This window comes from Pinus tabuliformis, chromosome X, assembly GCF_031772625.1.
Source record: "Pinus tabuliformis cultivar Carrire ecotype Pingquan chromosome X, CPIR1, whole genome shotgun sequence".
Taxonomy (NCBI): domain Eukaryota; kingdom Viridiplantae; phylum Streptophyta; class Pinopsida; order Pinales; family Pinaceae; genus Pinus; species Pinus tabuliformis.
In genome coordinates, this window is record NC_142308.1 from 700,114,767 (window position 1) to 700,186,855 (window position 72,089).

Genomic DNA, 72,089 nt, shown 5'->3' on the forward strand with positions numbered 1-72,089 from the left:
AGGTCTCCCTCTAAAATGCCTACTCCCGCCTTTACATTTCTTCCGGACTGTAATGTTTTTAGCCGAGTTGGGGCTAATGATGGGCATGAAACAAGGATCAAGTTTATGGATTGTAAGCGGCTCTAGATCAAGAGAATCCTTATTAAGCATATGGTCCAAGTCACTGTCAAAAAGGTTTACAGGAGACGATGTTGGAGAGTTTAAAGGGGTTGGAGCTCCGCATTTGGATTTCCCCTTATTATCAGGCCGACCAGGAAGTTCCAGAGATGAGGAGGAGATGGATATGGGAACATAACCCACAGAAAAGGTTGCCCCCTTCGACGGCCCAGGAAGAGAGATGGGATTAAAGTCTTCTTGTTGCATGGTGGGGGGGGGGGAGGAACAGGGCTATCGTCCCTGGGTTCTGTAAAGGGAGACCTATGGAGGTCAAACTTCATGCAAGAGACAGGGATGTTGGCAGATAGTGGACATCTGGGGACTGATTGCATGCGTTTAGGAGGGGCATCCATATGGGTGCGATGATCTTGAAGAGGCCCCGGATTACAAGGACTGTTGGGCGGAATAGGCGATGAGAATGGAGAGGGTTGGCTACCATTTATGCAAGATTTTTTGATTAGTCGTCTGTTTGCAAAAAGCTTTGCACTAGGACAGTTTTTAACCAAATGACCAGTTCTCCTGCAAGCAGCACACCTGAAAGGTATACCCCAAAAATCCAGCCTTTGGTTAATGATCTGATTCTTCCAGCTGATTTCGATATGGTCAGGGTAGCCTCCCCTGAAAGACCTTTGAATGAGAATCCAGGCTATTCGTTTGTCTCTTTCACCCAGACACCAGGGGTCGACGTAGACAAAGCGGCCAATAGCATTACCAATCATCTCCAAAGATTCATTAGACCAAAGTTCCAAGGGCAAATTCGGGCATTTTACCCAAATTAAATTGTTTACAGGAGTGTTATTGAGCGGGTTGAAGCCTATGTACCACCTGTACAGGGCAAGAAAACTCCTCTTGTATACCCAAGGACGACACTGGATGGCTTCTGCATCAGCGGCATCTAAGAAGTTGAAGCAGTACCAGTCTTTCATGAGACTGGAAATTATCGGTACATAACCAATAACTGGTTTCCAGAAGTCAGCAAGCCATTTCCTCATGTCGCTATCAGACATTTCTGGGAAGTGCCATTTCCCGATGAGGGCCTTGTGCTGAAGATTATCAATTCTTTCGTCAAGCTGTGCTATGTCAATTCTTAAAGCCTGCGGAGGATGGGAAATTTTGGCCGGTTTATGTTGTTTGATGTGTTTACGGTCCTTTTCCATATTGGAGGGGATATCCTTTGACGTGGATGGTTTGATAACCAATTCCTCCATCGTGGCCAGGGTGGCAGCTGACCAAGCGTGTTCAGCCTCCACGGCAGCGTTGACAAGATCCTCCGATGCGATGGAGTCGTAGACTCCTTCCATGCACCGCCAAAGGAGGAAAACTCGGGATGAGGAAAAAATCCAGAAAGATTCGAGACAGAGATACAGATCAGAGGGGCAAACTTAATCTACCATATTTACTGATCATCCTATGGGATATAAATGGGAAGCATTTGGTGAAGAGGAAAAAGGACATATGAAGTAGAAAACGAGAACAATCATTGTCAGGGATATCTGCGGGGATATAAATGGTCAAAGCATATGAAGATAGAATAAAGGACGAAGGACATCAAAGGAAGTACAAATTATGGCAGAAGCTTCTGCAAATGAGTTAAGAGGCATCGCCCATACCTACCAAAATCCCAAAACAGATATGTTTCAGGATTTGGAAGTATGGCAAAGTACCGAGAATTAGGCCAATTTCACATCCTCGTTAATGTCTGGTGGAATTTGAATAAACTGATGACGTAGACTCAGGCCGGCTTTTGGACACCGGAAAACCCCGAGCTTACCGGAATTTGAAAACAGGACCTCTGAGGGGAATTCTATGGTTGCGCAGAAGGTTCATCACACAGTAAACAGCAGCAGTAAACTTTGACAATGCACCACCAGTATCCTATCTTGAACCTTACATCATTGCAAGGTTTGTAGATGACAATTAAATTCCTGAGTTTGTGGAAGAAGGATTTAATCATCCTGAGGACACTACACTTGGCCAAAAACGCAGGAAGAGCTAAGACTGTGGAGCTTTCGGCACTATTCAGCATCCATTGGAATTAATAACAGATTAAAACTTCAAAACTAATATGAATGAACATCCATGAATTCCAGGAAACTGAATAAGTAACAACAGAGATGATATATACTTCGCATAAAAAACAGCAGAGTTAGAGATGAGATTGTGATTATACTAACCTGGAGACGAAGCCAGAGCGCCCAGCACGTTCAGTCCATGAAAACCAAACTTCCATCGTCCAACCAGCGAAAAAAAGTAAGGGGAAAAAACTTTCTGGTTGTATGGATAAAGAGTTATGTAGGAAATCGCTGGGGAAAAAAAACAGAGTGCATGCCGAGGAACCAGAATTGAAAGAGGTGGGGAAAGCTAGATAAACGGATGGGAAGATGCACAGCGCATGTCCAAGAACCAGTGAAGACTGTAGGTGGTGAAAGATAATGAAAGGCTAACAGTCGAAAGGAAAAGGTGGCGAATAATGCTGGGTACACCGCTCAGACCTTGAGCAAAACAGACAAACCAAGAATGCCAGACCAAAAACGTAACACAGGCAGAGAGAGAGGTTAAAAGATTTAACTCCTAACTACTACATAAACTAATCTTCAAAATTAACTTTCAAATACAAATTATACATAATATATCATTTAAATATATATATATATATATATAACATAAAAAGAACCATCTTAACTACCTTCTTGGTTTCTTAAACTTCAAATAAACTATTAAAAAACTTTAAAAATTTAGATTTCAATAGAAATCAAAACCACTCGCCACTATCCATATGGCTACTAGCCATTACCATCGAAATGACTACTAAACTACTAAACACCTCAAATAATGTGCAAAAATAACTATAAATATCTAATTGACATATTAGATTTGTTTGGCTACAAAAATCTTCATATATACAATCTACCCTATAAGTCAATGCCAAAGAATGGTCTTACAAAACCTTAAAAACAATCCATTGTCATTAGATTTATTTAGCTACAAAATTGCTCAAACAATTGCCTTACAAAACCTTTGAAAAAATCTGTGGTCATTAGAGCCACCCACAAGAAGCATATTCTGAGGTTGTCGTTTCTAAATTTGAATGGCTTAAATGAGAAGCCCGCCTTCCGCTAAATCTCCAAAATTTGCATGCAACAAACCAGAAATTTAGTCGTTTCTGGCATTTAGGAAAATTGGTGGCCTTCGACAGGCTTCGGTTCAATAATTGATAGAACTTTATATATATCCTTCTCAGCAAAGGACGGAGCACTGTGCCATTATCTTATTGGACAACGGTAACAAAATGGAAATGGAAAAGATCATGGAAACAATGGTTGCGATGAGCAAATCCAATCTCAAAAGGGGCATAATATTGATATCCACTTTTGGATGCTGGAAAATTGTGGAGCCAACTCCCAAAGACTCCATTCTCGTAGTCACTGAAGCTCTTTCAGCATATACAGATCCTAACAAAGTCAATGTTGGCGTGGTCAGTGTTCTTATCTTGGGTATCAGGTTTCAACACTTGGCTATTACTGATTTGATGTTTTTTTTAATAGAAAATCCTTCACTGGGTGTTTAAATTTGTTATCAGTGAATTGGGTGGTTGCACTCATTGGATAAATTAGGGTCCTAACACCGTGATCTGATTGCCATGATTGGATTGTGCAAGTATTTTGTTTTTGGGTTTTGGGGTTTTTCTTTTTGTTTCAAGGATCATTTTTAGTGTTGTTGTTTTGCATTCTTATATTCCTAGAGTGATTCGATGGTTGCAGATACTTTTATTATCAGGCAAAGTTAATGAACTATATATTTGCTACATATAGTTTTTTAAAATATTTCTTAAGTTGTCAGATGAACTAAACACTGTATTTCTATATAATTGATGGAGTGTCTCAAAGAAACTTTAGGATGGTCATTGTTGAACACTATTTAAAAGAAAAATTATTTCTTCCCATTTTTTTTAATTTTTTGAGTTTTGCAGGATGGAAAAAATTTCAAGTCGAAGTGTTTGTTTGCCAAGTTTTGGCCCATTTTTTCCCAATGTTGAAGATTTATCGAGTTGATAATCCCCCACAGATTGTTTTTTGGATGATGCCAAGTTTTTCAGTACCTCATCTCCATTTTTTTATTGAGATTCATTTTCCCATAAAAACCTTACAATTAGCATAAACTCATCCAAACCTTGGCGTGATATTTGATATATGGCACGTTTCTATTAACTCGAAGTATGGATCTTTAACATTCACAACATCGAGGTGGTGCATATTAGATCTGGGTTTAGAAGGACTTGTGATATTATCAATGCACCTAATGCACTAACCTTATTCAATGCACAATCATAGATGGACACAATAAAAATTGATGGATCATCCCAACCTTACCCTCACACGGGTTGTAAATTTTACCTCGCTTCTCTTGGTGCAATTATCCATCAGCTTCTAGAGAATTATGATGATTCAATGATTTTGGAAAACAATCCTTTAGCACCACTATCTGATCCTCCTAATTTTGAGCTTCATTTACATTTTAGCATACCCTCAAACATATGGTAAATCTTTTCTTCATCTTGTTCTCTTTAGAAGTGCTTCATTAAACATGCCCCAAGGATTTGGACTACATGATGGTAGACTTCGACCCGATTAGGTTCCAGGTCTGAGGGACATACGTTGACATTCCCTAGAGACCGCACTAGACTTGCATCTGGCCTTGTTCCTGTTATTTACAATCATATTGTTGACAAATGAATTGAACTTATGGTCTTGGACAATAGTTTCCCTTGATCAATTGGCCATCCACAAGGACATACTTAGATGTGCATAACCATGAAAATAAATTAAACTTTAATGACTAAAAACATGATCTTGTGAGCCCTGGCGGGTAGCTCAGTTGGTTGAAATATTGTGTTGTCCTATCACCAACCTTGGTTTGATTCCTTTGGAAAGGATCAACAAGTTCTGTTGCAAGAAATCTGTTAAAAAATTTAACTCATGGTAAACATAATATGCAATGTCATATAATTCCTACAAGAAACTAAAACAGAATAAACTAAAAACCTATCAAAACATCTCTAAATTTTAGATGCAATAATCTATATAACACAGTGTAGAAAACAAAAAATTGAACCTAAAAGATGATTGTCAAAACCTGTCATTGTTTTTCATTAATTCTTAACATGAAAATTATGCTATAGGAAAAGTGAGTTGAAAATATAACTAAACTCAGTTCTTTAGTTAGAACTCAGAGGTACCCATATCCCGATCCATCTACTGGTTAAAAATAAGATGACTCAACTCTTTATATATAACTAAGAGATAACCTAAACCATATATCTGAAGTTGGTGGACTTGTACCCCAATCTTCTATAACTACTCCTGCACCATGATTATGATGTTGTATGAATATGTTGTTGTTGTAGAAGATTGTCTGAGGTACATATTGTAACACTCCCACCTACCAAGGAAAGGGTTTTCAATTACTCCAAGTATCTCTTTGAACATCTAAAACTTCCCTCTGGCCAAGGGCTTTGTCAGAATATTTGCAATCTACTGATTTTTCTGAATACTCTACAAGAACTTCTCCCTTTTTAACTCAATCATTGAGAAAATGGTACTTGATGTCAATGTGTTTGGAGCAGTAATGGAAATTTGATTCTTTGAGAGTTTGATATAACTTTGATTGTCACAATATATCATAGTAGGCTCCAACACCTTGAATGTCATCTCTACAACTAGCTTGTTAAGGTATATGGCTTAACAATTAGCAATGTTGGCTACCATGTACTATACTATACTTTGTTTGAGTTGAACTAATGCTACTAAAGCCTTCCCCCTATTGAACTAGGATATCACTCCTAAACCCTAACTGAAACAACATTAAAGTATTCTTCCTACCACCTGCATCTCTTGGCAAGTCAGAATCAACAAATCCATGTAAAATCAACTTCACATATTCCACATATCTTGAACAAAAATATACCATGCCATTTAGTTATTGCAGCACATATTTTGTAGCAATCTATTGAATTAATTATTCTCCTCGTCTCAACCATGAACTGGCTCAAGGTGTTCATTGCAAAATTTATATTAGGTCCAACTCTAATGTTAGATAGATACATATAAGATCAAATTAACTTTCTACAAGGAAAGATTACCAAATTTGAAGTCACCATGCAACTTCATATTTGAATCATAGGAGTGTTCATGGATTTACAATCCATCGCGTGAAACCTCTTTCGGATCTCAATTATGTATCTTGCCCAGGGAAAACTTCACCTACACCTTGCCATACCTCTAGACCCAAGAGACAATGTAGGAGTCCAATGTCCATCATGTCAAAATCTCATGCCAGTGAAGCCTTGCACCTTGCAATGAGCTTCTATGAACTCCTTGTAAGGGTTTGATCATCTACATGTAGGACCAGAACAAGTAGATTGGATATCTCAAATAAGTAATCAAAACTAGGATGTGTAGTAGTTTTGGAAAAGCCCAAACCTAAAAAGAACTCGTAAATCCTACAGAACTAAGCCATGGGTTCCTAATTCATCCCGTAAAGGGCCTTCTTCAATCTATATACATGGGTGTCCTTCCTACAAGTGTCAAGCCCTCTTAGTTGATAAGTGTACACTTTTTCCTCAATTAGGCAATTAAGGAAGGTTGTCATAACATAATATTATTTAAATCCCAACTAAAAATAGATTCTAAAGACATAAAGCTCTTGATATAAGTCTAACTGGAAACTGGAGCAAAGATCTCCTCATAGTCAACTTCCTCTTTTTGGGAGAATCCTCTTGCTACGAAAAAGCCTTATACTTTTTGATGTTGTTATTTGTCTCATGTTTTACCTTATATAGCCACCTGGAATCCACTATTATTTATTTTGGTACTGACACTATCTCCCATATTGTATACATCATTCTTCATGATGGATTTGCACTCCACCATGGCATCCTGCCACACCTGCTTTATTGTTGCTTCCTCATAACTAGACATTTTATATCATTAATGGAAGACATCAATGCAACATAACTAGGTAACCTTTTAGGAGGATGGCTTACCTACATGGAAGTAGATGAAGCACCATCCTTCTCTATTTCCTCCTGTAGTGTCTGTGTAATCCACCTGGGATTCTTGGCTATACGAGAAGGAAAAACAATATATATTCTTGTGCTGGAACCTATCTTAATTGCACTTGGTCTCCTTGAAGCATACAGATCAACACAATGGGTAGGAAGTGTTGTCTTCTCCTTAATTAATATTGGGTGCTCTTGGAACTTGGAAGTCCATGTATCATTATCTAGCTTCACATCTTAGCTTACTACTATCTTCCTTTGAGAAGGAACATAGATCTTGTAAGCTTTAGAGGACTCATTGTAGCCAACTAAAATACCCTCCAAGTTGGAGGGTTCAAGATTCATCCTCTACTCCTATGGAACATGAATATAAATTTGACTCTCAAACACATTGAAATGAAAAACATATGGTTTCTCCCTTGTGAATGCTCCCTTGGGAGTTTTTTCCATCAACACCTTGTATGGATATCTATTTAGTATGTAGATTGCAATATAGCTAGCTTCTGCCCAAACGAACATGGATAAATCTAAGTCATGAACCATAGATTTAGCAGTCTCTACTATAGACTTGTTCTTCTGCTCAGCAACACCATTCTTTTGCAAATTTTACACTATTGCCATCTCTCTCTTGATCCATGCCTTTTAGAAAAAAGGAATAAAAGTCATTATAGGTATACATGCCTCCATAATGCAATCCTAGTACCTTGATTATCCGAAATGATTGGTTCTCAACAAGAAATATGAACTCTTGGAACTTGCTGAAGGCCCCATCTTTGGTATTCCTAAAATATATTTAAGTTTTCTTGGAAAAATCATCAATGAAAGTAAGATAATAAATATCACCTATCTGTAAAGTTGATGATATGGATCACCGACATTTGAATGGACCAAATCGAGAATCCCTCTAGATCTATACTTTTTGTTTAGGAAAGCAACCTTGACATGCTTATCGATTTCACATTCCTTGCACACCTCTCTCTCCTAGACCTTGAAGTCAAGGAATCCATCCACCATTTTCCTCAAAATAAGTAGGGATCCATAGTCTAAGAGACTAAATATTTTATGCTAGAGATCACATAGATTGTCACTATTGGTCAACAAATCTTTGTGCTTCATTGGATTTGCTAGCAGTTTTTAAAGGCCACCCTCCTTGACTCTTTTGGCCAACACTTTATTAGAATCAAGGTTCAAACATTTGATGATTACTTTTTGGTGGTTAAAACCATAATATTACCTCTCTACAAAGTTGATGACATGGATCACAGATATCTAAATGAACTAAATCAATAATCCCTTGAAATATATGCTTTTTGCTTGGGAAGGAAACCTTGTCATGCTTGTTGAGTGCACATCCCTTACATGCCTCTCTATCTCCTTAACCTTCAATTCATGGAATAAAACCATCATTTTCTTCAAAAGAGGTAGGGAACCATAGTTTAGGAGACTAAATTTGTTGTGCTAGAGCTCACATAGATTTTCATTGTTGGTCAACAAATATCTTTGCTTATGGGATTTGCCAGGAGTTTGTAAAGGCCACCCTCCTTAACTCCTTTAGCCAACACTCGATTCGAATCTAGGTTTATATTTTCAATGATTACACTTTGATGGTCGAAAACAACCCTCTACTTCAAATTTTCCAGAAAAGAAACCAAAAGGAAATTTCGTAGTCATACATACCTCATGTGGATACAATATTTCTCTGTTTGGCACATGTAATGGGATGGATCCAAATCCAACAATTGGGTACTTTCCATTATCACCAAACTCCACTTTCATGTTGTTATCTTGTTCTTTGACTAGTTAAGAGAGATGATTTGTTTAGGGATGTGTCTAGAGGCTTCATTGTTAACATAACACCCACCACACGACATTGTGTTGATGGAAAGGGATGACACCATGATAAAGGTTGTATTAAACCTAACAATTGACTCTTCCACTCCTAAATCTTCAATTCTTTTTGTAATTTTTTTTCGTTGTTGTTTCTTACCCTTCTCTTTCTTCTCAGGACATTGAGAAGCATCCTAGTGTTTCATGGGGGAGTGCCCCACATGTTTCCCATGCTCTTGGGAGGGAGGGTGGGGGGTGCTTGGGGAAACATGGGGAAACACAAGGAGAAATATTGCCCCAGTGTGAGCGACGAGTTTCTCCAAAAAGGGGACTTTTGGGCACCCCCCTCAATTTTTTTCATACAAAGGCTTAAAAATGAAAAAATAAAATCTAAAAATAAAAGAACAAAAACAATATTAAAAAACCCTCCCATGATACTCATTTTGTTTTCAATATTAATTGTGCATTGTTAATTTTTAGTTTTAACTTTCGAGTGTTGACTCTAGATACTAATAACCTTAGACTGAGTCATTGACTCGTCACTTTACTATTTTTAAGTTTGAGTAATTTCAATTTACTATTTCATACTTTAGTATCTATTATCTTTTCTAGAATGATGAATATACTATTGATGTACCAGTTTCTATTTCATTTATTATTTATGAATCAATATATTTGATTACTGAATCTAAGCTTGAATCATGTTTATATCATTTACAAATTTGAATTTACTACTATTTTATTGTTTACCTTTTAGCATTTACATTGTGTAATGATGAATTTGCATGGGATGAATTGATATTGTCGAGGTTTTCTGTTATTATTATTATTATTATTTATATTTTTATAGAGAGAGAATTGTATGCTAGGTACCCCTATGTCCCCCTGTCCTCACTAGATTTCTTCAAAACTTGGAGGTGTTTCCACATGTGCCCATGTATGTCTCCATGGCTCCCACACTCCCCCATCCCAGAAACTTGGTGGAACTTTGAACCGTCATATTCTTGTTGTAGTTGAAGCACTTGATATGGCTCAAGTCTCGTTTTATTGATTAGAGTACCCCAAGTCTTGTTTCTCTTTTTGAACCTTACTAAATCCTTTCATTCCTCTCTTCCTCACCCTCTTGGTGAGGGCTAGGTTTGAAACATCTTCATAAGTGGTTGATACATGCAAGGTGACTTAGGAAATATGCAATAGAATTCTATACTTGTGGAATTCAGTTATATCATCATCAACTTTCTACTGGGATTTTGCCTAAGACTCTACCATTGGATTCTTAACTCACATTCATGTCTTGCTAGGTGGGACTTCTTCCACAATATTCGTCTATATCCTTCCTAATTTAGGATGAAAAGTCTTCCTCAGTTCCTTTTTGGCTAGCAAAAAAATTTACATCATAACAAGGTGCAACTTGTCATCTTTAGCCTAGCAAATGAGATTTTCTATGAGATTTTCCTAGCAGCTTGTCATCTTCAACCTAGCAATTGTTTTGGTAGACTTAGTACCCTCACTTGAAGGTGTAAATTAGAATTATGGAAGTGTAGGAAGATGCACAAGGAGAAATAATATAGCACTATATTTTATGACTTCTCCATAGGTACATCTGCAGGAGGTTGTGTGCAATTAGCGCGGGCAGTAACACAGATTTTAACCTGAGAAATGCAATTTTTCCACTTGGCATGAAATTTTGAAACCTTGGCATGCATTCTAAGTATGGAATATAATGTTTCATGGCATATAGGATAGCTTATTTTCCTTATCATCCATCAGGTTTGCAATTTATGTACATGGCATGCATTTTATAATGCAAGTGGACATTTTGGCACTATGAAAATAATAGGTAGAAAGCAAAGTTGGTCTTACAAAAAGCATATTTTAGCCCATGGGAGTATAAATCAAGGTAGGAGATGGTGCTGGTGATAAATATGATTAGGTGTCCCCTCAGACGTGGCATGACTAAAAATCATCATAGAGGCTAACTTGGAAAATTGCCCATTCCAAAGACCTCCATGGAAAAACCAATGGAGAATTTGTTTGGTTAAGAGACTAGAGTTATTAGCTTTTAAAAAATGGTATAAAATAGTAAATACCACTGATTAATAACCCAAATATGCTAGGCTTGCTAGAGTGAGAAAACTCTAGAGTAGTTGGCTCCCTAAAGAGAAAAAAAATCCATGTGACAGGCCAACAAAAAAACAACTGACACAATACCAAATCCACAAAGCTATAAATGAATATTCTAAGATATTAAGACCATGCAACAAGAAATATTAACCCTATCATAGTTGAAAACTGGGAAAGTTTCCTTTTGGTTGGTATTTTTTAGTCTTTGCAATTTATTTTGGCCACATAGAGAGTAAAAAAAAAACTCCCCTTTATCCTCATCAATCCACCCACCACCAACCTCAACTACTAATTTGTCATAACTTGTTATAGTGGTCTCTTGCTCATTCATGATGGTATATGAAATTCTTGCAGACTCAAATAACCTCACCACCATTCGAGACCATACAACCATCCTGGCTAGCCAAACCTCACACAAGATATTCTACTACAAAATGACCATAGATGATATGTTGAAGACATTCACAGTGGTGTGAAACCAGTTGAATCAGTCACCTATCAACCTCATGATGAAACCTGCTTAATGCCCACCTGACATGGGGGTAGGAAAATATTCTTGCATCAGGTCACTACATATAGTTCGAAAAGATTCTCAATGAAATTCATCCCATTATCAGTCTAGGACTTGGTTTCCCATGTAAATTCCTTCATTTGACATTTTTATATGACTTTGTTGCCTGCTCTGTCGATATGCAAGGGGAGAAACATTTTAATTTGAACTAATAGTCTATTTACTATTTCTAAGCCAACCTCTAGTTTTCATCTTTTGTACATTTTCATAGGAGAAGAGTCATTATGAAAATTTTCCACCATTCTAATGATTACCTGTGAGTCCCCTTCCAGAATGATGTTAGGTAATATTCTTCTTATTACTACCTCCAAGCCAAATTCTAGAGAATATAACTCCATTGCATTGGCTATGTCCATACTTATAGAACTTGTATATATGTGGATAAATTTTCCTTGTGCATCCCTAATGACTCCTTCAAAGCATATTAGGATATGTTTTCCTTTTGATGCACCAATGAAATTAATATTCAAATAGCCCTAGGGTGGGGGTAAACAATACTCTAGGCTTGAAATTCTCTTATTTTGAGGGCCTCCATCTCTTAGTTCTTGTTAAGGGTTTACATATAGGGTATTTGAAATTCTTGACTCTTCTAGGGTACCTTGCTAGTCCTAAGGTGATGAATTGTAGAATAGATTCCTTGATACTAGATATAATCCACTTCCAAACTTCACTTACTGAATTCTATGTGGATTTGAAGATCATTTTGATTCTTTCCTTCTAGTTTTCACAGAGTATGAAGATCAATAGAAGTTTCTAGGCTCTATTGACTATTCCATTATTGAAGAAATTATCTATCCAATCAGTGATGGTTAAGGTTTTGTTTCCTTTTATTATGTCCAATGTCTAGAAAGTTTCACCCCCCTTATTCCAGAGATCTTATACAAATTGAAAATCATTAATGATATGGTCCAATATTTCTTCCTTAGATTTGGAGAGATGGTGGATCGAGGGACCAATGAACCCTATTTTCCTGAGTTTGTCATAGCTTAAGGGGTTTTGATGACCTACGAGCTAGAGGAAGATTGTAATTTTTGGCCAAGCTTTAGATTCCATATTTTCTTCCAAATATTTTATTTTGGGAGTTGTAAAAGGGAAATGTGTAGATTGCAAGCTCCTTTAAGGTTGCATTTGCCTTCATGTTTGTAGGCCTAGCAAAGTAGAATAGTTTGGATTTTTATTGGATGCTCTTTGAGTTTTGAATATAATTCATCTAGTGCTTCAAGATCCCCATGATAGCCCTGTTGTTCTTTAGGAAATTGTTCCCTCCATCCATAAGAGGATTTTGATATTTTCCAATAGTCTTCTACAATGGTCATGCTTCTATTTACCATCCAATATTTACGTCGATATGCGTTTTATTTGTTGGCTTGGCGTGGGAAAATACTGTTCACCCCAGCGAATGGGAAAGCTTGGATTTCGCCCTTCCAAACAATAACGTTTTACCATGTGTTTGTCCCTCCAACCAATAAAATTTTTCCGAATGTCCAAATTGTTATAGGCCCATGTTTTCTGCTACCTACATGTTTCTGCGGCTCTCTACCCTCGACCATACATGTTCCCTCCCTTCCACATTTCGTTTTCACGCCCTCCTCTCTGGTAAATTGTAACCTTCTCCTTCATGTTGGTCAATCGACCACCGTCTACCATACCTCCAACATTGAATTAATTGAGCCCCATCCGTCATCTCCCTCACATGGCGTCACCGGTGTTAAAGAGTGTTGCTATTCATAGGCCATCTCAAAGGAGATTTCTCAAAGTTACAGTTTTAGGCTTGATATTTTCTTAGATAATATTGGGTGCATCCCAACACATAGAAAATTATATGTGAGCATTGTTGTTGTTGGGTTATTTCTCATTGGTTGTGGTCCCTAAGCACATAAACATAGCCAGTGCAAGAAAAAAGAGTTCTAAAGAGAAATGGGGGAAATATGGGGGCTTTTTCAGTCATGCTGATGAGTAATTCGAAGTTTGTATCCCATTCCGCATTAGCATGGAGAGGTCTTCAACTTCTGCAGTTAAATATGAGTCAAGAAATTTTCCAGCATATGAGGAGCAGGAGGAACCCATCTCATGCAGACCATCTGTGGATGGCAGTGAAGACAACATAAATTATTCCGATGTTGATGATCATTCATGGAATTTGTAGTATACTTCAAATGGAGAAACTTATGATGATGAATATGATTATTCTAATGCCATTGATATTGATATTGCAAGAATGGCAGGTCTCGCAAGGCATTCTCTTTCTGATAATTCTGACGTCAATCTTGAGAAGGGTCTTGACCCCGAGGTGAAGGCACTAGAAGGGAATGTGCCTTCTGATCAATGGAGGCAATTAGACAGAATTGGGAACCAGTCTGAGAAGGAGTGTAGAACATTCCATCATACTTTGGAGAGCAATCAAGATTCAGAGGCATCTATTGTGTTGAGTTGTTACTTCATGGATGATTTGGTTGTTGCTCACAAGCAGTGTGCAAAGGCCTGGTTCAAAATCAGGGGCAACAGGTTAGTTTTTTTGTGCTAGTGATCATACTTTTTAGTTATCTATACAGTTATTTCGTATTGGCTATAACACTGTAGACTCAAATGCACGTCTTGATTTTATGTGTTCATATTCCCCTTGTCGTAGGTTTTATCTTAGATTCCTATCTATGTTATCAGAAACATGAAACATGACCAGGGGACCTATTTTTCATTTTGTTCTTGTTGTTGTATTTATTCATGTCTTGACACTAAATTAGTGCATTGCAAATCAATTTAGCATCTGTAAAATACAGCGTGGAAGGTGGGGTTTATGCTTGTATCTCTTAAAACCCTCTAGCTCTGCTTCTCACTATGTTCCTGCTTCTATTCCTTTTTCCCACTTCTGGTAACGTAGACACATATCACTCTTTGGGTGAGGGGCTCTTCTCATTAGTTGTTTGTGAAACAAAGGTAGCAATGTTGGAATGTTTTCTGGATCATGTTCTTCACATTTTTCATCTGGACAATATGAATGGTTTCAGTAGAAATTATTAGGTTTATTTTCTAGAGCCTTGCTTCTTTTGAACGATTTTATCGATGTATTGTAAGAGCACATAGAGAAGCTTTCACAAATAAAATCATTGAATTGGTACTGTAGGTGAGTTGTAAAAATCAGTGTTTTAGAAGCACCGTATTAATTATACGGTTTGTCACTTCCCTATAATTAATGCTAGTCATATGACTACTGTAGACAAGTTGCTTAATTTGCCATCAAAATGCCTGTTAAATAGATACAATGGCCTTGTTATTCTGTGTTGTTTGACTTATCCATGTACCCTTCCAGATCAGGCTATTTTAAGGTAATAAGGTTCTGTCTTTGGTTAGCCATATGTAATTTGCACTAGCCTTACTTTCATTTTAGTTTTCTTGCATCCCTTTTACTTTTATCGTGATCCAAGCTAATGAGCAGAGCAAATGGTCTAAAAAGGAAATTAACAGCTTATCTTATCAACCTTAACAATTTCACGTAAGTGGGGTTTAGAATCTAAATTTAATACCAACTCAATAATTTTTTGTATTTGGCATCAAAATCAGTCCCATCGAAGGAGTAGGAGTAAGTAGATTTTAAACTGACCTTCATTATTGTTGGCCATACCTAGTTTGTTCATCTCTATTTAGTATTAACACCAAATTTCAATCAAAAGTGGTTAGATCCCTTAGGCATGAAACATTGCTGAGTAATACCATAAAACTTTGTATAGTCACATTTGGACCCTGAATAAAGAAAGTAAATGCTATGCTATCTAGATCTACAACAAAATCATGAATTGTTGCCTCTTTGGTTTCCAAAATTGAAAATACGCAGCTGAACCTCTGTCCAGAACAAGAATACCATCTTCATTTTGTCCTTATATATTCTCAAGGAGGGAAGCCAGAAATCTCTTTGGTTTTCCAGATGTTTCTTGAGTTAAAATAATTTGGAGCCTCTAGAGTGACATGAAGGAACTACATTCCTAGTGATAACTCCATCCATCTTCTCTCGCTTTTTTTTAATAGAAATCGTTATTGGACTGCAAAATCCCATGGTACTCATCTGCTTTGAAAATTCATTATGACTGAGTTCAAACACGGCTTTAAGAAAATTTTCCAGAATGGTATTTGGTTATGGTCCCCTTAGAGGATGCTTGCTTCTTTGTATTCTTGAAGGTGGGTACCAATCCTTGATGTTCATCCTTAAGCAAAATTGCTAGATTGAGAGAGTGGAGATCTATTGAATATGTGTCAAAATCAAAGAAAGATGTTGGCCTTTGTTGTGCACACAATGGTGCGTCCATTCTCCTCTTGTATGCATACAATAATTCCTCGATGTGGGATTTGATCTCAGTGAAAGAGAAAACTATTGTACAACTATTTGTTAATCTATATCAGTGGTGTTTGCCTAAACAAACCGTAACATTTTTTGATGTTTCTAGAGGTTGGCATGCTTGCTTGATGTGTAACATATTATATAAGCAGAAACTCCTCTCCTTTGTGCACTCCTTTTTTACAACTTACTTTACGGAAGGTCTTATTCTCATTTTGTTTCCATCTGAATTCAAATGTCTATCTCATGGATAGGAAATTTTGATATTCATCATCTTGTTTCTTCAACATTGTTATATATTTGGCCAAAGGCATTGTTTCCACACTGGAGATAGTACTTGTGTGCACCATGTTCCTTAGCACATAATTTAATCAATGGTAACATGGAGGGTGGTTATACAAAATTCTAAAGTTCTTCCATAATTGTGGTTTTGTTCTTATCGTTATTGAAGGCCTTGGTTTCTCATACTAATTAGTTTGAAAATGTAGAGCTCAGTCTTTAACGGGACATTTTATCAGGATATTTCTTTCCTCACATCTTTATATCAAAATTTTCATTATGATCTGCATGGGCAGGTTTCTCTGCATTGAAGGTAAATTTGTCTTTTGCAATTTATCTATGAGAAATTTCATACGATTGATTTTGATGATATCTTTGCGCCTCAACTGTCTTTTTTGGCACCCTCCTTTGTTCCATCATTTTGTGGTTTCACGTTCTTCTTTACAGTGTCTTTGTCTACATAGTTTTCAACAATCTTGTCTCATTCTCTGTATATTTCTCCCCTCTTTGTTATTCATTACCTTGAATGAGCTATGCCACCATTGAAAAAATGATGTAAGTGCCCGCATGTGATCTTTGAACTTATAAGGTAGTTGTCTTTGGAACATGCCCTTTATTTTAAATAAAAGAGGACTTTTATGGAAATCATCAAAATCTATATGAAATATGTTTATTGTGCATTTAACCATCGGCCAATATTCAAGATTAAATCAACCATGGTCATCCTTCTAACTAGTTGTCTTTTTCCATTCTTCTTGCTTGACACTATAGTCAATTTGTCCTTTTACAAGTACCTTCCAATCTCAACATTATCATCTGGTACTGCTCCAATGATAGCTTAGAATTGTTGGTGCCATCAATTCAGGGAGAGCTCAATCTTATTTCTCTTATGTTCTTTTCATGTAGCCTTCAAGTTTTCACCTTCACTCTATCCCTCTCTATGTATTTTCTTCATCTTTATTATTAACTTCAGCTTTATTCTTGCAGACTTATAACTCTGTTCAAGTATAACTCAAAAAATCTAGTGGAGAAGAGATTTATGATATCAAATTTCGAGGAGAAGTAGAGGTGGTTTCCAATGATGATCAATTCAACGATGCTATTAATTCACCTAGGTGGTAATGCGTTCCTGTGATACATTTATGCTATATTTGTCTGTTGTCCCATTTTAAGGTTTCATGTTTTTTCATAGCATGAGATGAAAAGATCCTCAAATAACTTTCTTTACATGTGTATGGATATGCAAGCCTATCAGTAGTCCATTTCAACACAATATCAAATGACCAATGCAAGAAGATTTCTCCCTTTTTCAATCAGCTATGTGGAAGATATTGTTCTGTCAACTTCTTGAAGGTACCCACAGGCAGAAGAATCTGGTAAGGACTAATATAAGTGACCGATGATGACTGATGTTGAATTTTTGTAGATATTTTACAAGCATTGAAGTTTTAGATCAGATTGTGGATCATATCGTAGGGAGTAAGGGCTAGTGTAGTTGAACGATGATGACCTGCATAACTTTTGTACATATTTTAGAAGCATTCATGTTTTACATCAGATTGTGGGTCAAATTGCATATAGTAGATGAGCTTGGAATTTATGCTAAAAGACAAAGATGGTTTGTTTTTTGGAAATTGATGTATAATATGATTTTAAATTGAATTAATTTTATTATTTTGTGATACATTTGAGAGAAAAATGAAAATTGTGTAACTTTCTCTAACATGAATTTGTTTAATTGATGAAGGTGGACACTAAAAAAATAGTGTTGTATTGAATTGTTGGTTAATTATACATGCATTTGAGATAAAATTGTAGATTGTTTAGCTTTCTCTAACAAGGACTTGTCTTTAATTGTTGAAGTTGCATACTGCAAATATATATATATATATATATATATATATATATATATATATATATATATTCGCAATGTATGAAAGAATTTATTGTACCCACATTCAAGATTTACAAGAATGGTGTCAAACTGAAGGAAACTATTTTCCCAAGCCAACAAGGCCTAGAAAATTCAGTGAAGCATTATTACAGCCTCTAGACAAAAATATGCAATCTTTATCTGCAACCATTACCATATCATTCACACATAAAAATAAATAAATAAATAAATAAATAAAAAAATACAAATAAAAATGGATTTGATTCATATATGAAGTGTATTACCCGATTTATTACTCGATTTTTTCTAAGATTCTTTGTTGCCTCATCCCATTCTCTTCAAATATTTTGCCTCCGAGGCCAATTTTTCCCTATTCATGTTTATGTTTAGCCCTAATGGTGATACATGAATACTCAGCAGAGATATCCTCTACGAATAAGTATATCAATCTAATGCATTTGCAATTCAATATTTTTATAAACATTTCAAATCGTTGATCAATTGTAAACAATTTGCAAATACATTCTCATTTTTATTTATTTATCACAAATAAAACATTATCAAATTGGTGGGTGTTATGGGTTCATTTCCTGCACTTGAACAATTATATGGCATGGTGCATAGAGACTGCACATTTGTTCATACAGGACTATCATATATTAGATCATGGAGTCAAACTATGTTATATATACATATATATCACTGTCATGACAAGTCATCATCAGGTATTCAATTTCACATATCAACATGTCATCAAACATTCATCAAGGGTAGTGTCATATAATTAGAGCAGTTGAAAAGTGTATCTTCATACTTCAAGGATCACCACATCCCTTATTTAACATATTACACAAATATTTCATTAGAGTACTAACACTATCAATTCAAGGCATCCATTTATTACATTTTCAAATTCACTCTAGTGTTAATTCGTCATAGGAGATAGAGTTATCAAAACCTTAAAGGTAGTCACTTACAACCACGTTATCACTGTAATGCCACCTCTCATATCTACCCACTTCCATTGGCCTATTAGAGGTAAACATGATTTGAGGGCTACTATGACATGACTCAAACTCCTAGATAACCTTAAGGAAATGGAGCCAACAAAACAAGACCTTACTGACTTCCCTCAGGGGTTACAAGACCACCAGGAGCTAACCAACCACTCCAGGTGCTCAACCCCTAAGTTAACTTTCTTTTTCAGTTAACTAGACCCACAGTTTCTCCCATGAAGAAGCCTCCAAGTGACTATAACCCTCCAATCACTCCCACAATCTTGCTTCCCAACGATTGTAGTCTTTTCCCTCAATTTTGTGCCAGCGACCCAAATATCTAATCCACTTTTTCAGGGCTAGGATCTAGACCTCTACCCAAAACTTAATGAAACTACCAGAAATGATAGATAACATAGAAACACATTTTCTAACATAAAACTTAATCTAGGACTTGGCCTACCCTAGTCTAACCATTAAAATCATTTCGTCAAACACATTGAGAACATAAGATTTACAGGTCATGAATGCATATCTGAAAATAGGGATCTGAAACTTATATGAGGTTTATGGAGAAGGACTAATTCCCTCTCACAATAGCTACAATAACATTGATTAGGTCATGAATTCATTAACCATTCATTTATCAATCAAACGTGATAGGAGCCATGACTTGAATCTACCATAGAACCATGCTTATAACCGGCATATAATCAGATAAATAAGAATGATATAAAAACCATTAAAGCCACATAATAACAAGTACATTTACTCATGAAATACAATAGGAACTTATCTCTTATTGACATATGTGAAAGCCAACTAAGTCATGGACTTCCACATACCACCCGACCATAGATTGGGTTGAACCAAATATTTCTTTTAGCCAATCACCCCCGTGCCATATTCCAAGCATGAATGTGGGATCTCATGGGATAAATAAATGTACAAAAAAATAAGGGAAACCATGGGTTAAACCACCTCCACCCCCACACTACCGTAATCTCACCTAAATCGGTCCCGAGATGTCAAAACGAAAGAGAGCTTGGATGCCTCAGAATTCCTTCATCATCCCTTCAAAAATTTTCCACTGGTCCAATCCTCTCAAGGATCTGTAAAGGCCTGTAATACCAAGGTGCCAACTTGGAACATGATCCAATCCTCAAGGATCTCTTCTTGGGCTTGATGCGCAAATACACATGCTACCAAACTTGAAACTCCTTAAACGCCTTATGCTAGTCTACATAACTCTTTTCTTGTCTTGTACTTACTTTAGATTCTTCTTGATAACCTGCATTTCATGTTCCATCTCTTCCAACATGTATGATCCAATAAGTGCCTTGTTCATTGGATCACTCCAGCTGATGGGAGTGTTACAACTCCGCCCATAGAGTGCCTCAAACGGACTCATCCTCAGTGACTCTTTATAACTGTTGTTGTAAGAAAACTCAACCAGTGGATGATGGTCCTCCCACTTTCGTTGCTGATGCTTGACATACATCCTTAGCATATCTTCCAAAATCCTATTGACCCTCTCTATCTGTCCATCTGTCTATGGATGATAAGTTGCACTGAAGGCCAACTTTGTACCCAAACCTGCAAATAACTCTTTCCAAAACCTGGAAGTGAACTTAACATCTCTGTCTGACACAATATTCTTCGGAACACCATGCAACCTCACTATCTCCCTGATGAATACATGTGCTACCTCACTAGTTGAATAAGTAGTCTTCACTGAAATGAAGTGAGCTACCTTACTCAATTTGTCAACCCTAACCATGATAGAATCATGTTGCTTCGTTGTCCTCAACAAACCTGTAATGAAATCCATGGAAATGACCTCCCATTTCCATTTTGGAATCGAAATAGGATGCAACAAACCAGCTGGGTGTTTACACTCATCTTTCACCTGCTGACAATCCAAGCATCTAGACCAAAGTATGCCACTTCCTTCTTCAGATTCAACCAATAGTAGAACTTCTTCACCATTGTCAATGTCTTCTGATATCATAGGTGACTTGAATATGGATTGACATGAAACTCCCTCAAGATAAGCCTCTTGATCTCATTGTCATCTAGAAGATAGATTTTGTCCCTAAATCTGACCAAGTCATCCGTTGTGAGATGATAATCCACATCCTGATCACTTTTACCCCATTGTAACATGTGCCTAAGTTGTTGATACCTGTCATCCTGCTATCCTAGCTGTAAGATATAATCCTGTAAATATGTCCCATAAGATCTCACCACTGCAACATGTTTTACCTGAATTCTCCTACAAAAATCATCTGCAACCCTGTTCTCCTTTAATGTATCTGATCTCAAATTTAAAATCATTAAGTATGGTCAACTATCTAGCTTTCCTGACATTCAGATTTTGTTGGTAAAACAAGTACCTCAGCCCACTGTGATCACTCATCAACACAAACCTTTTGCCATAAAGATAGTGCCTCCACATCTTCAATGCATGAATTATCGTTGCCATCTCAAGGTCATGAGTCACATAATTCTGCTCATTCTCATCCAGTTTCCTTGACTCATAACACACCACCTATTCCTCCTGCATCAAGGTTCCACCAAGTCCTCTGTTGCAAGCAGTTTTTCACACCACAAACTCTTTTTCTAGATCTGTAATCTTTAGAACTGGAGCATTTGTCAACAACTACTTCAATTTCTCAAATATTGTTGCACATTCTTCAATCCACTCAAATTTCTTTCCCTTCCTCTATTAGGATGTAATAGGATATGTGATCCATGAGAAGTTCTTGATGAACCTCCTATAGTAACCTGCTAGCCCCATGAATGATCTGACATCATCCACATTCTTAAGAGTTTCCCACTCCATGATAGCCCTTATCTTTTCCGGGTCCACTATTATGCCTTCCTTGGAAACAACATGTCCCAAGTAGTGTACCTTTGTCTGAAAGAAACTATGTTTTCTAATATTGGCATACAATTGATGCTCTCTTAGCAATCTCAATACTGTTGCTAAGTGTTCTTCATGTGCTTCCTCATTCTAATAATATATCAATATATCATCAATGAATACAATCAAAAATGTTTCCAGATAAGGATGCAACACACTATTCATCAAGTACATGAAAGTAGAAGGAGCATTGGTTGAACGAAAAGGAACTACAAAAAACTCATAATGCCCATACCTCATCCAGAAAATAGTCTTGTAAATGTGATCTTCTTTTATGCGTACCTGATGACACCCTGATCTCAAACCAATCTTTGAGAACATGGATGCCCCCTTCAACTATTCAAACAAATCATCATTCCTCCAAAGTGGATACCTATTCTTGATTGTTACCTTGTTCAGTTGCTTGTAATCAATGCATAACCTAAGAGTACTATTATTCTTCTTCACAACTAACACTAGTGCACCCCAAGGAAACACACTTGATCTAATGTATCCCTTGTCAATCATTTCCTTCAACTGCAACTTCAATTCTACTAACTTTGGAGTACTCATACTATAAGGTGCCTTCAATGTTGGTGTTGCCCCTGGTTCCAACTCAATAGAAAATTACACTTCCCTATGAGGAGGAAACTCTGCAATCTCTGTTGTAAACACATCCTAAAACTGATGTAACACAGGATACCTATCGAATATTTCTGCATCCTCAACATCTTTACCCTTGTCATTGGAAATATGGGCTACAAATAGTACATACCCCTTTCTGTGATTGCGCTTGTCTTTCATAATTGTAATCATCCTCACTGGTGTAGGCTTCTTATTTCCCTGTAAGCTTTGATTTTCCCCATTATCATCCAAGCACTTAATAACCTTTCCATAGCAATCTACTTTTGTCCTATGGAGATACAACTAATCCATTCCCAAAAGAATACTATACCATCCCAATGGAAGCACATTGAAAAACGTCATTGTACACATACCATTCAGCTTAAATGTACAAGCTCCCAATGATGAACTCTCTTCTTAGTACTTGTAGCCAACTACACCAACCAAGACTCTGCATGTGCTTCTTTCCTCAAAACACACTTATCCACCAGGTCAGGATTAACATAACTATAATTAGATCTAGGGTCAATCAAAATAGAAACAACTTGACCACAAATATTACCTTCCATATCAATAATGGATGCCTCGTGATCTGCCTGCTTGTTGTCCATAGCTTCATAAATCCGAGGAATGTTATGGCCCACATCCCCAATAGTTTGTGCCTTCTGAGCACTATATATCTAAGGTATGCCACCCTAGTACAATGGACAATCCTTCTTCTGATGATCTTTGCCACAAATCCAATATTCCAATGGTCCTCTACCATCACCTCTCTTATGCTACTCTCCAGGCTACAACCCATGTCTCTTCTCAACTGAATTGAACTACTTGTAGGGGCAATGTTTTCTTTCTCACCTGCATCCTGAGGTATTCCCTGCTTTGGTGGCCACTTCCCTTTAACTTTATCATTCCCCTTCAAATCACGATTAGGCTCAACTTTACGCTTTGACTGCTCATAACAACGCTTTAGTTTCTTGATGGCTTCCTCCAACGACCATGGCTCATCAAACTCAATCTAGTCTCTATATATTGCTGACAACCACTGATGAACCTTTGAATCTTTTCTTTCTCATCCTTAAGGTAAGGCACATACCTCAATAGCTTTAGGAACTTGCTAGTATACTCATCATTTGTCATAGAACCCATATACAACTCATAAAACTCCTTAGCTTTGTCATCATAATACCTCTCAAACAGGTACTTATTGAACAGTATCTCGAACTCATACCGAATCAAATCTTCTTCCTGAATGCCCTTGACATTCTTCATATCTTTCCACCAGATATTTGTCTTCGCTTTCAGATTGAAAGTGGATATTTTGGCTCTCATGTTCTTTGAATAGTTATCCAATTTGAATAATTTCTTCATCCCAAGCAGCCATGCCTCTGGATCTTCTGATTTCTTCATCCCTCCATCAAATGTAGGTGGCTTGGCTTTCTTGAACTCCTAAGGGAAGTACTTACTCCTCCTATAAGGATGATGGTAGTGACGATTGTGATGATGTCTCCTAGACGAGGAACTAGAGTGATACCCATACATACTAGTCCTCCCATCAGGTGCATCCAATGATTTTCCATCTCTAACTGTATCCCCTCTATCCAATATGTATTATGACCAAGACCTGTTACCATACGCCCCATTTGTCTTCTCTTCTAGTTCTTGATTAATCCTAAACTATCCCTCTCTTTTCAAGTCTGACAAACTCTAAAGGATGACTGCATTGACCTCTGCCTACTTTTCCTGAGCCATTGCAAGTCTTTCCTGAGCCTCAACCAACCTATCATTATCTGCTTTGCAAATTTTGATCTCTTCCCTCAAACTCCTCAATGTGTCTTCTATATCAGGAGAATACTCATCTCCTTGTTTCCCAAATGATCTATAGGGAGAGTCACGTGAATTGTATTCCACCATTGTTCTCATCATATTTGATTCTCTTCTTCCTACAACCATGTCAAATAAAAAAAATAGATACCATAACCAAAATCATAACTCAATGACGTTCAGGGGAGTCTTATCTCATCTGCAAAATCAATCCACATTAGTACAATACATGGATACTCATAATCATATCAATATGTCAACATCATGCATGAAAAAACAAACTACATACCATGACCTCATGCATGACAACCATAACCATGACAATGTATGCATAACCACATTCATCTAGGCATCCTGATCCAAGTGTTTGAACCATGCTCTGATACCACTCTGTAATTCCACCTCTCATATCTACCTACTTTCACCGGCCTGTCCAGGGTAAACATGAGTTGAGGGCTACTATGACATTACTCAACCTCTTAGATAACATTAAGGAAATGGAGCTGACAAAACAAGACCTTACACACTTCCCTCAAGTTTACAGGACCATTAGGAGCTAACCAACCACTCCAGTTGCCCAACCCTTGAGTTAACTTCTTTTTCAGTGAACTAGACCCGCATTCGCTCCCATAACAAGGCCTCAAAGTGATTGTAACCCTCCAGTTGCTCCCACAATCCTGCTTCTTAGTGACAGCAATATTTTTCCCTCGATTAAGTGCCAGTGACCCCGAGATCTGAGCCACTTTTTGAGGGTTGGGATCCAGGCCTCTGCTCTGGAGTTAATGAAATTCCCATAAATTATAGATAACACAAAAATAAAGCCTCTAACATAAAATTTAATCTAGGATTTGACCTATCCCGGTCTAACCATGAAATTCATTCCATCAAACACATTGAGAACATAATATTTATAGGTCATGAATGCATATATGAACATAGGGATCTGAAACCTATCTAATCTTTACCAAGAAGGACTAATGCCCTCTCACAATAGTTGCAATAACATTGATTAGGTCATGCATTCACTAACCATTCATTTATCAATCAAACATGATAAGATCCATGACTTGAATCTGCCATAGAACCATGCTTACAACCAACATATAAACAGATAAATAACAATGATAAAATAGCCATTAAAGCCACATAATAACAAGTACATTTATTCATGAAATACAAGAGGAACTTATCTATTATTGACATATGCAAAATCCAACCAAGTCACAGACTTCCACATAACACCCAACCATAGATTGGGCTAAACCAAATCTTTCTTTCATATCACCAGGTGCCATATTCCAAGCATGAATGTGGGATCCCATGGGATAAACCAATCCATAAAAAACCAAGGGAATCCAAAGGTTAAACCACCTCCACCCTCACACTACCGTGATCTCACCTAAATCATTCCCGAGCTTACAAAACCAAATTGAGCTTGGATTCCTCAAAATTCCTTCACCATCCCTTGAATAATTTTCCTATCTCCACCCACTTGTTGAGGGCTTCCCAGAGAAAAACATCTCCACCTCCAACCCATGGGATTTTCCTGAGACCACCTCACTCGGATCCAAAACCTTCCAGAAATCCAAAGCTCAACCAATAATGAATCCCATCACACCCTGGCTATCCAAAAGTGGCAAGGCAAGGTGGTATTAGTTAGCTCTCTGCATGAATATTACATATTGCATGTACATATGGGAGCTTGCAAAAACCACTCCACATCCATCAAAGGGAACCACATCTAGTTCCACTTCATTAATAAAATCAACACTAATAGCAATTTTTACTGTTGTGTTACCTTTAGCTCTACATCCATATTTACCCATCCCAATGGAAATGGGTTTAGATGATCATGAACTTCCAATATTTATTTGTTAACCAAATCTATTGCAATGAGATTCACCTATGATATTGAGTCAAACAGAGCACTAATTTTGTCTTCTTGACTAGTACTTTTATGTGGAAGCATTTGGTCATTTATTTCTCTTCCTATTGTTGAAGCCTACTTAGATTCACCTCTTTCTGCACTGGCGTACAAATCATATTCTCATCCACATTCGAGTTTATTTTAACCTGAGTGCTTGAATCAATGGCCATGAGGTTCTTATTATTATTGGATTTATTGTTGTTGTTATACGCCATTTTTCACATTTGGTGAATAGGCCTTCAACTAGATCAATAAACATCCTTTGACCTCCTTCTCATCATCCTTGCACAAGCCCTAAGTATGACTCATTCTAATCCCATATTTTCTACCTAAAAACACCTTGTTTCATTCATTTTAAGGACCAACGCTCTCTAGCCTCCTATTGGACAGCATTGACTACCAAGTTGCTCCATTATGGCCTGCGCTGATCACCTACAGGTTGTTCAGTATTGGGGATGCATTGATTCTAGAAATTCAAAAAAAAGAGAGAGAATCTCAAAGCCTCTTATTCCAGAAGCTTCCAGTATCTATTGTTACCATTTACCTCATATAAAAGTCTCGAATCCTATCCTATCCTACTTCGGTGTTTTCATCCCTTGTCCCTTGAGATTATCCTCCCATCAAGAGTGGATATCAAGAGCTAATTAGTAAAAGGATAAGAATTCATGAACTACCTCCTTCACCTATATATTTACTACCATCCATAAGCAAGGGGTTGGCTTTTGGAGAGTGATTCTACCCTTATGTTGTCGATGTGAGAGATATCATTCCATGCATTAGGGTGATTAGAGGTGCACTTTGTGACAAGGAAAGGACAAGTCAACTTGGAGGCTCTTTTACAGGATCAACACCTATTTTTGGTTGGAAAACACTCCATTTCTATTAATGCAAAGAGTTATTTGTTTTCCTATATATTATGTTATGGTTTCATATATTTAAATACCATGTTGATCTATTGAATAAAGTGATTAGCTGATGTTGCATAGATTCGATGGATCCTTGGCTTGTGTTATATGACTGTGCAGGTTCTAATAATAGCAATCGGAGCTAGGATTGGAGCATTCAAGCCAAGGAAAGAGTGAAGCGTACAACAGATTCCAGGTAGGCTTCAGCTTGTTATCTATTTAATTTAAGGAAAACATTAGTCCCTTTGTATTTCTATTGTTCTAGATCAATCCACCAAGCCTAGGGAATATACTTTTGTCCGCAATCATAGATTCCGCATAACAAAATGGCGACCATACTGGGGATCGATGTATTCCCTTGGTATTTTCTTTGTCCATTGTGCTTGTCTTAACTCTTTTCCATACCTTTACTGCATTATCCAAACAATAATAGATAGAGAAGACATTTCATTAAGTCTCAATTACAATCCTTGTGTCGGAACTTTGCATCCCTAGACCAATTCACCCTCTCGTCCTTTGACGTAGCGTTGCACCCCTGATGAGCCTTCTTTGTGCTTGCGTTTCATAGCACTGGTGCCTTCTTTGCACCTGCATTGGCCCTTGTTCATGCACAATTTTTTCTTTACCTTGATTTTCTCTCTCATCATCCTTCTTCCAGCTACTTTTCCTTGAGTATTTGAGTGCCTTGTGGTCTCTTTGAAGCCTCAATATGATTTGCTTGTGGTTTTGTGTTACTTTGATGAGAAATTGTTTAGATTTCCCTTTTTTCTTATCATTAGGTCATTAGAAAACTGATTTTTTTAGTTATTGAGTTCTCAAAAGAATTGGTGTTCCAGTCATCATTCTAAAAAGTTTTCTTTTATCAGTGATTAGACACACATCTTAGTTTTCTCTCATTTTGAAATTAAGAGGAAATTGAAAAGAAAAATATATTTGCATTTGCATCTAGGGTTTTGTGTGTGAAATTGGAATTCCCTAGTGTGAAACTACATATTTTTGCTTTCATTTTTGCAAAAACAAAATCCCCCTCAATCGTCGAGGGGGGGGGGGGTGTTGAATTGTGTATGAGTGTTAATCGCCTTTAAGTGTCATCTCTTTTGATTTTTGAAATTTTCACCCAATTTCGTTTTGAGTCCTATGTTCATGAAATCTCATATTACGTTTGATTTCATTGGAATGCTATTGTGTTTGTTTTGAAGAATTCTCTTGCATAGATCACATTTGCATAGTTATAATTCTCATTTTCACAACAAGAAAGGAAATTGTGCATAGATTACATTTGGATAGTTTTCAGGGGAATCGTGCATAGATTACATTGGATGGTTTGGCATCTTTTATTGCTTTGAATTGAATTGGAATAGTGAAATTGAAAGATCTAGTTAGGAAGCTCTTGTTTGCTACATATTTGATTGTTGCATCATTGTTTGCACCTATTTGCTACTCTAGATAGATTTCATCGAAAATGAAAAGAGTTCTTTTTTCATATTAGTTGCATCATAGGTGTGTTCAGGTGACATCGAGTTTTGAGCCTTGAAACTGAAATCTAATTCGAGATCAACTCTAAAATTCACTTCAATTAACCTAAGGAACATTTGAAACTTAACAACACATTTATAGATCTAGCCTAGACACGTGTTCCAGCGTCGTTAAATGTAGGAGTTGTCATTGTTTGCCAACGTTGTATCTTAGGGGTGAAATCTTGTTGCACGAATGTGAGTGTATAGGATTGTTCTCCACGTACATTTGGATATATTAGACGGCGCTGCACGCATGTAAAGTATATGGGAATGCTCTCATCGAAAGGTTACGCATTAGACGACACTACTATGGACTGCACTTCCACGTACCATCGAGTATATTTTAGAAGTACCCTATAGTTTGCTATCCTCACCATAGATAACCGAGTCAGTCGCCTTGTATACCATGATACACTTAACACAACATTCAGGGAGATTTCCTACACATACGTTAAGTCCTTGGTTCTCCAAGGTGTATATTGCAGTTCACGATTGCTTGGTAAACTTCTTTCCTAGTTTACCCCTTTATTTTATTTTGTGTTGTTAATTTTTAAAATCAATTAATTGACCGTGGAACAACATCCTTACCGTGGAAGAACTCCTTAGCAGATCTTAGGTTGATACTAATGGAAATAGTTCCAGAGTCCACCAGTCAAAGAAAACCTTCTGATGGAAATCCTGGTCCTTTTCCTTCTTTTTGAAATATTGGTGCTCCTTATATAGAAGCGTTGTCCCTTCCTGGATTTACCATTGTTTTACCAGTTTGGTTATTTTCGACCTCCTTGGTTCTGAATGTCCAAACTACTTCTCAACCAAGTAGTCCTCCACCTTACCAATATCAACCTCAAGTTGATACTAAAGTTAACCCTTTTCCTTCTTTGCATGTTGTTTCTTCATCCCTTTCTTCCTGCTCATCTAGTAAAATTCTTGATTCTAGTAACCAGGAAGCTAAGAAGAAGAAGAAGAAGAAAAATAAGTGGGTGAGCAACCAAGCAACCATTGTTACCAATGCAACTAATGTTGAGAAACCTTCCAATCATCACTATAAAGTTAAATTACCTTGCAAGATTTGTAAGGGTGGCCACCTTCTTAGAGATTGTCTTGGTATTCCCAAGATATTAGAAGTGTGGTCCACATGCTCACATTGGCCTTTGTCGTCAGCTTCTAGAGATCGTGTTGGTGACAAACCCTCAACTAGTGATAGTAAGGTCTATGAGAAAATGGGTAAAGTCAAATTTCCTTGTAATTTATGTGAAGGGAATCATCCTATTCACCTTTGTCCCTATATGGATGAAGCCTCAAAAGTGTTGGAAAACCTTATAGCTTCTCAAACTCGTCTTCCAGCCAGTTATCGAAAGATTTCTCCCAATTCTCCACTAGTTGATGAAGTGATTGATCATAATCCATCTCCCGTCAATCCCACTCTCTCTGAACATGAATCTTATGAGTCCATTCCTGACCAACCATTGGTTGAGAAAATGGTTGACTCAATTCTAATGAACTAAGGGATAGTTCTCCCATTCCCATGGCGCAGGGGGTGAATCCTCCCATTCCCTTAGTATAGGGGGGCAATCCTCCCATTCCCACAGCACAAGGAGGCATTTCTCCCATTCCCACGACACCCCCTCTAGGTAGCATGGTCACTTCCTTTGAATGGAGACGACTGGCACGATATCATCTTCCTCCTTACGTGCCCTTCCAAATCATAGTACAAGCTTATAATGTGGTTGTACCTAGCACAATCATAGATGAAGGAACATATATTAGTATTTTGTCCTCAACTACTTAGCAAGCTTTAGGTACTCCACAACTTGTGCCCGTTACCCAGAATTTGTTTGGCTTTTAACAGAGGAACCAGTCAACCGTTAGGATCCTTCCTAAGTTTCCTATTACAGGAAAGATTGTCTATATCAATGTGATGGTTGTAATTTACTCCTTGGGCATGACTATGTGTATGTCATGGGAGCCCTTGCCTCTTCACTCTTTTGTGTGATGTGCTTCCCACATGATGGAAGAATCATGACCATTTACCAGCTCTCATTTGTTGGTCCTAATTTGACTCCTAATCAACCAACATCCCTAAATGGTCCTTATATGCAAGTAGTATCTTCCCCGCCACAGGTTAATTATGTGGCAACTTGTCTCATTCACGTACCTACTGATGAAGATGAACCTTTCATTATCTACTCAAATTCTTTTGACCTAGATCCAGTAGGTGAAATGGTGAATCATTTATTGGCGGAATTAGAGTTTGATTTGTCCATTGGATCCTTTGATCTCTTCGAGAGTGTTGTTCTCCTATTTGATGAGAACATCTTGGAAGTCATGGTCTCTTGGAGGCCATGATTTGATTTCGGAGCAAAGTTCCTTGTCTTGTGTCAAGCTCGTTAAAAAATGAAACAAGGTGTCATGAGCATAGTTATTTTCTTGTGTCAAGCTCAGTAAAAAATTAAACAAATCCCCTTCCAATTCAAGTCTTTGATTAGATCTCATAAATTCTTAGTCGATTCTTTCAATTGATCTCGTAAATGAACCTTAATTCCATCCACCTATTAGTAACCCATAGTCTACTTAGGTGTATGATATGAAGCTTGGGGGGAATGTACCTCGAATTGAGTCATTATGTTGGGGACATGCAAACTTATATCAAACATAGTTTTCCTTTGTTTCAAGCTTGTGTAAAAATGAAACCAATTTCAAGCATAGTTTCCCATGTTTCAAACTTATGTAAAAATGAAACCATTCCAACTTTACCTCTTGTGATTTCCATTTTATATCAGCCTATTTATGCTAGACGAGCCTTTGTTTTCTCATTCCATCATCACCATATGCTTGGCCAATCATACGCTTTAACTTGGTTGTTTTACCCTTGCTCGGGGAACCGCTACAATGAGTGGTCTTATTAGCCAACCTCTTGACCTCTATGTGTTTTGAGCATTTCCACCACGACCGAAACTAGTTGTTACCCTCTATACTACTCGTTCCTCTAGGAGGAGTCCTCTTTCAGCTCTTTTCAAACTCCAAAAATATGAAAATATTGTTGAGCACTTGCTTTTTGAACTCGTTAGAGTAAATGAAAAGACACATACTGAGTATAAGTTTAACCCTTTTCCAAAATGAGATAAACTAACAACGAAAAAGGAAAACCTTAGTCTAACATGGCTAAGAGGTTCTCTTAGGTATTATTTTTTGCCTTTTCAGACCTAAGGGACTATCTACAAAAAGGAACATCTAGAGTTTTATTTTCTACCTCTTTTTCAAACTCTCTAAACATGAAAAATATGTCGATTTTTACCTTAGTTGGACTCGTTAAATCATCAAACAACGATGGACTCGTCATTCATGACAATACCGAACCACTCCTTCTCTAGGTTCATTAAATATTCTCAGAGGGATTTATCTGAAGGATGGACTTATAGATCAAGCATATGTTATCTTCCTCAACATTGTTAAAAAATAAAGAGATATTGACCATTATGTTTGGGGAAATTGGGAAAACAGGGTACTCCATTTTTCTAATGGCAGTGAGTCACTCTTGAACACGACACTCTTCCACTTCATCTTCATGGCTGTTGGGTTGGGAAATATTCTTGTCTTTTGGTTTATCATACCATTTCAAAGCCTCCACTTTTGGTTTTGGGTCAATGTTTCCAACTCCATTCAGTGTCGTCATTTTGTTTAGGAGAAATCATTCAGTTAATAACTTCTACAATACTCTTAAACCTTCGTTTCATGTCTACCTTTCCTGATCCAGTTCCGTATCAACATCATTTTGATAATTCTGTCTCAAATCAACATACCTATTTCGTGTTGTTGATGAAGGATGCATCAAGGCCCTCATGCGACGGGTCGCTTCCTGTCGACATTAGCTCATTATCCAATAATTTGACTTCGAAACACCCCTTAGTACCTTGGTGCTTTTATACATTAATGGCAAGCTTCCTAGCTCTCGGCGACAGGTTTACCTCATTGGCCTTCGACCGAAATATTATGTGTGATGTTCGACATCAACTATTTTATTCACACCATAGGGATTGTACTAGAGTACCTTGAGAACCATTAACATCATTAGTGGTTTCTCTCATGTTTGTTAATGACTTACATCATTGGCTAGTAATCATATGGTGTCTACCATGTTCGACTTGAGCTCATTGATTCACATGGTCAGACTCGTACATTGGTTGGTCATGTGAACAAGATAGAAGACCCCGGATTTAGTTTCATCCATCTAGGTTGTGATTTCAAGAGTAATACAAGATCACAATGTATGATGGCTATGATCATATAGGCATTCATCCAGTCATGGGTCCACCATTAGACATATGTGGACATGTATTTTGTTCATTGTACATGTAAGGTTAGCTTATGTGCTGAGTATGGGTATGTCTCCCTCAACAAAGATATCATGATGTAAATGTATTGTAACAGATGACGATTTCGCCGGTTGTTCTTGATCCCGACTTGTTACAAGGTAAAGCACTTCAGTCATCACCTATCATTTCTGGCTATCTCTTTAGGGGGGAATATGTTATAGGCCATTTTGTCACATCTGATAAATAGGCCTTCAGTTGGATCAATCAACGTCCTTTGACGTCCTTCTCATCATCCTTGCACAAAGCCCTAACCATGACTCATTCTAATCCCATATTTTCTGCCTGTTAACACCTTGTTTCAGTCATTTTAATGACCAACATTCTCTGGCCTCCTACTGGACAACGTTGACTACCAAGTTACTCCATTGTGGCCTGCGTTGATCACTTACAGGTTGCTCAGTGTTGGGGGTGCATTGATTCTAGAAATTCAAGAAAAAGAGAGAGAATCTTGAAGCCTCTTAGTCCAAAAGCTTCTAGTATCTATTGTAACCATTTATCTTAGATAAAGTCTCGAATCCTATCCTATCCTACTTTGGTGTTTTCATCCCTTATCCCTTGATCTTATCCTCCCATCAAGAGTGGATCTCAAGACCTAATTGGTAAAAGGATAAGAATTCATGAACTACCTCCTTCACCTACATATTTACTGTCATCCATAGGTAAGGGGTTGGATTTTGGAGAGTGATTCTACCCTTATGTGGCTGATGTGAGAGATATCTTTCCATGCATTAGGGTGAATAGAGGTGCACTTTGTGACAAGGAAAGGACATGTCAACTTCAAGGACATCTTTTACAGGATCAACACCTATTCTTGGTGGTAACTCACTCCATTTCTATTAATGCAAAGATTTATTTGTTTTCCTATATATGATGTTATGGTTTCATATATTTCAATACCATGTTGATCTATTGAATAAAGTGATTAGATGATGCTGCATAGATTCCATGGATCCTTAGCTTGTGTTATCTGACTGTGCAAGTTCTAATAATAGTGATCAGAGCTAGGATTGGAGCATTCAATCCAAGGAAGGAGCAAAGCATACAACAGATTCCAGGTAGGCTTCATCCTATTATCTATTTACTTTAAGGAAAACATTAGTCCCTTTGTCTTTTTGTTGTTCTAGGTCAGTCCACTAGGCCTAGGGAAGATACTTTTGTCCGCAATTGTACATTCTGCATAAATGTGGTTGTTCAGGTTAAATCAAAGTTACCAACTTAATGAGAATTGTAACTTTAAAATAAGAACTCTAGCCCAAAAACCCTTATTTTTGCAAAAAAACATGAAAAACTTCACGAAAATGAAAATTGTTGACGTTGCGTCCACTTCTTTTTTGTTCAGGTTGAAATTTCAAAAAAAAAATAGCAACGACATCAAAAACTAAATCTTTTGTGCAATAAACATGCAAAAACACCCTGAAAATGAAAAGAGTTGATGTTGCATCAACACTTTTTTTGAGTTAAAATTCCAATTTTTTTAACAATGGTATTATAAACTAAAAATTTTGTGCAATAAACATGAAAACCGACATGAAATCAAAAAGTGTTAATGTTATATCAACATTTGTTTTTGGTTAAAATTCCAACATATTTTAGCAATGGGTCTAAAACAAAATATCATGACTTCGAAAAACCTTAAAATTCTAATAGTTTTCGATGATAGCGTTAAAGATAAAATATTACAACTCAAAAAAACTAAAATTTCCAACAATTTTCAACCATGGCGTTAAAGATAAATATCATGACTTTGAAAAAATTTAAAATTTTGACATTTTTTTAACGATGGTGTTAAAGATAAAATATCACAACTCCAAAAAGCCTTAAAATTTCGACATTTTTTAGCCATAGAATTAAATCCAAATATCGTGAGCATAAAAAACCTTAAATTTTCAACATATTTCAATCATGGCATTATAGGCCAAATATCATGACCAAAAAAACCTCAAAAATGAATACCTAAATCAAAGAGTCATTATACCAAGAACAATTTTTTTTAAATGCTAAAAGTATAGCTCTTTTAAAATCTTAGCCTAAGACAACTCGACACATTGCAATGAAAACTTACAAATAAACCATCAAATTGACACGCAATGGGGGCAGACTTGACTCATTGTAACAAAAAATTAAAATTCAATAATCAAATTGACACACAACAAGGGTAAACTAGAACTATTGTAACTAAAACTTAAAAATCAACTATAAAATTGATACATAGGGGGTTGAGTTGTCAGTCAAGCATCAAGAGAGCCTCTCTAACCAAAAAACGAGTAAAGAAAATAAATAAATAAATGAAAACAAAAAAGCAAAACAAAACAAAAAAATTAAAATTAAAAAAAAAATAATAATAAAAAGGTTTTAAACAAATTGAAAGTAAAAAATCAAAACATAATGAAAAATAAAATAGAAATTTAAAATGAACAGAAAAACAATCAAATATAAACAAATTATAAAATAAACCAAAAACATAAAATTCAAACATTTTTTTAAATAACCATAAAGGAGAAAAAATAAACATAAAAAATAAGAAAAGAATAAACAAAATAAAAATACAAGCAAATTTGAAAAAACAATGAAAAATAATAAATTATCACTTGAATCACAAAATATGAAACAAATTAAACAAGCGCTACATAGTAGCTATTTCGGCTTAGTTTAAATATAGGTAATACATTTAATAAATAAATAAAATGTAAGCTTGGCGGTACATTTTCATTCATTCATTTCAAATCATCAAGCAGGTTGCAACCATAAAAAGTGTTCTGTAGCCTCAACTTGCCCGGTTGGAAACTAGGTTTGTTGTCCACCAAACCTCATTGCATGCCATCCAAAACTTAAACAATTTGAGTCTATCTATCATAGCCTTATAGGCCTTAACGTTTGGAAACCATCTACATACCATGTAACTATAAATAGAAATTTGAAACGACATATACATCAGAACTCAAGTAAAAATGATATCAGACATTATCTTTCATCCATCTATTCATTAGATGACTCCACCAGAGCGGGGTCTTTTGCGCTTGAGCCTGGAAGTTCAGATTGTGGCTGACAGGGAATGTGGCGCTCAATTCAACCAAGGCGAGCATTCTATTGCTTGATTTGCAATTGAATGAGCTGAAGTTCTTTCTGAATCTCCTGAAGACCGTGGTCACAATTTGAAAAAATAGTTGGAGAAGGCATATTGGCTTTGGCGACAATGCTCTTCGTCATCCAAAAGAGAGGGGTAGATTGCTTTTACAAAGTAAGACAGTCGCAGGTATGCCTGGGATATGGAATCAACCCACTCCAATCCTCCGTTGGGACTTCGATTTCTTCCTTCTGGTTTAATTCCACATCCCAAGACGAAATCAATTGCTTCACCTGGGCAGGACTGTTTCCTACAAGATATGGGCGTCATATTTCCTGCCACGTTGTCTTTGAGGCTTGCCTGAAGTCGATCCCCTACTCTTTCCTTTACCAGTTGAGAATTATGGCCTTGACCTCCACGCTTAGAGGCACCAACACCTAGAGAAGACTTGACCATGGTGAAAGAGGAATACACCTTTCATCCAGTTCCTCAACCCTATCCCCGCCTGTGACCCAACCAACAACGTAGAGGACGGACAGAGAACTTGTTTATGCAGACCTAGTGTGATAAGATGACATGAAATCAACATGTAATTGACATTAAGCTTAAGCCTAAGAAGAGGACTGTAAAACATGAGCGAAACCTTCCTGTGTTGCACCCCACCAAGAAACGATAGCCCAAACCAATATAAAGAAAAAAGAATGAAACTTCCAAGAGTAAAATACCTCCATTAAAAATTGACAATGATCCCCCTACTCTCATTCACTTGAATGGGATCATCGAGCCCAAAAACATGGCTTGGCACAACTTCCCTTACCCTTCCCTTTCGTAGGGTTGGCCATATTAATTTATCCCCAACCCCATATAACCCACATGCAATGTACAAATTACATAAGACCCAAAACATGTAAAACAATCCCATACAAGATAATAGAGTGTCGTAAAAAATTGAAACCGACGTAATGTGAGAGAGAGTGCCATTATAGACAGTCATAGAAACTTTCCAAACCACATAGAAAATGGCGGTCCCCTTCTTACGCAAGGCACATAGAAAATGGTGGTCCCCTTCTTATGCAAGGCACATAGAAAATGGCGGTCCCCAATCCAGGGAAAAGGATAAGGATAAAGACATACCAGGTCGAGAGCGCCATCCACTTGCAGAGACCAATCGCAGTTGAGGTTCCTCCCCGCACTCCAAACTCCTCGAACTAGTGCACAATTATCTAAGACCACTGAATACCACTAGGACCACCTTGAAGCCAAACTAAATGTCAGACATATGGGTTCGTGAATACTCTAGCTCCCACCACCTGGATTGTTAAATCTCTGCCAAACCTCACTTCGTAATTTTGTTGATGGTTGCGACCATCCCTTCCCTTAAGCTGGAAAATCGTGCGAGGGCGTGGGTGAGGCCACCCACCATCCCCTTTATAAATGTGATTAAAAATGTCCACAATTCATAGACAGATCCTTAGCCGGCTCACACCCTGATCGGGGGAATACATTTAATATAATAGAAGACCTTGTAGTGCAAGCTTAATTTGATAATGTCTCAAATACACCTAGAGTTTTAAGTGGCTTTAGCATCTCATAGCAAATAGAAAACAAATTTACATGTATTTTTTATTTTTAAATTCGTCTATTTTTGTGTAAAAGGAATCCAAATGCTAAAAATAAGAATATTTGAAGTGTTAAAGAAAAAATTAATATGTAATAGGGCAGACAAAGAAGCATATGAAGTAGCCCACAGGGCTTTGGATTGACGGTGAATGGGTGCACTGTTAAGACACTCCTTGCGATAGGTCACTAGTTCAAATCCCCCGTGGGTGCTTACCTACCAAAAAAAATCATATGAAGTAAAATTGAAATATTTTATTTATCTCATATAAAAAATTTATATGTATGAACAAAGGGAAGAAAGCATAATTTATATACATATGGTTCGAAAATGCATTAGTTAAACTTATCTTTATTAAGAAATACATTATCATATAAATAAAACTTTACATATATACTATTTAAATTTATTGTTTTTATAAACAAGTGTTATGTAGTAGATATTACATGTCACTTAGTTTAAATATAGTTAAATTGGAGTTTGGATTGCTGACAAGTTATGAGCTAATCAATTAAATCTTTGATGAAAAAATAGATATGAAAGTGAAAACGGTGATTTTTATTGAATGCCCTACCTCATTGGTTGTAATGAAGCTCTATAACTATTTCTTTGACAATGTTTTGTTCAAATTGATATGGAGAAACTTAGTTTCAATTGAATGAGATGTGAATTCTAGGAAACTTGTTTTGCACGAACATTTGTCTCCTACAATGTTCATGGGCATTGTACATGATTGATATAGAGATGAATGTAATTGTGTCTGTGGCAGTGAAGACAAGGGATATGGAACAAAACTTTTATTGTTATCTCTCAAATTATAATTTCCATTATTCAATTCTAATATACTAACTTTAACTATAAAGAAAATCATAATTTCTGCAACACATACTTATCCTATATTATAATATTAAACGAGAAACATTATATACAACAAATAAATTTTAATGGGTGAAATGGAGTAGAAAATCAAATATCAATATGATCAACTGTGAACAACTTTTATTGAGTGAAATGGATTAGAAAATCAAATACCAATATGCTCAACTACGTAAATAAATAATGATATTTAAAAAGAAACCTAGACATTAATATAAACAAAAGCGTATACACAATTTAAATGATTCCTCTTCAAAAATACTTATAAAATAAGACTATGGGTGATAGAAATAATTTTTACAATGGGGGCTTAAACTTGGAGGCATGTTCCCAACCATTCTTGCTAGACCACACGAAATACAAACCTTAAGAGACAATTGTCAAGAAGCTCACTACACAAGCTTGAGTTGACCTCACGGCTCAAGATTTAGGTCCTTTAGATGTGACCTACGGGATTTGAGTACATGATTCGTTTGCCTTGAAAGACAAGCCATGGTAGGAGCAGTGAAGCCATCCATTCTCATCCAATCTCTCTTCCTACAATCAACAATAATAATTATCTTCTAAATTACTCCAATCCCATAATAGTTAATCTTCGAGTGTAGCATAAATAATAGCAATTTAGCGAGAGAGGAGAAAGTCATTGGGGACACTCATCCTCAAAGGCTTTCCAATTTCCCTCGGCATCCTGCCAAAGAACAATCTCGCGACCCAAGATCTGGAAAGGCATGGAAAACTTAGGGTTTGGGTCTTCAATTAAATAAATTGGATACCAATGATCTCTCCATATAAATTTCCCACTCTCCTCTACGTCATGCCCTTTTTCAAATTCTTCATATGAAGAAGAGCAAAAAATGGTGGGTGGAGCTATAGTTACAGAAACCACATGTAAATCCCACCTCCTAGCAGTAAAATTCTTTCTTTTTCTTCTGATAGATTGTTCTTTAGTTTTCAAGAATGAGAAATTGTAGGCTCCCTTGGATTTATTATTATATTGGTTGTTAATTTTGGGCAAGAAAGTGGTGAATACAATAGGAGTTCCATTGATTAATGTGTCTATTGTGCATTACAAAAATCTTCAATCTGCAATAGACTATATGATGGCATGTGAATGAATTCAGAGTATTTAGTCATCTTCTTCAAGTTGTTGATCCCTCTCGATTGTGTGCTCTCCACGGATTTTCTAACTGTATTTTTTTCATATCAGAAAAAACCACAAAGCATAAGAGGAAATGGAAACTAAACGGAGAAAGGAAAAGGGAAAAGGAAACATTAGCAAACATTGTCGCAAAGGGGAGGATGCATAGTAGTGTTTCCAATGGAATCGAAAATGGGAAAGGGAAATAGTTGTTGCTTCCAAGGAAAGAAAATTATAAAAAGGTGAAGGGAAACAAATAAAGTCAAATTAAAAATTAACAAACCAAAAAAACACTATGATTAATGGAATTGGAATTGAAAATAGAGGGAAAAAAATCATAGAAAAAGAAGAACAAAAAAATCTAAGTCAAATTAAAAAGTAATAAAATTTTAAATCTAAAAAAAAAATTATTGGAAAAAGTTCTTTTAATTATTTTTTCCTCTTTAAAATTTGTCATCTTAAACTGAAAATATGGAAAAACAATAATTCATAAAAATGGAAATAATAAAAAAGGGAAAAAAATCAAAAAATTAAATAAAAAGGAAATAAAACTAAAAACAAAAAATTTAGTAACTAAAAGAAAAATAGAAGTTACTAAACAACGCCCATAATAAGACCTCAATCAATCACCTTACAAATAAATAAATTTAAATAATAATAATAAAATAACAAAAATTGAATTCTCAAGGTTAAACTACGGATAAGCGACATAAATTTTTGGTCAAAGACAAATTAATATGCAATAAAAGGGGAAATTGAATGTGTAATACTATGTGGTATAATAAGTATGTTATTACTCATATTTTTTTCCAAAATATGTTACTATGTAATAATCAAGTAGAAATTTAGGGGAGGCAGGAGCCGGAGGGGTACTATGTAGCCCCGACGAACAAGTTGAGACAAAACACGCATGGGGATTAAGAGTGGCCACCAATAACAAGGCTGAATTATTCGCCTTGTGGAAAGGATTGGACCTTGCTCAAACTCTTGGAATAAAGAGAATAAAAACTGTGGGGGATTCCTTGATGGTTATAAGAATGTTCTTAATACCAAATGCCCATTCTTATGATAACATGCCTTCTGTAGTTAAAAGAATAGTTTATCGGTTGGAAAAAATTGAGCAACATTCATTTTTCCATGTTCTACACCATCTAAACAAGGTTGTCAATGAAATGGAAAATCATGGAGTGCTTTTGGGAGCATGGAATTACAACATTGATGGGAGAGATAAGGGTTAAGTTCCCATACCCTAATTGAAAGTTGGTCAGGGAAGCATTAAATATTAGCATGGTTACTGATGACAAAGGGATGACGCGAGGAAGATCAAATGGTAGACATGATAGGTGGGGAAAGGACAAGAAGGGTTGAACACCTTGTGTCCTCCTGGATCTCCAGGTTAACACATCATATAGCACAAGGAAGTTAATAACTCAATTTATGGATGTTGCGGAAAATCTGTCTTATCAAAGAATTTGAAGGACTATGAATTCCATCAGAGAACTAATTGTGAGGAGGTGGTCATTGTCTTGTTACTCTGCAAATCGGATGCAAGAATGGTTTGCTAGATCCCTTGGACAAAATGCTTATATAATGGGACAACAAATTGAGGATCTCCATGAGATTATGGCACGAGTAGTTGAAATTGGCACACAAGAGGGTTATGGTCTATTTAAGGACTCACCACCCTCTCTCATGATATTCATTGTCAAAATCTTGGAGTGTCAAATTGGTAATTGTATGATTTGGAGGAACGTTGATATGGATGTGTAGGAGGGTCATTATAGGAGATAACATGAGGAGGATCTGTCATGCTAAAAGATGATCATCAAATTCTTGTTGAAGTTAATAATGGGGAGACTTGACCTTATCACTCGTCGAGTGGAGTTACTGGAGAAGGACCGTGTTGTCAATGCCGAGAGAATTAATGCAAAGTTTGAGAGTGTTGAGGCGTCTCTAGAGCGCAAAATTTTGAAGATGGAGACCAATCTACTCACTGCCAGTTCAAAGTTGGTTAACGACAACATATTTGCAGAAGTAAAAGAGACTATTGTGGGATTACCTAAGGAGGTCGTGGCTCAGCTGCAGAAAGATGGAGGAGAAGATGTTACAGGAGCAAGTCGGAGTAGATGAGGCAAGGAATTCAACAAGGATGTGGGGAAGACCAACCCTGATTAATGTTCACTTATGAATTGTCATTATGTTTTGATATTGGGACTGCTTTTTGGCTTTATGGTAGATTTCAGTGTTTTATTATGGTTTACAGGGCTAGTAGGGGGGAGAAAATAGTATCATGGTTGTATTGAAGTTTTGATGTGATGATGTAGAAACGGTTTTGGCCGTGTAATCCAAATTTTCAATATAAAGTTTGTGCTTTGTTTAAAAAATAATAATCAAGTAGAAATTTATATGTACATTATTCACATTGGAATTTGGTTACATTGACTTGATAAAATATAGAAAGTAATAATGAGAATATATAATATTTGGGTAATAAAGAAAAGATTTTTGTTACACTTTAAAAACTTATATTTGTCTTATATAATAATGTTAAAACTTATATTTAATTATAAAGAGAAAACAAATCATCTATATAGTCAAAATTGAAATTTAATTTAATATTTTTTTCCTATAAAAAAAAAAAAATTAATGTAGGCTTCAATTTATTTTTTAGAATGTTAACATAAATAATGAGAAAATGCAAAATCACATATTATAATAATTACAAATATTATAATATCTAGATTTATATTATTATATATTCCTAAATATATAAATATAATTAAAAAAATTAGTTTTAAAAAGAGTTAAGTTCACACATTTGGGTAAATTTAATTTTTATTTAAATCTCTAAAATTGTGTATGGTTTGGAAGAAAGAATCGTATCATCAATTTTGTTTCAGACACAATGTTCAGTGAGATGACTTCCAAATGTTATACATTTAGATTTCGATTTTCAAAGATGACAACATCGGATACTTGTTACATCAGTAAATGCATATAACCGAGTAGATCAAACCTGCCAATCTCCCTTCCTAGCACCCTCGACTCATGGTGGACATTTATGGACTGTGACAATTCCCTCTAAGTTGAAAAGTAACTTTAGCGAACAAGTAACTTCAGCGTACGTGGTAATTAATAAAGACAATTTTGAGATGTATTGATCAGTTTGGAGAAACTGCCATGGTAATTAATAATTGCAGTAGTAACAAAATAAGACGTTAACAATGTGATCCAATTATATTTGACAAAAATAAATTTAAATATTATTAAATAAAATAATACTTAATATATAAAGCCAAACTATTGCGTAGTTATAAAAATAATTGGTCAAAAGCATATTAATATAGAGCCAATCCAATATCTAATGCGTAATAATAATACTTTTTGTGGCAGGTATAATAAGATATGGAAATATTATTCTTGTTATCATTATAAAATAAGGCTCTAATCAATTAGGTTGAAGATAAATAAATTAAGTTATTGTTAAAAAATAATATATTTCAATCTGCAATGTTAAACTATAGAAAATTTGCAACAAAAGTCGAATAATAAATAAGTATATTTTAATAAAATAAAACATAATTTAAAAAAAAAATCTAACAAAAAAAATTAAAAATAATTAAAAAACAAATTAAATCATTAATAAAGAATTATATATATTGAATTAAAAAATGTCAAAAACATTTTTTTAAAAGAATAAATAACATTAATATTGTTGTTACATATTAATATTTTAATAAATTAATAAACTAATATCATTATTTAAATATTATTTTTCAAGAACTAGTAATATTTGATTTTAATAACGTGGAAGTCCCGAACCTGGTCGAATTTGACTATGATTAATAAAAGCTAAATTCTCTTAATTTTGCACTTGTTTATATGTGGATTTAATGATTGTCATATCTTTGATATTTACATGGTGTAATGCTGGTTATAAGCTGGAGGCCTACTTCTCCTCAGCGGCCTCCAGCTGCTGAGGATCGACTTCTTCTGGACTAGAGAGATTGTGCACCTCCCTGTAGCAAGCAATTCGTTGCTGCCCTCAGCGGCCTCCTGCTGCTGAGGCTCGAGAAAATGGATCCACTAGAGAACGAAGATCATCATTTAGTCCACCATCAAGAATCAGAAGAAACAGCCAAAGCATTTGCCTCCCTCATTTCGGCAATGGGACCGGCTAAGAATAGACCAGCAGTCTCAAAGTTTGTTAAAAGAATGGAAGAAATACCAGAGATATCTCTTCCTCCGGCCCTCCCACGAAAAGCAGCTCTTTCCCTAGCAGAACGAGGATTAGTAGGGCAGTTCACGGGGTTGTGGCCATCACCGAGGACTGTCCAAAAATGGGTAGAAAGAAACTAGTCGACTTCAATAAACGGGAAGATCTCGATTAGGTTTTGTGGCAGAGGATATTATACCTTTCACTTCGAGACCAAGGAGGATCGAGACTTGATTTTCAGGAATGGTCTGTATTTCATGGATACGAGGGGGCTGTATCTGAATAAATGGACCCCGGACTTTGATCCAGAAATGGATGTCCCAAGCATTGTACCTATCTGGGTTAGATTGCTGCACCTCCCTCTCCACTATTGGGGAGACGACTCAGTTAAAGCCATAGGAAATGCAGTGGGGAAGTACATCGATCAATGCGAGCCAAAGAAAAATATGCATGCATGCACCCGAATATGTGTCGAAGTGGATCCAGGGAGAGGCCTCCCGAAAGCTATCAAAATCAAAGTGGACGAGTGGATGCACATACAGCAGCTGGACTACGAGCAGATTCCCTTCAAATGCAAGGTATGTCATGAATACGGTCATTTCGCAAATAGATGTACAAAAAAAAAGAAAATGAAAGTGAAAAACAGAGGATCTGGAAAATAAATGGGAACATGTTAAGAAGAAAAAAACTGCAAACAAGCAACCAAACCACTCTTCTTCGCAGCCCTCAACATCCACAGAAGCCCAGCCTATCTCGCCGAATGCAGACCTTGCAACTGCAAACCCATTCGATCCATTGGATTTCTCTGCTCCCCCATCTCCCCGTTCCAAATCTAGATCTAGATCTCCTCATTCCCCTAACCCTTCTCCCCACTCCCCTAGAATCTCAAATCCCCACCTCTCTCCGCCCCCCTCAGTAGACAAAATCTTAACCAGAAAGCAAGCAAAGGAAGCACTCCCTAATACTGAAAATCAAAAAAAAAGTGGGAAGGAAGACAAACAAGGAACTAAGGGATGAAGCAGCAGCAAAAGAAATGGCTCTAGGAATGCAGCAACCTATGGACACTTTCCTAGGGAAGAGCAAAGGGAACAATGAGAGAATTCAACCCAAGGGGAAGGGCATCGTGTACCACCAAGCAGGTAAATAATGATAATAGTCTCTTGGAACTGTAGAGGAATGGGGTCAACCATTAAGGAAAATGCAAAAAGAGATATATTAATAAATGAAAACCCATATATTCTAATGATCTAGGAGACAAAGGCAGGCAATCAAGACATCAAAAATCTCAAAAAAAAGTTTAGGAAGTATGAAGGGGAAGCCATGCAGACAATAGGAGCATCCGGAGGCATATGCACAATATGGAAAAAAGGAATATGGGAATTGATTCAAAAGAAAACAGATCAACATTGGATAATAACGGACCTCAAGAAAATTAGTACAAGGGAGAGGTACAGGGTCATAAACATCTATGCCCCCAATCACTATAAGGATAAAGAACAATGTTGGGCTTCTTTGAAGGAAATCTTACAGGAAAATCAAACAGGGAAGGTGATTTTAGGAGGAGATTTAAATCTGGTAAGAAGTATTGAGGAAAAATTTGGAGGAAATTATCAAACGGACCCCTCTAGGAACTCTCTAGAAGAAATTATGGAGCAGCATAACCTTCTTGACATTCCCCCAAATAATGGGAAATACATCTGGAACAACAAAAGAGTAGGTAAATGTAATATCAAAGAAAGGCTAGATAGGATATTAATTCAAGAAAGTATAGCAGCAGAATATAGCTCTATAAAATCAAAAATCATCCACACCTCTGCTTCAAATCATAAACCAGTTTTAATAGCTCTGGGTAAGCTGGAGAACCAGGGCCCACTCCCCTTCAGATACAGCTCAACCTGGGACAACAACATAGAAATCAGCAAGTTAGTTAAAACAGTATGGGAACCAAGAGTAGTAGGTTCACCCCACTACATATGGGAGACAAAAATTAAAAATTTAAGAGCCAAGTTAAAAGAATGGGCAAGAACAGAGGAACCAAAAAAAAAAAAAAGAGCTCCAACAGAAAATGGACAGCATGCAAATGGAGAAAGAGGGCAAAGAGGAAAGCAGGCAGGACTATTTAAAAGAGAGAGAAATCTTTTGGGAAATCTATAGGGAAAACAGGAAAGACGAAGAAGAGGCCAGATTGAAGTCCAGGAGTTTATGGCTCAAGGCAGGTGACAGGAACATGTCTTTTTTCCATAATTCTATGAAAATTAGAAGAGCCAGAAATCAGATAGAAAATATCCAAGTGGAAAATCAAGAAATTAAAGGAGTGGAAGAAATAAAAAAAGCAACCCACAAGCATTTCAAAGATCTACTGTCAGCCACAGATGAAACGACTGAGTATGAAGAAATTTTGCAGCACACAAAAAAGAAAATAAAGAGAGAACAAATGCAAATTTGTGTAAAGAGCCAATAAAGGAAGAGATAGTGGAGGCCATATGGAGTCTACACCCGGATAAAGCACCAGGGCCAGACGGTTTCACCATAGCTTTCTTCAGAAATCACTGGTATACAATAAGAAAGGACTTCATAAGAATGGTGAAAAACACCTTCAAAAAAAAGATGGGAGGCAATACAAAATCCTCGTATCTGGTGCTTGTCCCAAAAGAGGCAAATCCCATTACTTTCAATAGATTTAGGCCCATCTCTCTATGTAATTCATCTTATAAGATAATAACCAAATTAGTGGCAAACAAAATCAAGAAAGTGCTGCCTCAAATCATATCTGAAAACCAAGGAGGGTTTGTGCCAAACCAGCAAATCATTGATAATGTCATAATTGTCCAGGAAGCTATCCATTCTAGTATCCAGAAGCAAGAGAAAGGCATGATAGTTAAACTAGACATGGAAAATGCCTTTGATAGGGTCAGCCACCCTTATCTCATGGTTATCCTCCATAAACTTGGCTTCTCAGAAGAAATAACAGGTGTGATTCAGGCATGCATCTCCACTCCATGGATAGCCCCTCTCATAAATGGAAGACCCAACGATTTCTTCCAAAGCACAAGAGGTCTTAGGCAAGGCTTCCCTCTTTCCCCTTTTCGTTACATAATAATGGCAGAGACTTTAAGCAGAGCTCTGGAAGCCCAAAGGAAAGAAAAAGCTATAACAGGGATAAGAATAGCAAAAGGAATAAAAACCATAAATCACTCCTTGTTTGCGGACGATACTCTGTTGTTGGGAGGAGCATCAACAATAATAGCCAGAAGATTTAAAAATACATTAGATAAATTCCTGCAGGTGTCAGGCGGGCTATTAAACAACACTAAATGCAGGATTTATGGCTGGAATGTTCTGCCTAGAATTATGCAAAGGATATCCCAAGTCATGGAAATCCTAGCACAAGAAAGATGGAGCCATTTCCTCTACCTAGGACTCCCAATCTCCAAAGAGAGCATGAAAGCCGAAATATGGACAAAACAGATCGAAAAAATGCAAGCTAAGATAAAAAATTGGGGAATGATGTGGTTAAATATGGCTGGAAGGGTGACTTTAATTAAAGCTCTTCTTGCAGCACTGTCGATTTATCAATATGCTATAATCATGGCACCAACAACCGCCCATAAATAGATGGAGTTAATTATAAGAAGCTTTCTATGGCAAGGTGGGAAGTAGGAAAACAAGAAGTTCAGCCTGGTCAAGTGGGATCAAGTAGTGTTACCATATGAAAAGGGAGGGTTATCTATTTGACTGCCTGGACTAATGAATGCAGCTCTTGGTATGAAAATAGTGTGGAGACTCATAATAGGTAAAGAAAGCTGGTGGAAAAAAATCCTAATTAACAAATACATGGATGGATCCAAAGAAAAGTTGTTGAAAGGAGTCATCCCAATCAGACAAAGTTCCCAAGTATGGAAGCTAGTCAAAAAAGTAATTCCATTAATGAGAAGCCACATCTCAAAAATTCCAGGTAATGGGAAAACCATTTCGATATGGGAGAATAGGTTCATGGGGAAGATCAAATCCAAAATCTCCCAGAAGTTGAAGGCATTCAAGAATGGATACAACACTTTCCATTCAATCTCTCTATGGAACCAGAAGGAGTGGCAAGAGTGGAAAATTCTAGCCATTCTGATAAACCTAGAAGGACAATGGAAAAAAATCAAACAACATTTAAAAGGGGCAGCTCCTACCCACTATGATGAGGAATTCAGCTACCTATGGGATCCAAACAATGGGTAGTACATAGTTAAATCTGGATATAATATCCTCCAAGAGCAGATTGATCACCGGGAATAGGACTCCTGGAAACTAGCCTAGAAGTCAGAAATCCTACCAAAAATAAAAGTTTTCATATGGACCTTGTTAAAAGGGAAGATTTTGACTGCAGAAATTTTTTTAAAAAGGGGCATTCAAGGGCCATCAAGATGCCCTTTGTGCCGGCAAGTGGAAGAAAACATACAACATTTATTCCAAGAGTGTGAATTCTCAAAGGAATGCTGGAAGCCGCTAATACAGCCATTGGAAATTAACTTAAGCTTTGAAAAACCATTGCCGAATTTCTCGGAAACTTTGAGAAAGCTTACCCTTATGAAAAAAATAAGAAAGCCACGATTATAAGAATATGGAAATGTATACCAACAGTGCTATGTTGGCAAATCTGGTTGGCTCGAAACAAGAGCATTTTCAAAAATCAAAACCCAAGAATTGGGAAAACACTATCCAAAACTTGGGGAATGACTTTCGAAATTCTCAACGCAAAAGGAACTACACCAACAGACTATAGCATTCTCCAACAAGAGGAAAGGGATTGGCTCAGTAAGGCCATAATAGACAACAATGGGTAGAAAGGTCAGAGAAAAGAAAATACAAAAGGAAAATGGAAATTAAGAATGACGGAAGAGGAGTTGGAAAGCTGGAAGAAAACTCAAAATAGACACTGTATGTATTTTGACGGAGCCTCAAAGAATAATCCCAGAAAAGCAGGAGCGGGTGGAATAATTTATGATCCAAATGGGGAAAAAATAACCACCTACGAGTGGGGATTGGGACAAATGTCAAATAATCAGGCGGAAGCATATAGTTTACTGATGGGAACAAGGTTGATTCAAAAAAAGGGAATTTAAAATCCTATCATCATAGGAGACTTAGCCATCATAATCAAGATTATGGCTTGAAACAGGAACCCCAACAACAAGTTTATGAGCCGAATCATTCAAAGAACTAGAAGGAATTTAGCAGGATCCGGAAATGCAACCTTCAAACACATCTTGAGGATGCATAATAAGCAAGCGGATCATCATGCAAATCAAGCTGTGGAGAAGGAAGAAGGAATCGTCAGAGAGAATTAGGAGGAATACTATCTCAGCGTGCCATAACTCCCATCGAAAAATGACAAGAATGAAGTTTTGGTATACAATAGGACAATGCAAAAGAAGTAGAGAGAAACATCAAGGAAGAGAATGTACAGTGCAACAAGGAATCCGCAGCCATCAGGAAATTCAAAAAAACTCGGATAGTCAAAGGAAAAATCATGACAACGAGGAACAGCACATGAAAGATGTCAGTGATGGCAGCTCAGATCACAAATTTCAGGAGAAAAGCAGAGGCACTAGGGAAAATCGGGGCAGACTGAAGGAACAACAGAAGAAGGAACAGCAACCAAAAGGAACAGCAGCAGAAGGAACAACAACCAAAATGAACAACATCATAAGGAATAGCAGCTTAAGGAACAACAGGCCGAAGGAACAGTAGTAGAAGGAATAGCAACCAGAAGAAACAACACCAAAAGGAACAACAGCAGAAAGAACAGCAGCCGAAGGAACAGTAGGACGAAGGAACAATAGACCGAAGGAACAGCGGGCCGAAGGAACAACAGCAAGCAGAACAAACAACAGAAGAAGGAACAGCAACCAGAAAAAGGAACAGCAGCATAAGGAACAGCAGACGAAAGAAAAACAGACCAAAGGAATAGCAGGTCGATGGAACAGCAGCAAGGGACAGCAAGCAAAACAAATAACAGCACAAGGAACAACAAACTTAAGCAACAGTAAAATGCAAAACATATGGAAAAGGCCACATAATATACTCGCCCAGTTTACAAACCATACATTTCTGTAAAATATGCTTTGTAAAATTGTTTTCTTAGCAGGTCAATATGTAAAACAGTACTCTAGAATAGCTAAAAAAACTGCTGAAGTTTTGATACCAAGCACAGAAGAAAGGTCTGCGTGCCTATTTAACCGCTCAGTCTATCATATCAGAACAGCGGAATGTAAAAGGAGCTTGCTCCAAAAACTTTTTTGATAATATAACAACTATCCGATCTTGTTAAAAACATATATATATTTGGTTTTAATAAATTAATTTAAATATTATTTTTCAAAAACTAGCCATTTATTATAGCCATTACCTATTAATATTTTCAATAAATTAATGAAATAATATCATTATTTAAATATTTTTTTCCAAAACTAGCCATTTAATATAGTAGTTACTTAATAATATTTGTTTTTAATATATTAATATATTAATATTATAATTTAAACATTATTGTTCAAATATAGCCGTTACTTGAAATTGTGTCTCTACATTGCTCTCTATTTAAGCCTTTGCCATGGTCTGCATCTTCATCTGGTTCTGATGATGAACCACACTTGTTGGTTCGAAACGTGTCGGCCAAAAAATTCTCTCATGTGATTTCTACCGAAAGACTATTTAATTCATTATCAATCACAGAAGCTTGAATACAAAAAAAAAACATTAAAATATATATATATTAAAAAAAAAATATTTAAATCTTTATTTTTATATGAAAAAAAAAATTGTGGTATGGGCGGGGACGAGCATGTATGCTCCTCCTGGCTACCGCCAAGGGGCCATCGGCACGGCGACTAGAGCGGTCACCATGTTGGAGGTCTGTTAGCATCAATCGGGCAACTCATCAATGGCCAACATTGACCCACGCCCACGCGCCCAACACTATGCTTGTGAGCGGGGTTAATGTCGAGCATCGATGCCCCACCTCTAAATTTTTTTCCTATATTTTTTAATATTTTACTTTTAAATGTTTTTAATAAAATATTTATAATTTATTTTTTTCCTAATTCAATATTTTAATATTTTTTTATTTTTTTTATTTATTTTTACATTGTGTTTTGGCAGGGTCAATGTTGGCATCGAAGTCACGCCCTTTTTTTTGTTACATTTTTTTCAGTTTTTTTTAAATATTTAATTTTTAATGTTTTTTATAAAATATTTATAATTAATTTATAATTTTATTATTATTTTATATTTTAATATGATTTTAAAAAATTTAAAATGTATATATTTTTAATTTGTGTAAAACATATGTATATATTTTTAATTTCTTTTTTAATTTGATTTTTTTTCAATTTTAGTAATAATATATTTGGATGTGTTTGTTGTGTGATTAATGTGAGGAATGTGTACAACATTTTGGGTGGACACTCCACTTATCTTTGGGGACCAAACAAAGCAAGATGATTAGAAAAGGGTGCAAAAAGATTATATAGGTGTGGCGAAATGAGAGGATCGTTAAAGGAATGTTAGGAGTGGACCGTTAGGAATTCAAACCAAAAGAAACGATAGAAATACAAAATTCAAAGAGGATGGATAAATTTGAGATAATAATAGATGAATTGAAAATAAATCCAAATTAATAGGATTAAAATCAATGATTTAAAAACTATTAAATGAGTAATAAATTAGAAAATTAATTGAAAGATAAAATATAAATTAATTAAATAATAAAATAGAAAATTATTTAAGTAATAAAAGGAAATTTAATAAAAATAAAAGATTAAGTTAGATTAATCTAATCATCTTGCTTCATTTGGTCCCTTATGATAGGTGGAGTGTCCACCCAAAAAATTGAACACATTCATTGCACCAATCACATGGAAAACACATCCATAAATATTATTACTATGATTATAGACTATGGAAGCCTACATACTATCATTATTTTTCAATTTGTTTCGTTATTTTTTTAGTAAGTCGATAAATTTCTATTAATTCAAGAAGAGATTACATTGTGAGTAGAGTGTCCTCCAACAAACTAAGGCCTCACCCCTATCATATTTTTTGGTCATCAAGTACATATAAAAAAAGACTGATATTAACTAAGAAAAACTATATGACCACGTGTCAATGGCCCAACAGGCCCAAAACTGAGCAAAAAACAAAATGTATTTGAACCGCTTCATTATACATTATCGTTGTTGGGATCCTAAGCAGCATTACCTCCATCACTCGGGTGGTGAAAATCATCATGAACATGAGACTCCATGTGGGCCATATGCCCTTCAAAACTATCCATCTGGTCTTGCAATCTCTTTTGGTTTCAATGCAGTGAGCCTTGCTGATCCAAAATGTGTCGTTGGTTGTGCTGAATGTCATTGAGAAAATTCATAACTTCATTGCGATCATTGTGGTGGTCTTCAGCCTGTTGTTCCACCAATGCTTGGACAAGGCGAATTTGTGCTTCTATTGAATCGAATGGGGGTGGCAAGTCAACCCTCTCGGGTGAGCCACCAAGAGGCTATTCTAGCTCTCCATATTTTGTCGACGAATCTCCTTGAGGTCTATCTCATTTTCCCTGTTGGCCTCCCCCATGATGAGGAAGTCCTCGTTGTCACAACATGAGTGGCTCTCTATTATAATTGTGCAAGCCCACAACAACTAACCCTGCCACTTGAAGACAAACATGGATTCTCGCTCGAACCCACACTGGTTTGAGAACTGGAGTAGGTACCACCACCGTTGGTTGTCTCTTATGGGTAGTATATAGATACCCCAGAGTACCCAATGCAAACACAAAATAGTCACACCAAACTATAGAAAATTGATACCCAAAGTTGGTCACGACCACCCTTCTGAGAAAACAAGAATGAAGGGGGTAGGTGTTCCCAACCCCAACGTTCCCGCAATTCAACCCGCTCGACTCCTTAATGAGAAATCTCATCAGAAATCCCCTCCTTATCCAGCTAAGGCAAAAGGGAGATAAAAAAACGACACCAACCCCCACCTCGAAGACGGATAAAGGACAACAATAAGCCCCTCCAAGGAGAAAAATAGAGAAGGGAAAAGCCCATCGGGACCTCTTACACCATGCATATAACACCCAGTCTAGCAGGCTTAATAGAAAAATGTGCCACATTGCTAGCGAAGACCAAACATACCACCCAAGATGGGAAAATGGGGGACGAATTACCTAAGAGGACCTTCTAAATTCTAGACTAGCCTCCCTACCACTACACGTTGTAGCAGATTAACAAAGACCTTATGAGGAGCTTCCACCTCCGCGAGTTGGATTCCCAGCGGTGCATGAACCCAACAAGCAACTTGATCTTGAGTACCAAATTACCACCTGGACATCAATAAACAACAACACATCACCATAGTCAGTCACTTGGAGCACAGTTAAAGACAAACACAGACAAGTGAACTAGCTGGCTCTTTGAGAAGGCCACCCACAAAAATGGTGCCAACATTTCCTTTTGAAGCTACAAATTTCATTTCCCAAATGTTACAAATGATTGTCCAAACCAAGGTGATCAAAATTATACCCATGGAATTCTTGAGAATGTTCCTCTACCAGCCTCCTGGTGCTACTTGCTCAAAACACTTCGGCGTAATGGTTATCATGTGAGGGATGTTCAGTACCACCATCATGTGTATGATCCACATTCATCATCCCAGCATGGAGTTTCATTATTTTTTTATATATTAATTTTGTTTTTTTATTTTTCATAAAAAAAAATTATATTATTTTTCAATTTTTGAAACATTTTGTTTTAATTTTTGTTTCCTATAAATCAAAAGTTTTTATTAATTCACAGCACGATTACATCATGATGAGCAAATAAGAAAAATTCTTCCGGCCGCACTCCGACATGATTTGTTGGCCAAAAGATAATAACATAACCAAAAAACTAGAAGATCATAAAGGCTAGAAAAGTGCATATTGATAGCCCAACATAACGAAAATGTCCCAAGGATCTTAATGGACCCAAAGATCATCTCGGATAAGAGGAGTTTACTAGAGTTGGATGGTCCGACTAAGCACCCAGCAACGGAGGAGGACTCAAATCACAATGTACGTGCTTCTCCATGTGCGCTAGCCATCATTCCATTCGATCCAACTTCTTGTATATACGTCATTGTCCTCATTGCAGATTAGCTAGTCGGTCTTGCATGTGCCACTAATTTCTTTGCAGGACGTTCATGAAATCGATGACTGCATTCTTGTCATCATGTAATTCACGCCCCAACTGTTCCATGAGTAAGGCTGCATGTTGAAGATGGTTATCAAGAATGTCAAAGGGAGGAGGTAACCCAATTCTTCCAAGAGATTGAATTGGATCAGGATCTAGCTTCTCCCCCAAATCACAGTTTTTTTCCCTGTGCTCAAGTCGCTTGCCCTATGTCCCAACACCTCGGGCGAGACCATCCTTGTTGGTGATACATGAGATCCATGCAAGGTTTGTCAAGCTGATATGCTACCAACCAAGATGTTAAGCCGACCACAACAATAACCCAATTCTCACCCACCCTCTGCCACTTTCCACCCCTCCACCTTGATGAACCAGTGAGTCGTCTCGGCCACCAAACAATGTTGAAACCACCCAAACCAGGCCAGCACAAACATAACCTATCTCTTTGAAAGCTTCATTGAACTACATACCCCTCATGTCTTAACTTCGGTAACTCCACCGCCACTCAACCACTAGAATTCGTTGATAAATTGAGGCCAAGGAGCAAGGCAATGAGCCCCCTCTGCCACCCAGACTCAAAAAAGTATGCAAGGTCCTAGTCAATGAACCCCCGGCCAAATCCCTCAAACCTAAATGTCGAAGGGCGAAGAAAAAACTTTACCCTATTATTTTGAAACCCCCAAGTACCATCACTTCCTAAAATCAACTGCACACATATTGCATACACCCACAACCAACAGAGAAACCAACCACCTCACAATTAAGAAATATGTAGAGAGACCATGAAACTCATTCAAGCATGTATACCTGGAAATTTGGACAAGAAGTGCGCCCTCACCAATTCACCTGTGTCGACAAGCCCCACCCACGTCGGCCTAGCTCTGGCAAGTAGAATCATAGGAGGCCTCGAAGGATAAGCCCCTTCACCAAGTCCCTTATGCACACAACCAATAACCACAGCAACAAGTAAACACCACCTCCAGGGTCTAGCCGAAAACAATTGGCGCCTTTCTAAATAGTGGAGCAGGGGTTGGCTCAGACACAAAACCACCCGGCATTGTAATCTAGACAAAAATTCCCTTTCCCCGCACTCCCGCACCAAAATTGAATAAACACAACATGAAGCTCTAAACCAAAAGATATAATTCTTGCCCCAACTCTAAAATGTTTTTCGCACGCAAGTTATACATAGCATGTAGGCCACGCATATCCTACATAATGTACCAAGCGAGAGCTTGAGATGGGGCCCCCTCCACACTTCTTACACTGTCAATATGCAAACCCATTAGAGATTTAATTTTTTGTTTTAATTTTTTGTAATTGTTTAATTTTGTTTTACTTTATAAATATGTATATATAATTTATTTTTAATATATTTTGATTTTAACTTGTTTAGAATGTTTTAATTTTTAATTTTTTTTTATAATCTCTTACTTTTCTTGTTTTCAAATTTTTGTTTAAATGTTTTCGATGTATTTTTTTTGTTTCTTTCATTTTTTGTTTTGTTTTATTTTAAACAATTTAATTTTATTTTGTTATTTTGACCCTTGCTTTTATAAAAGTTGTTTTTAATTTTTTTTTTGTTATTTTTACTTAAAATTTTATGTGAATCTTTAATTTTGGTTAAAAAAAAAACTTCAAATATCATCATCTTTGGACATAATACTCGTAACAATTACATAAAATTTTCTATTTTTTATTTATTCTATTCAATTTTTCCAAAAAAGTCTTTATTTGACAAGTTATTTTAGTGAAGTGTTTTAAATTATTATTTTTTTAGTAACAATTATTTTATGTGCATTGAAGTATTAATTTTTTTTTTTGCTAAGGCAAGAGCGGATCCTTCTATTCAATTAAAAAAAGTGAAATAGTGTACAAAAGACGACCGCGGCGGTGTGGCCCACCAAGATGACAGGCCTACCCCCATTCAAGGTCTCAAGACGACAAATCGAACCCCAGGACTCGGGCCCGCCAAATCAAACAAGCAGTCCAAAACTGACCATTGGATCTTATGTTGAAGATCCAGCGGACGAGAAACAAATCGGGTGGCCAACAAGCACACCTGTTAACAAATAAAACGGACCCGATGAACCCAATAGACCATAATCTATAATCCAATCGGGTCCATTTTTTACTTATCCTTCGATCACTTTAACCACCCGAACTCCACCATTTGCGGGCGATCCCGGAGAAGTCAAGCGAACAGCTCGAAACATAACCACTGCTGCGGACCCACCAACATGCACGCAAAATCATGGTCGTAGATTAGCCTTGCTAGATCCAACGGTTAAGGATCATATCGCGCAGACTAAAAGTGTCGAAAGTTAGCGCGCGATGAAAGCGGTAAGTCCTCCTCGCCCTTAGCCACGTGTCGCGTGGTGAGTGGAATCGCTCCCGATTAAGAAAAACCACTTTTAGCTTGATGAGCATGCGATATACCGGAAACCACTTCAAGGGCAGTAAAGCTGTTTACAGGAATAAAAGTTGGGGTTTTCCGTTTACCAAGAAAATCTGGGCTCCGGCGCCTGGGCCAAAGGGAGATGAAGATCCCTACATCCAGCCATCCCTCTAAGACCTCTAGTTTGCCATTACCCGAGTTAATGAGGCCGACATAGACCTACATCCTAAAAAGGATCTCACTTATGTCATAACACTTCATAATAAAACCAGAACAACTAGACCCTGTCTTTGTGACTCTGAGTCAGCAAACACTGTCTCTTGATTTTTCCTGATGTTGTTGTCGGTCGCTGAGGGCCCTGGATGAGCATCCCTTCTTCAACCTGTCATCTGTTATCTCCTCCCACCAGCAACATAAATTGATATGCTTGTTTTGGACCCCCTCATTGGCCAGCCAGTCCGCAACTTTGTTGGCTTCCCTACGAACATGCACCAACCTGAGTGTTCTCAGCTTTCTTAGGTGTGCTTAGATTCTTTGGTAGACTTGCAAAAGCCTCCAGTAATCTGAGATTTTCTCAGGAGCAGCGCCAACATTTATCCTCTTCACTGAGTTAATGACTAATTCTGAATCTGCCTCAATGATGACATTTTGAATGTTGTACTTGAGCAGTATTTCCAAGCATAATTCCATCGCCATGAGCTCAGCCATATTGTTGGTTGCTTTGCCTAGAAAACTATGGAAGATGACTTGTATGTTTCCTTCCTCATCCCTCAAGACCCCTCCATAACCAGCTTCTCCCGGATTCCCTTTTGAAACCTCGTCTATGTTTAATTTTAAAAAGCCATGAGAAGGGGGGTGCCAAGAAGACTTTTCTGCTGAGGTTTTCTTGATAATCTGCATAGAACCCTGAGGGTGAATAACCCTGAGCTCTAACTTCTCCAATATTCTGGCCCCTCTCTGTCCAATGGGCTTACCTGTAGCTGCACCTCCCAGGATATGAACAGTTTCTTTGAGTTGTTTAAGGACTAGCTTGAGGATGTTGCTCACTGGACTCGCTTTCTCCTTGAAAATCCTATTGTTGCGCTCCTTCCAGACATTCTAGATTAGGAATCCTGGAGTCAGCATCCAGGCGGAGTTTATGATCTCATTATCCGAGAAATTTTTCCTCCAATTCTTCAAAGTAGTGATCATGTCATTAACATCTCTGTCTGTCTACTCAAAAAATTCTCCAACCCAATTCCAAAGTGTTGTGGTGAAAGTGCATCTATTCAGGAGATGATTGGTAGTTTCTTCCTGTTGTCTACATAAGTGACATCTTGAGGGTCCAACAAAGCCTCATTTTCTAAGATTATCCCATGTCAGAATCTTGCCCTGGTGAACCAGCCACTTGAACAGTTTGACTTTCATCTAATGGGGATTTTCCCAGATTTCTTTCCACGTCTTATCTGTGTTTGAAAGGTTCAACCCTGCATTTATCCTTTTGGCTTCCTTGAGGTTGAAGAGACCTGCCTTGTTCGTTTCCCATCTTAGTTGATCATTCAAGTTTGATTTTAAGATTTGTCTCTTGTCTAAAAGACCTTTAAGGGCTATAGCTTGAGCATGCAACATGCCCATTCCTCTGTAATCTGGAAGTTTCCATGTTCTCCATTTCCCATTGTTCCTTGATTGGTCCCAGTAGTCACTTACCCACCTTAATCCTTTGTTGATGGTATCAGTGTGAATGTCTACTAATTCTTCACTTCAGAGATTGTCTTCTTGCTTCCAATTATCCTCCCAGAACCAAGCCAGGTTTCCATTTCTGATCTCCCAGAAACTATGATTTTGGACTAGGGCCCTGTTTTCCCATGCCTATTGCAGAACCTTTTACTTGTCCTGTCATTGTGATAAGATTCTTCTCCTGCCATTCACTCGCATATTTTTGCTTCCAAAGTTTTGCCCAGGGGGCTTGTATTTCTTCTAACCATCTCCACCAGATTTTGGCACCAAGAACTCTATTAAGAATTCCTGGGTCATGAAGACCCAAGCCACCATGGGACTTAGGTTTGCACACTTTGTCCCATACCACCAGGGCCCATTTCTTATTTTCTTCACCTTTCCCCCAGAGAAAGTCTCTCTGAATGTTTCTTATATTAGTAACTACATCGGTTGGTGCTGGAATGGCAGATGGCATATAGATAGGGATACTTTGGAGGACAACCTTAGTGAGAATCAATCTCCCTGCTAGATTTAGTGCTCTATTTTTCCATTTGCTGATCTTATCTTTTAGCTTATTAAGTACAGGCTCCCAGATATCTTTGTGAAGCGGTTTGTCAATGAGAGGAACTCCTAGGTACTTCATAGGCAGTGACTCCCTTTGAAAGCCCAAAATTCTGGAAAGATTTCTTTGTATTGAAATATCCGTATTGAAAAAGAAAATCTTTGATTTAGTAAGACTCGATTGTGAGCCTGTTACGCTAGCAAACTCACTCAGAATCTGTTTGAATGCTTTGGATTCCTTGACAGTGGGTGTGCCTTGAAGCATGGTATCATCCACAAATTGTTGATGTGTCACCATGTCCCCACCTTGAGTGAGTCTCAGACCATGAATTCTCCCTTCCTCCTTAGCAGCTCTCATAGCTCTCCCTAACCCTTCCATCATTAGAATGAAAAGGAAAGGAGAAAGAGGATCTCCTTGCCTGAGACCCCTAGAAGGCTTGAAAGTTCTTGAAGGAGAACCATTGAGAAGAATTGAACAGTTGGCGGTGATAACTAGCGCCATAACCCATTTAATCCAATTGTGATCAAATCCATAGGTTTTTAATATTGCTCTTATGTATGACCAGCTAAGCTTGTCATAGGCCTTTGCTATGTCCAGCTGCATAATCATTCGTGCATGTTTGTTGGTAATGAGTGAATGAACCATTTCATGAGCTTGAATTATATTATCTAAAATTTGTCTTCCTTCCGCATAGCCTGTTTGCTCCTCTAACACTAGGGTTGGGAGGAGAGGTTTGAGACGGTTGGCAATGACTTTGGATATAATTTTGTATATCACATTGCATAATGCTATAGGTCTAACTCTGTCTGGAGAGGTGGCCTTTTCCTGTTTGGGAATTAAGGCTATGAAAGATTCGTTGAGAGCCTTTAAGACTGTCTTAAATCTTCGAGAGTCTTCCACTACCTCCAAGATGTCTTGTTTTACTATCCTCCAACGAGCTTTGAAAAAATCTACATTAAAGCCATCCAGGCCTGGTGCTTTCCCATTTTGCATCTCTTTCACAACCTCCTCTATTTCTTCCTCTGTTACTCGTCTGTTGAGGTTGAAATTATCTTCTCTAGTAACCAATTTAGGGATGTGTTGAGTAAATATTTTCGTGTACTGGTATTTGTCTTCCGAGGTTTCCTCAACAATTTTCTGAAAATGCTGGAGTAGAACCTTCTCCATCTCTTCATGAGTGTTTCTCTCTATTCCATGTTGGTCTGTAAGTTTCACAATTCTATTATTTTTTCTGTGAGCTATGGTGGATCTGTGGAAGAATTTGGTGTTTCTCTCCCCTTCTTTAATCCATTGTACTCTAGATTTCTGTCTCCAGAATATTTCCTCTTGAAAACATCTGCAATCCCACTCCTGCTGGAGTGACTCTGCCATCTCTTTCCTTTCTTCTGTATAACCTTCAGTGATAAGAATCTGATTTATTTCCCTTAGTTTCTTCTCCACATCTTCCTTAGCTTTGAAGATGTTACCAAATTCTTTTTTATTCCACTCTTTGAGTCTGCTTTTGATGTGTTTGAGCCTGCTGTGTAGAAGGAACATTTTTGTACCTTGAAGGTGAAGCTCTTCCTTCCACCATTCTTCAATGTTTTTGAGGAAATCTGAATGAGTGAACCAAGCGTTCTCAAATCTGAATGGGGTGTTCCTTGGTTTTCCAAAGAGGGAAGCTTCCAATTGGATAGGCCAGTGATCTGAACCTCCAAAAGGCAGAATAAGTGCAGAAATGTTGCCTCCCCTGAGAAGAAGTTCCTCTGAAACAATAAATCTGTCTAGTTTTGAGGCTACTTGGGTAGGTCCCCCTCTTTTGTTATTCCAGGTGAAGATTCCATTGCTTGTTTCCATATCAACCAATTTCATATTGGTGATGAAGTTCTGGAAGGCAACTGAGTCTCTACCAAGTGTTCTAGTTCCTCCTTTCTTCTCCATGAGTGATTTCGTTATGTTAAAATCACCTCCAAGTATCCAGGGTAGAGCTGGGTATCTCTTCTTCATATCCTCCAGTGTTGTGAGGAGACGAAGTTTTTCCTCCATTGGTTGTGGACCATAGACATTGGTGATCATGTAACATTGTTTGTCACCCATCGGTTGGAAAATCAATGAAAAGTGATGTCTAGATGCCTCTGCATCAATCACACCAAATTTATGTGGATCCCATAGAGTGAGAATGCCACCAGCAGATTTATTTGCCTTAACTTCAAGGTATTCATATCTATTTAACCATTTGCTATTTTTTTCATGGATCCTCTCCATAGAGCATTTTGTTTCCTGTATGAATACTATGTCAGGTTTTTCCTCTTTGATCCTTTTACCTAGATTTCTCTGTTTTCTTCTGCTCCCTAGTCCTCTAATGTTACATGTTGTGATTTTCATTGAGGTGGGGTTTTAAAGGAGTAACTGGACAAGTCTTTCATCCTTCCTGAATTAATCATGAGTTTTCCACACTCCAGTAGTAGTTCTTTCTGTCTTTTTCTTCCCCTCCTCTTGCCTGGATTCTTTGTTAGTTTTCCTGTTATTAATCCTATTGAGGAAGTCCCTTTGTTTTCCTGGTTGTCATGTCCTCTTTTGACTCCTGCAGCTGTTTGGTGTGACTTGTTAAGGAATATTTGTTGGACCTTGTCCACCTCCTCCTGAGGGATGGAGTTTATTCCCAGGTTCCCTCCCTGTTCTATAAACTTTTCCAGCTCTAGGTTTTCCCTTTCTAGGATCTCCTGTAAGTCTTGATCCTCTGTGCCACTTTCACGTTGAGACATTTCCTGGTCTTTTTCTATTTCCATGGTGCTCAAAGGATCCATTGTGTGTTTGTTATGTTCCTGAGTGAACTCCATGCTGGTCCCTTTTCCTTTCCCTCTCGCTGTCTTCTTCTCTGTACTTTCTTGATCCCCTCCATCTGCCTCTTTTTCTCCTAGGATCTCAAACATGTTGTAAATTTTTTTTTTATCATTCCCAATAGGGTTCTTTTGTGTTTTCCTTCCCCCTCCTTTTCCTCTTCCTTCTACTTTGGTGAAACTTGTCTGGTCTTTCCCTTTGCTAGTATTTAGGTTTTCCTCCCTTCTATTAAGAGGACAATCTCTGGATAGGTGCCCATGCTCATGACACTTGTGACATCTGAACGGGATATGTTCATAGTCAACTGTTTGAACCCATTCCTTTTCATAGACTTCTAGAATGACCTCATCTAGAAGGGCTCTTGATAGGTCCATCTCCAAACATATACGGGCATAGGATGTATATTTTCCCCGTTGAGTTGCCTCTGAGATTTTTAATAAATGACCTAATTTATTGCCTATAGCTTTTAAAGACTCTGGCATCCAATAATCTAAAGGTAAGGAGTATAGTCTAATCCATACCGGCACCGAAGTGAAGGTTTCGCGTTCTGGCATGAAGTTCATTGTCCATGGCCGCATATAGAGACCAGCAGTTGCAAAGAAGTATGGCCCTCCTTCAAAAATCTTGTCTTTGTCTTCCATGTTCGTAAACACCACAGTAAAAAAACATTTGGATCCAAGATGTATATTTAACTCCCCCTTTGGTTTCCAGTTGTATTTTATCCAGGTGTACAACGCTTTCTTCGATGGCCAGATTCCTATAAATTTGCATATGATGGCATAGTTTGCCATGTGATCCCTGTGCGCTTGCAAAGCTGGATCATTCAGAATAACCCGAGGTTTAGTTATGGTTTTAGGTTTACAAGGCCCCATCTTGGCTCTGTTCTCTGATCCCTGACCTCTGTCTTCCTCTTTTTCCTCCTGACATTCTTCTTTGTGGGCCCCTTGATCTGCATGGGTTTTGCTGCCTTCCGCCTTCTGAGTTTCAGTGTTTTTTGTCTTGATCTCCAAGGGTTGTGTAGGTTTGTTCTTTTCCCCTCCTCTTCCTTTGTTTGATACCATATTACTGTAGGAGGGAGCGGAGCTCCCTCCTCCCTGTGTCTCCATGTGTGCCTGTTTCCCTCCTTCCCTCACTTAGTTAAACCCTAGCACCAGAGTTCTGCCATTTCTTCATGCTTCTTCACTGTTTTCAATTTCAATCTCCCATTAAAAATATCAATTCCACCTCCATTTCAATAACATTTCGCATTGAAGTATTAATTAATGATACATAATTATATTAAAAAAAAAAAAGATCTTGACTTTAAAAATATTCATTTATTATTATCATTAACTTTCCAAAAAAATTGAAAATTTCATTATTAAAAAAGAATAATAATAAATTAATTAATTAAAAAAAAAATTGCAAAGAAAAACCAAAAACGCAAGCTTGAAAAACATTTAAAAACAAATATATTTTTTCTAGAGAAAAAAAGAAGAATACAACTTGAAAAATGGTTAAATAACCAACATTTTAAAGAAAATTGTGCATAGTTAAGACATAAGAAAATTTAAACTATCAAAAATATCCCAGCCCACTGAGAAAAAGATTGACGTTCCATAAAAAATTTTCAAAATAGTGTTAGAAAATGCCCCCCCGCAAAAAAAAAAAAAAAATGTTGATGTTGCATCAACACTTTTCAAAATTGGCATGAAAATCACCAACATTTAAAAAAAATTATCCATACTTAATACATAAGAAATTTAAAGTGTCAAAAATGTGAGAATTTTGGCGCTAGGAAATTATTTTGCAACTCAAAAAATTTCGCTACGAAATTTTATTGCAACGATTGGAAATTGTTCTTCTCACTGTAAATTAATTAACAGTTTGTTCACCCATACAAACAATGAATAATTCACTACTACAAACTTCACAAACAAAAAAAATTGCGGAGTCCATGGGGTCTTGGATAGATGGTGATCAGGTGCTCTGTTAAAGCACTCCTTGATTTGAAGTCATTGGTTCAATTCTTTGCCCCAGTCGAGGTGATATATTAGACATGATGAAGATGTATTCCTTCCAAGCTTACAAAAATAAAAATAAAAATTTCTGCGGAAAATAATAGCACTAGAAACTGAGAAAATCTAGTACACACACATAAAATTTACACAGTTATTTTCAGACAACTATCCCCGAAAAAACCCAGCTTGGGAAAAATGGTGCAGCAACTAAGGGTTTTATTATTGTGCAGTAGTGAAATCTAAGTACAATCTATGGATGCCCAACTGGCAATCCAAACAACAAGTATCTGACAAAAATAATTAGAGAGAAGAAAATCTCTCACTCCACAAGCAATTCTGACACTATCTCCTCCCAAAAAACTAGTCGTCCAAACCCCAGTGTAGGCCCTTTGCGCAGTTCTTGTGTTGCCTCTCACACGTGTGTCTTAGATCAGCCTTCAAGCAAGCCATATTTGTTGCCTCTACTGCTGGAAGTGACTCTCCGACCCTCTAGAAGACGTTTCCCAACCTCTGGAAGCTTAATCGACTTCCTCCCCAGCGAAATCAAACTGCTTTGCTTTAGCTACTGCATAGTCCTTGCGTTGCTACTGCATGGATCACTTATGTCACTTCTTGTTGCCTCTCCAGATCTGCAAAAATTCCTCCAGATCAGTTTCCCTATCCCTCGTTGTCTTTGTTTCGATCTCTGGCTCTCTAGCAACTGCTACTACTCTCTAGAAATCGATCTGCCAAGGAAATCAAACTACTTGGATGTGTTCTCTAAGTGCCCATCAACTTATTCTTATAATATTATGTTGGAGCACCAACGGCCAACATTAAAACTTAATCAAGGGCCAAGATCATATCAGAGTCGATCCATGTGAGTTTCTAGAGAATTTTCACAATGACTTAATTAATTTTGATTAATTAACCAATTTTCCTAAGTTTAGACTTAGGAAACATTAAAAAATAGGTTAATAATCTAATTAAGTCATCTCTAGCTGGAATTTATAGAAACGATTGATGGGTTATGGAGATCTCATGTATTCTAGCCCCTCCACCAAGCTTCATGACTAGAACACATCTGATTCTACAAAAACTAACACTCCCTCTTTGCAAGGATTGTGTTCTAGTGTTGCACACTCTACCACAACACCCTATCTCTATACCATCTCCTGTCACATTGTTGATGTTTGGTTGTTGCTGCCCACCAACTACTATGCAACTCTAATGTTGCATCTGTTTTGTTGGTGACTCTGCCATACTGCTGCAAACCCTGCATTTGCACTGCAACTCCCTCTCATCTGTTGTTGTTGCAACTGCAACAACTGCAACTGAGAAGCATCCAAAAGACGAAATCAATTGTGTTAAGTATGATGCATTTGTCTCCCAAGTCTTGAATTCTACTAACCTTTGCACTGCCACTAAAGAATCTACGATGTTTCTGACTTTGTATTGTCTCACTTTTCACTAAACCAACACTACATTGTGCTCCTCAACACCTCACTGTTACTATTCTGCAACTATCATCCTATAATTCGATTGCATCCCTGAAACTGATCCATCCTACTACTAAATACTATGGGCCCACGTAGCTATATGATGGTCCATGAGGTGGACTCCTCAATGGACCCTGCCCAAACCTGTAGCTCTCTGAGGCTACAACACCAAATCACCCCACCTCACTCCTAGAGGTATATCTATGAACATAACAAACTCTTCCTTTAGCCTAGAGGAAGGCTTGTCTATTTCCGCAAATGTTTCATGTTGGTCTTGCTTCTTCTACTTATCCTTCTTCCTAAGAGGACATTGCATGTTGTAGTGATCGTACTCACCACACTTGAAGCACTTGACCTTTGACATGTCCTGCTTCTTCTTCTTTTGTTCCCCCTGCCCCTGATTGGTACCCTTAGATGCTAGGGCCACATTCTCCTCTTCCTTCTCACGCTTCACGACCTTGTTGTTTCTTTCGTTGATGGTGCTCTTTACTAGAGCTCACCTCAACTCTTATTGTTGTAGATCGACCCACGTTCTATCCCAACGAGGCAAAGTATCTCTACATAATATGCTTTGTACAAACACTTTTCAGTTCTCTGAGACATCGTTTAGTGTCAATCGTACAAGCTATGTGGGTTGGGGTGCCTCCCCAAAGGCTACTAGCTGATCTCGGACCCTTCTACATCCATCCTAATGGTTCTCATCTTTTCCTGGAGAAACATCTTTTGTTTCTCGGAAGAACTTTGATAGAGCGTGGAGAGAGCTACGCACATTTCCCTGGCAGTATTCTTGTCAGAAATATGTGATACTATATGATCTCAGACTCCATCCAAGATCATTCACTTCGCCTTTGCCATTTCCTTTATGTACTCCTTCAGCTGATCTGCATCCTAGGGAATTGCTACAACATTGTCCACATAGGATTTTAGGCCATATTCATCTAGAAGGAAGGGCATCATATCCTTCCAGATGACATAGTTGGAGGCTCCCTCCAACCTATTCTGATCTCTAAGACAATTTGTGGCCATCTTTGAAACTGGTATGGAAACTCCCTGTTCCTCTCCTCGGCTATTGCTCTGTTACTCGCACTCCCTCTTGGAATGCGTAGTTCTGCTAGCTGCTACTTCCACCTGCAGGTGGAAAAATTGTATTTCTTGGCGACAAACCCTCTGAGAGAAATCTCCTTATGTGTGTGCAATTTCTCTTCCACCTATCACTAATTTTGTTGCTACAAAACTCTCTGTGTCTAACTAGAAATATTCTCAACGAAAATTTGAGTTGTTGTTGCTCCCTATCTTAGGAAAATCAAATTTTTCTGCCAACCTGCACTAAAACAATTGAACTCATGCCCCAACAATTCGAAGTTCCAATCTGTGTACTACGTAGCCTATGATAAGTTCAACTTTCTACTCCCTATGAACAACAAAATTCTCTTTTCCGCTTCTGAGCTTCCTGTCTGATCAATTATGCTTTGATTCCATGTGAAAATTTCAGTGCTACAAAATTATTCTGCATCATAAAATTTCCTACAAAATTTTATTTCAATGACTAAAATTATTCGTCTAACTATAAATTAATTAGCAGTTTTTTCACCCATACAAACAACGAATAATTTAATACTGCAAACTTCACAAATAAAAAATTCTATGGAAAATAATAGCACTGGAAACTGAGAAAATCTAGTACACAAACATAAAATTTACACAGTTATTTTTAGGCAAATGTCCTCGGAAAAACCCAACTTGGAAAATCAGTGCAGAAACTGAGGGTTTTATTATTATGCAGCATTGAAATCTGAGTACAATCTATGGATTACCAGCTGGAAATCCAAACAGCAAGTATATGACAAAAATAATTAGAGAGAAGAAATTATATCACTCCATAAGCAATTTTGGCACTAGCTGCTCCCGAAAAACTAGTCGTCCAAACGCTAGCATATGCCCTCTATGCAATCCTTGCGCTGCCTCTCACACGTGTGGCTTAGATCAAACTTCAGGCAAGTGTTATCTCCTATCTATGTTGTTGGAAGTGACTCTCCGACCCTATGGAAGACTTTCCTGGCCTCTAGAAATTGAATCGACTTCCTCCCCAGCTAAATCAAACTACTATGCTTTAGCTACTGCGCAATCCTTGTGTTGCTTTTGCATGAATCACTTTTGTCACTTGTTGTTGCCTTTTCGGATCTAGAAAACTTCCTCTAGATCACTATCCTTACTGCTCACTATCTCTGCTTCAATCTCTAGCTCTCCAAAAACTATTGTTTCTCTCTAGAAATCGATATGCCAAGGAAATCAAATTGCTCAGATGTGTTCTCCAAGTGCCCATCGACTTCTTTTTATAATCTTTTGTTGGAGCACCAACGACCAAGATTAAAACTTAATCAAGGGTTGAGATCATATCGGAGTCGATCCATGTGAGTTTCTAGATAATTTTCACCATGACTTAATTAATTATGATTAATTAACTAGTTTTCCTAAGTTTAGACTTAGAAACATAAAAAAAAAAAATAGGTTAATAATCTAATTAAGTCATCTTTAGGTGGAATTTCAAGAAACAATTTTTGGGCTATAGTTATCTCATGTATTCTAGCCCCTCCACCAAGTTTCGTGACTGGAACACATCCAATGCTACAAAAACTAGCAAAAAATATGCTTCTCGAGAAAAAAGGTTGATGGTGCATCAACACTTTTTAAAATGGCCATGAAAATCATGATTTGATGTGAACTCTTTAAAAACGATCACTCATTACAATTCTTGTTAAGTTGGTAACTTTGTTTTAAGCACTAGATGTAGCTTCCAACACTTCTCCTTTGTGTGACTATCAATGTTACAGTGGTTGTTGGGGTCTTTTCACTGGTGTGATATGATATTTTCTCCCTTTCCTTTATTCTTCCCCTCCTTAGAAGTGTCATGTTTCTCCTTCTACATTCATTTAATTTCCGTTTCTTTAGACCTATGTTCTCTTGGTACTATGCCTGTACACATGCTTTTTCCATCGATTTGGGCTTGAAAAACATCATTTGATTCTATAGAAGGTTGTGAAAACCCTCCATATACTTGAGGAGTACATCTAGGTTCTTTGCGGAGATACCCAAAATTATGGACATCTTTCTAAATTTTGTGGTGTACTCATATACACTCTGCCCCTACTTCTGTCTGAAGTAGTACCACTAGATCCATTGGTCCTCTACATACCCAATAGGGTAAAATTGTGACTTTATGAGGGTATTAAAGCCTTCCCACTTAGTCACTGAAGGATCTCCCTCAAGCCTTAAGGTCTCAATGTGGCTTTCCCACCAAGTCAAGGCATGGCCCTTTAACTTCAACCGCACAAATGAAATCTTATGTTCTTCCTCTATATGGTGAACACTAAAATAAACTTCTATTTTTTCAACCAACGATTTAGATTTAGACTGTCAATCTCACCTTGATACAACTTGATATCAACTTTCACTTCCATCTTGAATAGGAACTGTGAATGGTATACGACATGTTATCACAAAATCAAGCATTGAAGGGCTGCTGATCAGGTAAACTCTGTGTAACTGTTTCAGACCAATCTTTTGACTAAGGATTAGCCTCCCTAGCCTGAGAGGGCTCTCTCAAAAGGTTATTGATTTTGACTATTGATAAGATGGCTAACTCTTGTAAGGTGAATTTAACAAACATGCTGGCTGGACAGACATTACAAAGACTTCCATTGGGCTTATGGAGTTAATCATACTTCAGTAAACTATAACACTACTCATACATAGAAGTCAGGTCATGTGATGTTTAAATACTCAAAACACATCTCATAGAAAACCTCAGCTTACAAATACACACAGGAAATCAGAGCAACATAAGTGAATTCTGAGTGATTGTGTATTTATACAACTGTAAAACATTAAGGATAAAGCAAAACCACATATCTTGAGCATTGAAACACTGTATGAATCCTGAGAAGAAAAGCAGCAAATTGTATTACTGAAACTGAGTTTTTACACAAGCCAAAACAATACTCTGTTTTCTCAAATATCCAACCTCCATTACATAGATGTTTCAGCTATATATAGAAACATAACTCTAACTACTTCGAGCTTCCTCCTCCAGCATGAGGGGAGCTCGATGACTGCCACTAATGACACCTATCTGCTTTGTAACAAACTATTAAATACAATAACTGCTAACTGAAATTCTAAAGAGTTCTAATTTGATTATGACTCTAACTCTATCTTCTTCGTAGAATGATTCCTCCTTGCTTTTTTGACACCTGGCTTCCTTTTCGTTTGGCTGAGATGGCTGAGATGAGTAGTTAATGCTCCATGTTGGCTTTGGATGATAAAGGCTTTAATCTGCTCAGCGATGTTAGGGAATATCCCTTGTTTTTCGGTTCTGGTCTCCCATCACTTCGAATATGCAGCAGCATGTCTTTTTAGTCCCTTTAATACCCCAAAAATATAGAACACCACCATGTTTCCTGATGAGTCGGATGCTCCATCAATAGCCAAGTGTGCAAGCCAAAATTCCATGTATGCAATTCATTCAATACCCTATGACCGGTAATAAAGTGGCTTTATAACCGAAATTTTTAAACCTGAGTTAAACATTTCACCTTTTTGAAGGCACACCTGTCTTGATCAGAATGGCTGGGATGTCTTCATTTGATCTTTACATATCCTTTAGGTGTTCCCTTTTGGAAAAAATCCCGCACATATTACCAAACTGTTTGTTTGCTTTAAAAACACCACCTACAGCAGTTTCGTAGCGCGCTACGAAACTGCTGAATTTGTTAAAACAGCTTGTATTTGCCCTGAGGTATTTACTGCTTAGACCTTTAATTGCTAAAACACCTTTACATATGGCAGGGATCTACATGTCCTCAAAACAAGAAAACTAAGCAAAATTTAACAAAACTTGGAACAACACCTTTCTTTGAACAACAACTTCATTTAGCAGCTAACTGACCTAGCTGTGCCTTTAAGTCTGCAACTTTCTTCCTCATGGCTTTATTTTCAGCTCTAAGATGCATATTTATCTTTCTGAGGAGTTTAGCCTCTTTAATGGCAGGTACTGTCCATGTGTAAACATCAGCTACTGAATCCACCTGGTTTACTAGGTTTTCACTTCCTTTCAATACAGCTTTACGATAATTTGCATACCTGACTGCAGACTCCCTAGTGGCATTCTTCACCTTAACAATTTCATGTTTAGCTGCTTCTAGCTGATTCTTTATAGCTATGATATTACCCCCTTGAGATATGATAACTGTTCTGTTGGTGTCTTTTTGCTTAATTTTCTCTGCCTCCTCTGTTCTGGACAATCTCTCAGCCTCCTTTACTTGTTTCCTTGTAATAGGTCTTCTGGGTTTGAAGATGAATTCGTCACCTGGTTCATCAAACCTCAATCTTTTTGAAGCCCTAGACTTCTTGGTGCTTTCTGGTGATGACTGTGTCAAATCAATGTGTACTGGTTCAATGTGCACCGGTTCAATTTGCTCAAACTCAATGGCCTCCAACAAATCACTCAGGCTTGCCTTAGATACCGGGTTTTCTTCAACAGCTAATGCTTTGCCTTTTTCTTTACTTATTTGGCTCCTTGTCCTTACTCTTGACACTGTTTCGGATCCACTTGGTCCAGGTACAGTCTTCTTATGCTGAGCTTCTTCTTTTGCTGATGGCTGAGGTTGTTCTTTAATGATCAGTGGCTTCACTGATTTTCTTAACTGTGACTTGGCTTTCTTTTTATCTTTTGCCTCCTTTTGAAGCTCAGCTAGCGTGAGTTCTTCGACTGATTGTTCTTTTTCTCTAACTGGTTGTGGAGTAAGACCTGTTTTACTTTGGAAACCAGCCATGAAAATGAACGAGTTCCAGTCTCTACCTATTTTCTGGAGACCATCCAAAACTAACAATTTAACCAAACCATGGTGAAACAAAGATGTTTCACAGTCTTCCTTTCTTAATTGCACTTTGTCACACATTTTGCTCAGACTGCGAAACAAGTAAAAGGGAATGTCTATGGAGGCTTTACCAGTGAAATGTAACAGCAACTTGAAGTGATAAGAGTAGACCTTATTGTATCTTCCCTCACAGGTCAAGTACTTCTGAATACAGGTGAGAAGAAGGGCATAATGCTCCTTGACATAGTTTCTGGGCACTGCTTTTGTTAGGTCTTCATTCACATATGCCTCTTTTAAAAACTCTTTGCAGGGATTCATATCAAACTTAAAATTCTTAAACCATTCTTGCCCCCCTCTTGGGATCTCTGTTACAGCAGCTATTGCCTCCGGAGACACTTGAACTTCCAACATAGCTATTTTAGAATTTAAACCGGTGAAGTTTAAAGCAAAATCCTTTGTTACCTGTGCATGGCCACCTTGCAACTTCTTACAGAAATTCCAACACCCGGCATCCTTGAATGCTTTCTTCACGCCTTCATCTCTCAATGCGAGGTCTAAACCTTCAGGTTCTGTTCTCTGGCATTTTCCAGATCGATGTTCTTTCCTCTCCATTTTGCTTTTGAAATCTTCGCACAGACAATGACCAACAACTTCAGTTAAAATGGTGATTCAATTCTCTTTAACTCGGCCTCGCTTGTAATCAGGCTCGCTTGGAAACAGGCTCGCTTGAAAACTCAAATACATCATCCGATAAGCTTGTCACTTATGTAACACTCACGATCATCATCAAGATCCATGCACGGTACAATTCATCGGAATGATA

The 72,089-nt window shown here is 37.3% G+C and overlaps 1 pseudogene; it reads left to right on the forward strand.

Annotated features, from left to right (window-relative positions):
- Window positions 1–13,725: 13,725 nt before the first annotated feature.
- Window positions 13,726–41,236, forward strand: LOC149141914 (uncharacterized; annotated as a pseudogene).
- Window positions 41,237–72,089: the final 30,853 nt, after the last annotated feature.